The sequence below is a fragment of the Pan paniscus genome, chromosome 6, assembly GCF_029289425.2.
Source record: "Pan paniscus chromosome 6, NHGRI_mPanPan1-v2.0_pri, whole genome shotgun sequence".
NCBI lineage: Eukaryota > Metazoa > Chordata > Mammalia > Primates > Hominidae > Pan > Pan paniscus.
The window spans coordinates 126,407,698-126,479,786 of NC_073255.2; positions in this window are offsets into that span (position 1 = coordinate 126,407,698).

Below are 72,089 nucleotides of genomic sequence, written 5' to 3' on the forward strand. Positions count from 1 at the left end.
ACCGCTATCTGTATAATCATGGAAATATCTACATCACTATCTCTATAAACATGGAAATAACTTCACCGCCATCTCTATAAACATGGAAAAATCTACACCGCTATCTGTATAAGCATAGAAATGTCTACACTGCTATCTGTATAAATATGGAAATATCTACACCACTATCTCTGTAAACATGGAAATGTCTACACCGCTATCTGTATAAACCTGGAAATATCTACATCGCTATCTCTATAAACCTGAAAATATCTACACCTACATCTATATAAACATGGAAATACCTACACAGTCATGTGTATAAACATGGAAATAACTACACCACTATCTCTATAAACATGGAAATATCTACACTGCCATCTGTATAAAGATGGAAATATCTACAAAGCCATCTCTATAAACAAGGAGATACCTACATCGCTATCAGTATAAACATGGAAATATCTACACTGCTGTCTTAATAAACATGGAAATATCTACACCGCCATCTGTATAAACATGCAAATATCTACACATTCATCTGTATAAACATGGAAATATCTACACCACCATCTGTATAAACATGGAAATACCTACACTGCCATCTGTATACACATGGAAATATCTACACAGCCATCTCTATAAACATGGAAATATCTACACTGTTATCTCTATAAATATAGAAATATCTACACCGCTAAGTGTATAAACTTGGAAATATCTACTCCGCTATCTGTGTAAACATGGAAATACTTACAACGCTATATGTGGATTCATGGAAATATCTACACAGCTATCTGTGTAAACTTGGAAATATCTACACTGCTATCTGTGTAAAGATGGAAATATCTGTACCATAATCTCTGCAAAGATGGATATATCTACAACGCTATCTCTGTAAACATGGAAATATCTAAACCGCTATCTGTATAAACATGGAAATATCTACACCGCCATCTGTATAAACATGGAAATATCTACACAGTCATCTGTATAAACATGGAAATATCTACTTCACCATCTCTATAAACATGGAAATAACTACACTGCCCCTGTATACACTTGGAAATATCTACACAGCCATCTGTATAAACATGGAAATATCTACACTGTTATCTCTATGAACATGAACATATCTACACCGCAATCTCTATAAACATGAAAATATCTACACCGCCATCTTCATAAACATGGAACTATCTACACCGCCATCTGTATAAACATGGAAATATCTACACCACTATCTGTGTAAATATGGAAATATCTACACCGCTCTCTCTGCAAACATGGAAATGTCTACCCCGCTGTATGTATATACATGGAAATATCTACATCGCTATCTCTATGAACCTGAAAATATCTACACCGACATCTGAATAAACATGGAAATATTTACACCAAGATCTCTATAATAATGGAAATATCTACACCACTATATGTATAAACATGGAAATATCTAAACCGCTATCTGTATAAACATGGAAATAACTACACTGCGATCTGTATAAACATGGAAATATCTACATGGCTATCTCTATAAACATGGAAATATCTAAACCACCATCTGTATAAATATGGAAATAACTACACAGTCATCTGTGTAAACGTGGAAATATCTACACCACCATCTGTATAAACGTGGAAATATCAACACCGGTATCTGTGTAAACATGGAAATATCTACACCGCAACCTGTGTAAAGATGGAAATATCTACACCGCAATCTGTGCCAAGGTGGAAATATCTACAACGCTATCTTTGTAAACATGGACATATCTTCAACGCTATCTGAGTAAAAATGGAAATATCTACACAGCTATCTGTGGAAACTTGGAAATATCTTCACCGCTTTCTGTATAATGATGGAAATATCTGCACCGCAATCTGTGCAAAGATGGAAATATCTGCACCGCTATCTCTGTAAACATGGAAATATCTACACCGCTATCTATATAAACATGAAAATATCTACACCGCCATCTGTATAAACATGGAAATATATAAAGTCATCTGTATAAACATTTAAATATCTACACCAACATCTCTATAAACATGGAAATATCTACACTGCCATCTGTATTCACATGGAAATAGCAACATAGCCATCTATATTCACATGGAAATATCTACACAGCCATCTGTACAAACAAGGAAATATCTACACCGCTATCTCTATAAACATGGAAATCTCTACACCGCTATCTGTATAACATGGAAATACCTACACCGCTATCTGTATAAATATGGAAATATCTACAGTGCTATCTGTAAAAACATTTAAATACCTACAGCGCTATCTGTATAAACTTGGAAATACCTACACCACTATCTGTGTAAACATGGAAATGTCTACGCCGCTGTCTCTGTAAACATGGAAGTATCTACACCATTATCTCTGTTAAGATGGAAATATCTACAGCACAGTCTGTGCAACGATGGAAATATTTATACCGCTATCTGTGTAAAGATGGAAATATCTACACCGAAATCTGTGCAAAGATGCAAATATCTACTCCGCTATCTGTATAAACGTGGAAATATCTACACCACGATCTGTATAAACATGGAAATATCTACACCACTATCTGTATAAACAGGGAAATATCTGCACCGCTACCTGTATAAACATGGAAATATCTACACCGCTATCTGTATAAACAAGGAAATATGTAAACCACTATCCCTGTATACATGGAAATATCTACACCGCTATCTGTAGATACATGGAAATATCTAAACCGCTATCTCTATAAACATGGAAACATCTACAACACTATCTGTGTAAACATGTAAATACCTACAGAGCTATCTGTGTAAACATGGAAATATCTAAACCACTATCAGTATATACATGGAAATAACTACACCGCAATCTCCGCAAAGATGGAAATATCTACACCGATATCTCTGTAAACATGGAAATATATACACCTCTATCTGTATAAACATGGAAATATCTACACCGCCATCTGAATAAACATGGAAATATCTACACCGACATATGAATAAACATGGAAATATCTACACGGCCATCTGTATAAATATGGAAATAACTACACCACTATCTCTATAAATATGGAAATATCTACACCGAAATCTGTATAAACATGGAAATATCTCCACCTATATCTGTATAAACATAGAATCATGTACACCGCTATCTCTATAAACATGGAAATATCTACACAGCTATCTGTATAAACATGGAAATACCTACACCGCTATCTGTATAAACTTGGAAATAACCGCACCGCTATCTGTATAATCATGGAAATATCTACATCACTATCTCTATAAACATGGAAATAACTTCACCGCCATCTCTATAAACATGGAAAAATCTACACCGCTATCTGTATAAGCATGGAAATGTCTACACCGCTATCTGTATAAATATGGAAATATCTACACCGCTATCTCTGTAAACATGGAAATGTCTACACCGCTATCTGTATAAACCTGGAAATATCTACATCGCTATCTCTATAAACCTGAAAATATCTACACCTACATCTATATAAACATGGAAATACCTAAACAGTCATCTGTATAAACATGGAAATAACTACACCACTATCTCTATAAACATGGAAATATCTACACTGCCATCTGTATAAACATGGAAATATCTACAAAGCCATCTCTATAAACAAGGAGATAGCTACACCGCTATCAGTATAAACATGGAAATATCTACACCGCTATCTTAATAAACATGGAAATATCTACACCGCCATCTGTATAAACATGCAAATATCTACACAATCATCTGTATAAACATGGAAATATCTACACCACCATCTGTATAAACATGGAAATATCTACACTGCCATCTGTATACACATGGAAATATCTACACAGCCATCTGTATAAACATGGAAATATCTACACTGTTATCTCTATAAACATAGAAATATCTACACCGCTAAGTGTATAAACTTGGAAATATCTACTCCGCTATCTGTGTAAACATGGAAATACTTACAACGCTATATGTGGATACATGGAAATATCTACACAGCTATCTGTGTAAACTTGGAAATATCTACACTGCTATCTGTGTAAAGATGGAAATATCTGTACCATAATCTCTGCAAAGATGGATATATCTACAATGCTATCTCTGTAAACATGGAAATATCTACACCGCTATCTGTATAAACATGGAAATATCTACACCGCCATCTGTATAAACATGGAAATATCTACACAGTCATCTGTATAAACATGGAAATATCTACTTCACCATCTCTATAAACATGGAAATAACTACACTGCCTCTTTATACACTTGGAAATATCTACACAGCCATCTGTATAAACATGGAAATATCTACACTGTTATTACTATGAACATGAACATATCTACAGCGCAATCTCTATAAACATGAAAATATCTACACCGCCATCTTCATAAACATGGAACTATCTACACCGCCATCTGTATAAACATGGAAATATCTACACCACTATCTGTGTAAATATGGAAATATCTACACCGCTCTCTCTGTAAACATGGAAATGTCTACCCCGCTGTCTGTATATACATGGAAATATCTACATCGCTATCTCTACAAACCTGAAAATATCTACACCGACATCTGAATAAACATGGAAATAAATACACAGTCATATGCATAAACATGGAAATATCTACACCAGTATCTCTATTAACATGGAAATATCTACACTGCCATCTGTATAAACTTGGAAACATCTACACCGCTATCTGAATAAACATATAAATATCTGCACCGCTATCACTACACACATGGAAATACCTATACCGCTATCTCTATAAACATGGAAATATCTACACCGCTATCTCTAAAAACGCGGAAATATCTATGCCACCATTCTATAAACTTGGAAATATCTACACCACCATCTGCATAAACATAGAAATATCTGCACCGCTGTCTGCATAAACATGGAAATATCTACACCGCCATCTGTATAAGCATGGAAATATCTACAAAACTATCTGTAAAACGTGGAAATATCTACACCGCTACCTGTATAAACGTGGAAATATCTACACCGCTATCTGTATAAACGTGGAAATATCTACACCTCTATCTGCATAAATATGGAAATATCTACAACACTATATGTGTAAACACGGAAATATCTACAATGCCATGTGTATAAACATGGAAATATCCACTCTGCCATCTGTGGAAAGATGGAAGTATCTACACCACGATCTGTATAAACATGGAAATTTCTACACCACAACCTGCATAAACATGGAAATATCTACACAGCTATCTGAATAAAAATGGAAATATCTACACCTCTATCTTTATAAACATTCAAATATCAACACTGCCGTCTGTATAAAGATGGAAATATCTACAACGCGAGCTGTATAAAGATGGAAATATCTAAACCACAATCTGTATAAACATGGAAATAACAACACCGCTATCCGTATAAACTTGGAAATATCTGCACCGCTATCAGTATAAACATGGAAATATCTATACCACTATCACTATAAACATGGAAATACCTACATCGCTATCTGTATAAATATGGAAATATCTACAGAGCCGTCTCTGTAAACATGGAAATGTCTTCACCGTTATCTGTATAAACATGGAAATATCTTCATCGCTATCTCTATAAACCAGAAAATCTCTACACCGCCATCTCTATAAACCTGAAAATATCTGCACCGTGATCTCCATAAACATGGAAATAACTACACCACCATCTGTATAAACACGGAAGCATCTACACCGCTATCAGTAAAAACATGGACTTATCTACACTGCCTTCTCTATAAAGATGGAAATAACAACACCGCGAGCTGTATAAACATGGAAATATCTACACCGCTATCTGTATAAACATGGAAATACCAACACCGCTATCTGTATCAACATGGAAATATCTACACCGCTATCTCTATAAACATGAAAATACTTACACCGCGATCTCTATAAACATGGAAATAATTACACCGCAATCTCTATAAACATAGAAATACCTACACCGCCATCTCTATAAACATGGAAATATCTACACCATCTGCATAAACTTATAAATATCTACACAGACATCTGTATGAACATGGATATATCTACACCGCCATCTCTATAAGCATGAAAATATCTACACCGCCATCTTCTGAAACATGGATGTATCTACACAGCCATCTGTATAAACATGGAAATATCTACACCTCTATCTGTATAAACATGGGAATATCTTCACTGCCATCTGTATAAACATGGAAATATGTACACCGCCATCTGTATAAAGATGGAAATATCTACATCGCAATCTGTATAAATATGGAAATATCTACACCGCTATCTCTATAGACATGGAAATATCTACACCGCTATCTGTATAAACATGGAAATATCTAAAGAGCCATCTGTATAAAGATGGAAATATCTACACCACGAGCTGTATAATCATGGAAATATCTACACCGCTATCTGTATAAACATGGAAATATCTACACCACGATCTGTATAAACATGGATATATCTACACCGCAATCTGTGTAAACATGGAAATATCTCCTCCGTTATCTGTATAAATATGGAAATATCTACACCGCTATCTCTATAAACATGGAAATGTCTACACCGCTCTCTGTATAAACATGGAAATATCTACACCGCCATCTGAATAAAATTACAGATATCTACACCGCTATCTCTATAAATATGGAAGTATCTACACCGCTATCTCTGTAAACATGGAAATATCTACACCGCTACCTGTATAAACATGGAAATATCTACACCACTATCTCTATAAACATGGAAATAACTACACCGCTATCAGTATAAACATGGAAATATCTCCACTGCTCTCTGTATAAACATGGAAATATCTCCACCGCTATCAGTATAAACATGGAAATATCTACACCGCAATCTCTATAAACATGGATATACCTACGACACTATCTGTGTAAACAAGGAAATATCTACACAGCTGTCTGTGTAAACATGGAAATATGTACACCGCAATCTGTGTGAGGATGGAAATATCTACACCGCAATCTGTGCAAATATGGAAATATCTACACCTCTATCTCTGTAAACATGGAAATACCTACACCACAATCTGTATAAACAAGGAAATATCTACACCACTATCTGTGTAAACGTGAAAATATCTACTCCGCTATCTGTATAAATATGGAAATATATACACCGCTATCTCTATAAACATGGAAATGTCTACACCGCCTTCTGTATAAACATGAAAATATCTACACTGCCATCTGTATAAACACAGAAATAACTACACCGCTATCTCTATAAACATGGGAGTATCTACACTGCAATCTGTATATACATGGAAATAGATACACAGTCATCTGTATAAACATGGAAACATCTACACCACTATCTGTATAAACGTGGAAATATCCACAATGCCATCAGTATAAACATGGAAATATCTACACAGCCATCTCTATAAACATGGAAATATCTACAACGCTACCTCTATAAACTTGGAAATAGTCACACCGTTATCTGCATAAACATGGAAATATCTACACTGCCATCTGTAAACACATGGAAATATCTACACAGTCATCTGTATAAAGACGGAAATATCTACACCGTTATCTGTATTAACATGGAAATATCTACTCCGCTATATGTATAAACATGGAAATATCTACACTGCTGTCTGTATAAACATGGATATATCTACACCGCTATCTGTATAAACATGGAAAAATCAACACCGCTATGTGTATAAACATGGAAATATCTACAACGCTATCTATATAAATATGGAAATATCTACACCGCTATCTCTATAAACTTGAAAATATTTACACCACCATCTCTATAAACATGGAAATATCTACATCGCTATATGAATAAACATGGAAACAGCTAAACCGCTATCTGTATAAACATGGAAATATCTACACGGCCATCTGTAAAAATATGGAAATATCTGCACAGTCATCTGTAGAAACATGGAAATATCTACACCACTATCTCTATAAACATGAAAATAGTTACACCACCATCTCTATAAACATGGAAACATTTACACCGCTATCTCTTTAAACATAGAAATAATTACACCGCCATCTCTATAAACATGGAAATATCTACACCGCCATCTGCAAAAACATGGAAATATCTACACAGACATCTGTATGAACATGGAAATATCTACACTGCCATCTGTATAAACTTGGAAATATCAACTCTGACATCTGTAGAAAGATGGAAATATCTACAAAGCGATCTGTATAAACATTGGAATTTCTACACCGCTACCTGTATAAACATGGAAATATCTACAACGCTATCTGTATCAACATGGAAATAATTACACCGCAATCTGTATAAACATGGAAATATCTACAATGCTATCTCTGTAAACATGGAAATATCTACAGAGCTATCTGTATCAACATGGAAATAACAACACCGCAATCTGTATAAACATGGAAATATCTACAATGCTATCTCTGTAAACATGGAAATATCTACACAGCTATCTGTGTAAACTTGAAAATATCTACACCGCTATCTGTGTAAATTTGGCAATACCTACAGCGCAATCTGTGCAAAGATGGAAATATCTACACCGCTATCTCTGTAAACATGGAAATATCTACACCGCTATCTGTATAAACATGGAAATATCTACAATGCCATCACTATAAACATGGAAATATCTACAGCGCCATCTGTATAAACATGGAAATATCTACACCGCCATCTGTATACACATGGAAATATCTACCGAGCCATCTGTATAAACATGGAAATATCTACACGGCTATCTCTATAAACATGGAAATATCTACACCGCTATCTGTGTAAACTTGGAAATATCTACACAGCTATCTGTGTAAAAATGGAAATATATGCACAGCATTCTGTGCAAAGATGGAAATATCTACACCGCAGTCCCTATAAACATGGAAATATCTACACCGCTATCAGTATAAACATGGAAATATCTACACCGTTATCTGTATAAACATGGAAATTTTTACACCGCTATCTGTATAAACATGGAAATATCTCCACTGCTATATTTATAAAAACGGAAATACCTACACCGGTATCTTTATCAACATGGAAATACCTACAATGCTATCTGTATAAACAGGGAAATATCTACACAGCTATCTGTAAAACGTGGAAATATCTACACCGCTATCTGTATAAACATGGAAATATCTAAACCGCTATCTGTATAAATGTGGAAATACCTACAATGCTATCTGAATAAACGTGGAAATATCTACATCGCTAGCTGTATAAACGTGGAAATAGCTTCACCACTACCTGAATAACCCTGAAAATATCTACACCGCTATCTGTATCAACATGTAAATAACTACACCGCTATCTGTATAAACATGGAAATATCTAAAATGCTATCTCTGTAAACATGGAAATATCGACACAGGTATCTGTGTAAACTTGGAAATATCTACACCGCTATCTGTGTAAAGTTTGCAATGTCTACATCGCAATCTGTGCATAGATGGAAATATTTTTACCGCTATATATGTAAACATGGAAATATCTACACCGCTGTATGTATACACATGGAAATATCTACACCGACATCTGTATAAACATGGAAATATCTACACAGCCATCTGTATAAACATGGAAATATCTACACCGCTATCTCTATAAACTTGGAAATATCTACACCGCTATCTGTGTAAAGTTTTCAATGTCTACATCGCAATCTGTGCAAAGATGGAAATATTTTTACCGCTACATATGTAAACAAGGAAATATGTACACCACTATATGTATACACATGGAAATATCTACACCGACATCTGTGTAAACATGGAAATATCTACACAGCAATCTGTGTAAACTTGGAAATATCTACAAAGCTATCTGTATAAAAATGGAAATATCTATACGGCAATCTGTGCAAAGATGGAAATATCTACACCGCTATCTCTGTAAACATGGAAATATCTACACCGCTATCTGTATAAACAAGGAAATATCTACACCGCCATCTTCAGAAACATGGAAATAGTTACACCGCCATCTGTATAAACATGGAAATATCTACACCGCTACTTGTATAAATTTGGAAATGTCTATACTGCTATCTCTATAAACATGGAATTACCTACACCACTTTCACTATAAACATGGAAATATCTACACAGATATCTGTGTAAACTTGGAAATATCTACACCGCTATCTGTATAGACAAGGAAATATCTACACTGCTATCTGTATACACATGGAAATATCTACACTGCCATCTGTATAAACATGGAAATAGACACACCGTTATGTTTTATAAACATGGAAATATCTACACCACCATCTGAATAAACATGGAAATATCTACATGGCTATCTGTATAAATATGGAAATATCTACACCACTACCTCTATAAACATGGAAATATCTACACAGCTATCTGTATAAACATGGATATATCTACAGCGCTATCTGTATAAACATGGAAATATCTGCACCGCCATCTGTATAAACATGGAAACATGTACACAGTCATCTGAATAAACATGGAAATAACTACACCGCTGTCCGTATAAACATGGAAATATATACACCGCTATCCGTATAAACATGGAAATATCTACACCGCTACCTGTATAAATATGGAAATATCCACACCGCTATCCCTATAAACATGGATATGTCTACAACGCTATCTGTATAAACATGGAAATATCTACATGGCTATCTCTATAAACATGGAAATATCAACACCGCTATCTGCATAAACACGGAAATATCTCCACCGCTATCTGCATAAACATGGAAATATCTGCACTGCTATCTTTATAAACATGGAAATATATACTCCACTATCTGTATAAACATGGATATAACTACACGGCCATCTGAATACACATGATAATAGCCACACCGCTAACTGTATAAACGTGGAAATATATACACCACCATCTGAATAAACATACAAATATCTACACCGCTATCTTTATAAATATGGAAATATCTTCACCGCTATCTCTGTAAAGATGGAAATATCTACACCGCTACCTCCATAAACTTCGAAATATCTACACCACCATCTCTAGAAACATAGAAATATCTCCACCGCTATCTGTATAAACATGGAAATATCTCCACCACTCTCTGAATAAACATGGAAATATCTACACCGCTCTCAGTATAAACATGGAAATATCTACAGCGCTATCTGTATAAACATGGAAATATCTACACTGCTATCTGTATAAACGTGCAAATATCTACAGCGCTATCTGTATAAACATGGAAATATCTCCACTGCTATCTGTATAAACATGGAAATATCTACACCGCAATCTCTATAAACATGGAAATACCTACAACGCTATCTGTGTAAACATGGAAATATCTACACAGCTGTCTGTGTAAACATGGAAATATGTACACCGCAATCTGTGTGAGGATGGAAATATCTACAACGCAATCTGTGCATATATGGAAATATCTATACCTCTATCTCTGTAAACATGGAAATATCTACACCAATATCTGTATAAACATGGAAATATCTACAGCGCTATCTGTATAAACATGGAAATATCTCCACTGCTATCTGTATAAACATGGAAATATCTACACCGCAATCTCTATAAACATGGAAATACCTACAACGCTATCTGTTTGAACATGGAAATATCTACACAGCTGTCTGTGTAAACATGGAAATATGTACACCGCAATCTGTGTGAGGATGGAAATATCTACAACGCAATCTGTGCATATATGGAAATATCTACACCTCTATCTCTGTAAACATGGAAATATCTACACCAATATCTGTATAAACATGGAAATATCTACACCGCTATCTGTATAAACATGGAAATATCCACATCAAAATCTGTATAAACATGGAAATATCTACACCACAATCTGAATAAACATGGAAATATCTACTCCGCTATCTGTATAAATATGGAAATACCTGCACCGCTATCTCTATAAACATGGAAATGTCTACACCGCTATCTGTATAAACATGAAAATATCTACACCACCATCTGAATAAACATACAAATATCTAAACCGCTATCTGTATAAATATAGAAATATCTACACCGATATCTCTGTAAACATGGAAATATCGACACCGCTACCTGTATAAACATGGACATATCTAAACCGCTATCTCTATAAACATGGAAATATCTACTCCGCTACCTGCATAAACTTGGAAATATCTACACCACCATCTCTAGAAACATGGAAATATCTCCACCGCTATCTGTATAAACATGGAAATATATCCTCCACTTTCCGTATAAACATGGAAATATCTGTACCGCTATCTGTAGAAACATGGAAATATCTACACCGCTATCTCTATAAACATGAAAATATCTACACCGCTATCTGTATAAACATGGAAATATCTACATCGCTATCTGTATAAACAGGGAAATATCTCCACCGCTCTCTGTATAAATATGGAAAGATCTACACCGCTATCTTTATAAACATGGAAATATCTACACCATTATCTGTATAAACATGGAAATATCTACACCGCTCTCTGAATAGACATGGAAATATCTACAACGCTATCTGTGTAAACATGGAAATATCTACACAGCAATCTGTGTAAACTTGGAAATATCTACTCAGCTATCTGTTTAAAAATGGAGATATCTACACGGCAATCTGTGCAAAGATGGAAATATCTACACCGCCATCTTTAGAAACATGGTAATATTTACACCGCCATCTGCATAAACATGGAAATAGCTACACCGCTACCTGTATAAATATGGAAATGTCTACACCGCTATCTCTATAAACATGGAAATACCAACACCACTTGCACTATAAACATGGAAATATCTACAGAGCTATCTGTGTAAACTTGGAAATATCTACACCGCTATCTGTGTCAGCATGGAAATATCTACAACGCTATCTGTGTAAACATGGTAATATTTACAACGCTATCTGTGTAAACAGGGAAATATCTACACCACTATCTGTATAAACATGGAAATATCTTCACTGCCATCTGTATAAAGATGGAAATATCTGCACTGCGAGCTGCATAAACATGAAAATATCTACACCGCTATATATATAAACATGGAAATACTAAAACCGCTATCTGTGTAAACATGGAATTATCTACACCTCTATCTGAATAAACATGGAAATATCTGCACTGCTATCTCTATAAACATGGAAATACCTACACCACCATCTGTATAAACATGAAAATATCTACACCGCTATCTGTATAAACATGGAAAAACCAACACCGCTATCTGTGTAAACATGGAATTATCTACACCTCTATCTGAATAAACATGGAAATATCTGCACTGCTATCGCTATAAACATGGAAATACCTACACCACAATCCCTATAAACATGGAAATATTTACACCACACTCTGTATAAACATGGAAATATCTACACCGCTGCCTGTATAAACCTGGAAAAATCTACACCGCTATGTGTATATATATGGAAATATCTACACCGCTATCTCTGTAAACATGGAAATGTCTACACCGCTCTCTGTATAAACATGGAAATATCTACATCGCTATCGATATAAACATGAAAATATCTAAACCGACATTTGTATAAACATGGAAATACCTACAATGTCATATGTATAAACATGGAAATATCTACACGACCATCTGTATAAACATGCAAATATCTACACGGAAATCTGTATAAACATGGAAATATCTATAACGCTATCTGTATAAACATGGAAATATCTGCACCGCTCTCTTTTTAAACATGGAAATATCTTCAACTCTACCTTTTTAAACATCGAAATATCTTCAAGGATATCTGTGTAAACATGGAAATATCTGCACCGGTATCTGTATAAAGATGGAAATATCTACACCACTATCTGAAAAACTTGGAAATATCTACACCGCTCTCTGTATAAACGTGGAAATATCTACACCGATATGTGTATAAACATGGAAATATGTACACCGCTATCTTTATAAATAAGGAAATATCTACATCGCCAACTGTATAAAAATGGAAATATCTACACCGCCATTTGTATAAACATGGAAATATCTACACCGCTATCTGTATAAATACGGAAATATCTACACCGCAATCTCTGTAAACATGGAAATATCTAAACCAATATCTTCATAAACATGGAAATATCTACACCGTTATCTCTATAAACGTGGAAATATCTACGCCACCATCTGTATAAACATGCAAATACCTACCCAGTCATCTGCATAAACATGGAAATATCTACACCACCATCTCTATAAACATGGAAATATCTGCACCACTATATCTATATACATGGAAATATCTTCACAGCCATCTGTATGAACATGGAAATATCTTCACTGCTGTCTCTATAAACATGGAAATATCTATACCGCTGTCTGTGTAAACAAGGAAATACCTACACCGCTCTCTGTATAAACATAGAATTATCACCACCGCTATCTGTATAAACATGGAAATATCTCCATCGCTATCTCTATAAACATGGAAATACCTACACCTGTATCTGTATCAACATGGAAATACCTAAACCGCTACCTGTATAAACAATGAAATATCTACAACGCTATCTGTATAAACATGGAAATATCTACACAGCTATCTGTGTAAACTTGGAAATATGTACACCGCTATCTGTGTAAACATGGAAATATCTACAACGCTATCTGTGTAAACATGGAAATATTTACAACGCTATCTGTGTAAACATGGAAATATCTACACTGCTATCTGTGTAAAGATGGAAATATCTACAACGCTATCTGTGTAAACATGGAAATATCTACACCGCTATCTGTATAAACATGGAAATACCAACACCGTTATCTGTATAAACATTGAAATATCTACACCGCTACCTGTATAAAGATGGAAATATCTACAACGCTATCTGTGTAAACATGGAAATATCTACACAGCGATCTGTGTAAACTTTGAAATATCTACACAGCTATCTGTGCAAGATTGAAATATCTACACCGCTATCTCTGTAAACGGGGAAATATCTACACTGCTATCTGTATAAACATGGAAATACCTACAACGCTAACTGTATAAAGATGGAAATACCAACATCACTATCTATATAAACATGGAAATATCTACACCGCTATCTGTATAAATACGGAAATATCTTCACCACTATCTCTATAAACATGGAAATACCTGCACCGCCATCTTTATACACATGGAAATATCTACACCGCTATCTCTATAAACACAGAAATATCTACACGGCCATCTCTATAAACATGGAAATATCTACACCGCCATCTGCATGAACATGGAAATATCTACACCGCTATCTGTATAAACATGGAAATATCTACATTGATATCGGTATAAACGTGGAAATATCTCCACCGCTATCTGTATAAACATGGACATATCTACACAGCTATCTGTATGAAGTTGGAAATATCTACAACACTATCTATATAAACTTGGAAATATCTACACTGTTATCACTTTAAAAATGGAAATAACTACACCAACATCTGTATAAACATGAAAACATCTACACAGTCATCTGTATAAACATGGAAATATCTACACCACAATATCTATAAACATGGAAATATCTAAATTGCCATCTGTATACACATGGAAATATCTACAAAGCAATCTGTAGAAACGTGGAAGTATCTATACCGCTATCTCTATAAACATGGAAATACCTACACCGCCATCCCTATAAACATGGAAATATCTACAACACAATCTCTATAAACATGGAAACATCTACACCGCTATCTGTATAAACATGGAAATACCTACAAATCTATCTGTGAAAACATGGAAATATCTACACAGCTATCTGTGTAAACTTGGAAATATCTACATAGCTATCTGTGTAAAGATGGAAACATCTACACCACAATCTGTGGAAAGATGCAAATATCTACACCGCTATCTCTGTAAACATGGAAATATCTGCACCACTATCTGCATAAACATGGAAATGTCTACACTGCCATCTGTATAAAGATGGAAATATCTACACCGCGAGCTGTATAAACTTGGAAATATCTACACCGCTCTCTGTAAAAACATGGAAATAACAACACCGCTATCTGTATAAACATGGAAATACCTACAATGCTATCTGTTTAATCATGGAAATACCTACACAGCTATCTGTGTAAACTTGGAAATTTCTACACAGCTATCTGTGTAAAGATGGAAATATACACACCGCAATCTGTGCAAAGATGGAAATATCTACACTGCTATCTCTATAAACATGTAAATATCTACACCGCTATCTGTGAAACGTGGAAATATCTACACCACTATCTGTATAAACATGGAAATATCAACACTGCCATCTGTATAAACATGGAAATATCTCCACAGCTGTCTCCTTAAACATGGAAATATCTGCACTGCTATCTGTATAAACATGGAAATATCTGCACTTCCATCTGTATAAACATGGAAATATCTACACTGCCATCTGTATACACATGGAAATATCTACACCGCTGTCTTTATAAACATGGAAATATCTACACTGCTATCTGTATAAACATGGACATATCTACAAAAATATCTGTGTAAACATGGAAATATCTACACAGCTGTCTGTGTAGACATGGAAATATGTACAACGCTATCTGTGTAAAGATGAAAATATGTTCACCCCAATCTGTGCAAATATCAAAATATCTACACCGCTATCTCTGTAAACATGGAAATATCTGCAACACTATCTGCATAAAGATGGAAATATCTACACCGCAATCTGTATAAAAATGGAAATACCTACACCACGAGCTGTATAAACTTGGAAATATCTACACCGGTCTCTGTAAAAACATGGAAATACCAACAGCGCTATCTGTATAAATATGGAAATATCTACAATGCTATCTGTGTAAACATGGAAATACCTACACAGCTATCTGTGTAAACTTGGAAATACCTACACAGCTATCTGTGTAATGATGGAAATATCCACACCGCAATCTTTGCAAAGATGGAAATATCTACACCGCTATTTCTGTAACCATGGAAATATCTGCACCGCTATCTGCATAAACATGTAAATATCTACACCGCTATCTGTAAAACGTGGAAATATCTACACCGCTATCTGTATAAACGTGGAAATATCTACAACAATATCTGTGTAAACATGGAAATATCTACACAGCTATTTGTGTAGACATGGAAATATGTACAACGCTATCTGTGTAAAGATGAAAATATGTACACCCCAATCTGTGCAAATATCAAAATATCTACACCGCTATCTCTGTAAACATGGAAATATCTACCCCGTTATCTGTATAAACATGGAAATATCTACACCGCTATCTGTACAAACATGGAAATATGTACACCACGATCTGTATAAACATGGAATTGTCTACACCGCTATCTGTATAAACATGGAAATATCTACACCACTATCTGCATAAACATGGAAATATCTACACCGCTATCTCTACAAATATTGAAATACCTACAACGCTATCTGTATAAACATGGAAATATCTACAACAATATCTGTGTAAACATGGAAATGTCTACATCGCTATCTGTATAAACATGGAAATATCTACACCGCTTTCTTTATAAACATGGAAATATCTACACCGCTATCTGTAAAAACATGGGAATATCTACAACAATATCTGTGTAAACATGGAAATATCTACACAGCTATCTGTGTAAACATGGAAATATGGACACCACTATCTGTGTAAAGATGAAAATATGTACACCGCAATCTGTGCAAGTATCAAAATATATACTACGCTATCTCTGTAAACATGGAAATATCTACCCCGTTATCTCTATAAAGTTGGAAATATCTACACCGCTATCTGTATAAACATAGAAATATCTACAACACTATCTGTAAACCTGGAAATATCAACGTCACTATCTGTATAAACATGGAAATATCTCCAGCGCTATCTCTATAAACATGGAAATATCTACACCGTTATCTTTGTAAACATGGAAATATCTACACCGCTACCTGTATAAACATGGAAATATCTACAACACTATCTGTGTAAACATGGGAATACCTTCACAGCTATCTGTGTAAACATGGAAATATGTACACCGCTATCTGTGTAAAGATGGAAATATCTACCCCGCTGTAAGCGCAATTATGGAAATATCTACACAGCTATCTCTGTAAACATGCAAATATCTACACCGCTATCTGTATAAACACGGAAATATCTGCACTGCTATTTGCATAAACCTGGAAATATCTACATGGCTATCTACATAAACATGGAAATATCTACACTACCATCTGTATGAACATGGAAATACCTACACAGTCATCTTTATAAACATGGAAAAATCTACACCACTATCAGTATAAACCTGGAAATATCTACACTGCCATCTGTATAAACATGGACATATCTACACAGCCATCTGTATAAACATGGAAATATCTACAAAGCCATCTCTACAAACATGGAAATATTTACATTGTTATCTGTATAAACATGGAAATAACCACACCGCTATCCGCATAAACATGGAAATATATACACCGCCATCTGTAAAAACATGGAAATATCTACACAGTCATCTGTATAAACATGGAAATATCTACACCTCCATGTGTATAAACATGGAAATATCTACACTGCCATCTGTATACACATGGAAATATCTACACAGCCATCTGTATAAACACGGAAATATCTACACCGCTATCTCCATAAACATGGAAATAACTACACCGCAATCTGTATAAACATGGAAATATCTACACCACTATCTGTATAAACATGGAAGTATCTACACCACTATCGGTAAAAATATGGAAATATCTACACCGCTATCTCCATAAACATGGAAATATCTACACCGCTAGCTGTATAAACGTGGAAATATCTACTTGGATATCTCTAGAAACATGGAAACATCTACACCGCCATTTGTAAAAACATGGAAATACCTACACAGTCGATTGCATAAACATGGAAATATCTACACCAATATCCGTATAAACATGGAAATATCTACACCGCTATCTGTATAAACTTGGAAATATCTACACCGCTATCTGTGTAAACATGGAAATACCTACACCGCTATCTGTATAAACACGGAAATATCTTCACCGCTATCTCTATAAACATGGAAATATCTACACTGCCATCTCTATAAACATAGAAACATCTACAGTGCCATCTGTAGAAAGACGGAAATATCTACACCGAGATCGGCATATACATGGAAATATATACACCTCTACCTGTATAAACATGGAAATACCTACACAGCTATCAGTATAAATATGGAAATATTTACACTGCTATCTCTATGAACATGGAAATGTCTACACCGCTATCTATATAAACATGGAAACATCTACATGCGTATCTCTATAAACATGGAAATGTCTACACCGCTATCTGTATAAAAATGGAAATACATACTTGGCTATCTCTACAAACATGGAAATATCTACACCGCCACCTTTATGAACATGGGAATACCTACACAGTCATCTATATAAACATGGAAATATCAACACCGCTATCTGAATAAACATGGAAATATCTACACCGCTATCTGTATAAACATGGAAATATATACAATGCTATCTGTGTAAACATGGAAATATCTACACAGCTATCTGTGTAAACTTGGAAATATCTACACACCTATCTGTGTAAAAATGGAAATATCTACACAGCAATTTGTGCAAAGATGGAAATATCTACACCGCTATCTCTATAAACATGGAAATATCTACACCGCTATCTGTATAAACATGGAACTGTCTATACCGCAGTCTCTATAAATATGGAAATATCTCCACCGCTATCTGTATAAACATGAAAATATCTACACCGCTATCTGTATAATCATGGACATATCTACACCGCAATCTGTATAAACATGGAAATATCTACGACGCTATGTGTGTAAACATGGAAATATCTACACAGCTATCTGTGTAAACTTGGAAATATCTACACAGATATCTGCGTAAACATGGAAATACCTTCACTGCAATCTGTGCAAAGATGGAAATATTTACACCGCTATCTCTGTAAACATGGAAATATCTACAGCGCTACCTGTATAAACATGGAAATAACTACACCACTGTCTGTATAAACAAGGAAATTTCTACACCGCCATCTGTAGAAACATGGAAATATCTACACCGCAATCTGTATAAACATGGAAATACCTACACCGCCATCTGTATAAATATGGAAATACCTACACTGCTATCTGTATAAACATGTTAATACCTACAATGCTTTCTCTATAAACATGAAAATATCTACACTGCTATCTCTATATACATGGAAATATCTACACCTCCATCTGTATAAACATGAAAATATCTACACCGCCATCTTCAGAAACATGGATGTATCTAATCCGCTATCAGTATAAACGTGGAAATATCTACACCACTATCTGTATAAACATGGAAATACCTTCACTGCCATCTGTATAAACATGGAAATATCTACACCGCCATCTGTATAAAGATGGAAATATCTACACCGCAATCTGTATAAATATGGAAATAACTACCCCGCTATCTCTATAGACAGGGAAATATCTACACCGCTATCTCTATAAACATGAAAATATCTACACTGCCATCTGTATAAAGATGGAAATATCTACGCCGCGAGCTGTATAAACATAGAAATATCTACACCGCTATCTGTATAAACATGGAAATACCGAAACCGCTATCTGTATAAATATGGAAATATCTACACCGCTATCTCTATAAACATGAAAATACTTACACCACCATCTCTATAAACATGGAAATATTTACACCGCTATCTCTATAAACTTAGAAATAACTAGACCGCCATCTCTATAAACATGGAAATATCTTCACCGCTATCTGCATAAACATGGAATTACCTACACAGACATCTGCATGAACATGGAAATATCTACACAGACATCTGTATAAACAAGGAAATATCTACACTGCCATCTTTTTAAATTTGGAGATATCTACACTGACATCTGTAGAAAGATGGATATGTCTACAATGCGATCTGTATAAACATGGGAATTTCTACACCGCTACTTGTATAAACATGGAAATATCTACACCGCTATCTGTATCAACATGAAAATAACTACACCGCAATCTGTATAAACATGGAAATACCTACAGCGCTATCTGTATAAATATGGAAATATCTACACCGCTATCTCTATAAACATGGAAATAACTACACCGCTTTCTCTATAAACATGAAAATAGCTACACAGCTATCTCTATATACATGGAAATATCTACACCTCAATCTCTATAAACATGAAAATATCTACACCGCCATCTTCAGAAACATGGATGTATCTACACCGCTATCTATATAAACATGGAAATATCTACACCACGATCTGTATAAACATGGAAATATCTTCACTGCCATCTGTATAAACATGGAAATATATACACCGCCATCTGTATAAAGATGGAAATATCTACACCACAATCTGTATAAATATGGAAATAACTACACCGCTATCTCAATAGACATGGAAATATCTACACCGCTATCTGTATAAACATGGAAATATCTACACTGCCATGTGTATAAAGATGGAAATATCTACACCGCGAGCTGTATAAACATGGAAATATCTACACCGCTATCTATATAAACATGGAAATACCAACACCGCTATCTGTATAAACATGTAAATATCTACACCGCCATCTCTATAAACATGAAAATACTTACACCAGCATCTCTATAAACATAGAAATATTTACACCGCTATCTCTATAAACTTAAAAATTACTAGACCGCCATCTCTATAAACATGGAAATAACTACACCGCTATCTGCATAAACCTGGAAATATCTACACAGACGTCTGTATAAACATGGAAATATATAAACCGCCATCTCTATAAACATGAAAATACCTACACCGCCATCTTCAGAAACATGGATGTATCTACACTGCCATCTGTATAAACATGGAAATATCTACACCACTATCTGTATAAACATGGAAATATCTTCACTGCCATCTGTATAAACATGGAAATATCTACACCGCCATCTGTATAAAGATGGAAATATCTACACCGCAATCTGTATAAATATGGAAATACCTACACCACTATCTCGATAGACATGGAAATATCTACACCGCTATCAGTATAAACATGGAAATATCTACCCTGCCATCTGTATAAAGATGGAAATACCTACACCGCGAGCTGTATAAACATGGAAATAACTACACCGCTATCTGTATAAACATGGAAATACCAACACCGTTATCTGTATAAACATGGAAATATCTAAAACGCTATCTCTATAAACATGAAAATACTTACAACACCATCTCTATAAACATGAAGATATTTACACCGCTATCGCTATAAACATAGAAATAACTACACAGCCATCTCTATAAACATGGAAATATCTACACCGCCATCTGAATCAGCATGGAAATATCTACACAGATATGTGTATAAACATGGAAATATCTACACGGCCATCTGTATAAACTTGGAAATATCTACACTGACATCTGTAGAATGATGGAAATGTCTACAAAGCGATCTGTATAAACATGGGAATTTCTACACCGCTACCTGTATAAACATGGAAATATCTACAGTGCTATCTGTATCAACATGGAAATAACTACACCGCAATCTGTATAAACATGGAAGTATCTACAATGCTATCTCTGTAAACATGGAAATATCTACTCACATGTCTGTGTAAACTTGGAAATATCTACACCGCTATCTGTGTAAATTTGGCAATACCTACACTGCAATCTGTACAACGATGGAAATACCTACACGGCTATCTCTGTAAACATGGAAATATCTGCACCGATATCTGTATAAACATGGAAATATCTACACTGCCATCTGTATAAACATGGAAATACCTACACCGCTTTCTCTATAAACATGAAAATAGCTACACTGCTATCTCTATATACATGGAAATATCTACACCGATATCTGTATAAACATGGAAATATCTCTTCCGCTATCAGTATAAACATAGAAATATCTACATCGCTATCTGTATAAACATGGAAATATCTACACCGCTATGTGTATAAACATGGAAATATGTACACTACCATCTGTATAAACATGGAAATATCTACATCGCTACCTCTACAAACATAGAAATAACTACACCGCCATTTGTATAAACATGGAAATATCTACACCGCTACCTGTATAAATATGGAAATATCTTCATCGCTATCTGTATAAACACGGAAATATCTGCACCGCTATTTGTATAAACATGGAAATATATACAATGCTATCTGTGTAAACATGCAAATATCTACACAGCTATCTGTGTAAAGATGGAAATATCTACACCGCAATAGGTGCAAAGATGGAAATATCTACACCACTATCTCTGTAAACATGGAAATATCTACACCGCTATCTGTATAAACATGGAAATATCTACACCGCCATCTGTATAAACATGGAAATAACTGCACCGCCATCTCTATAAACGTGGAAATATCTACAGCGCCAAGTGTATAACTATGGAAACATCTACACCGCTATCTGCACAAATATGGAAATATCTACACCGCTATCTGTATAAACATGTAAATATCTACACCGCTATCTGTATAAACATGGAACTATCTACACCGCTATCTGTATAAGCATGGAAATATCTACACAGTCATCTGTATAAACATGGAAATATCTACACAGCCATCTCTACACACATGGAAGTATCTACACCGCCATCTGTATAAACATGGAAATGTCTCCACCGCTTTCTTTATAAACATGGAAATATCAACACCGCTATCTGTATAAACATGGAAATTTCTACAACGCCATCCGCATAAACATGGAAATATCTACACCGCTAGCTGTATAAATATGGAAATATCTACATCGCTATCTGTATAAACATGGAAATATTTCCAGCGCTATCTGAATAAACATGGAAATATATACAATGATATCTGTGTAAACATGCAAATAACTACACAGCTATCTGTGTAAAGATGGAAATATGTATACTGCAATCGTTGCAATGATGGAAATATCTACACCGCTATCTCTGTAAACTTGGAAATATCCTCACCGCTATCTGTATAAACATGGAAATATCTACACCGCCATCTGTATAAACATGGAAATAACTACACCGCCATCTATATAAACATGGAGATATCTACACCGTCATGTGTATAACCATGGGAATATCTACACTGCTATCCGTACAAATATGGAAATATGTACACCGCTATCTGTATGAACATGGAAATATATACACCGCTATCTGTATAAACAAGGAAATACCTACACCGCTATCTGTATAAACATGGAAATATCTACACAGCCATCTGTATAAACATGGAAATATCTACACAGCCATCTCTATATACATGGAAATATCTACACGGCCATCTGTATAAACATGGAAATATCTCCAGCGCTATCTGTATAAACATGGAAATATCTCCACCGCTTTCTGTATAAACCTGGAAATATCAACAACGGTATCTGTATAAACATTGAAATATCTACAACGCCATCTGCATAAACATGGAAATACCTCCACTGCTTTCTGTATATACCTGGAAATATCTACACGGACATCTGCATAAACATGGAAATATCTACACCGCTATCTGTATATATATGGAAATATCTACATCGCAATCTGTATAAACATGGAAATATCTACACCACTATCTGTATAAACATGGAAATATCTACACTGCTATCTCTATAAACATGGAAATATCTACAACGCCATCAGTATAAACTGGGAGATATCTACACCGCTATCTGTATAAACATGGAAATATCTACATCGCTATCTGTATAAACATGGAAATATCTCCACCGCGATCTGTATAAACATGTAGATATCTACAATGCTATCTGTGTAAACATGCAAATATCTACACAGCAATCTGTGTAAAGATGGAAATATCTACACCGTTATCTGTGTCAAGATGGAAATATCTACACCGCAATCTGTACAAAAATGGAAATAGCTACACTGTTATCTGTATAAATATGGAAATATCTACATCACTATCTCTATAAACATGGAAATATCTACAGCACTATGTGTATAAACATGGAAACATCTACGCCACTATCTCTGGAATCATGGAAATATCTACACCGCCATCTGTATAAACATGGATATATCTAGACTGCTATCTATATAAACATGGAAATATCTACATCGCCATCTGTATGAACATGAAAATATCTCTTTCGCTATCAGTATAAACATGGAAATATCTACATCGCTATCTGTATTAACATGGAAATATCTCCACCGCTATCTGTATAAACTTGGAAATATCTCCACCGCTTTCTGTATAAATATGGAACTAGCTACACCGCTATCTGTAAAAACATGCAAATATCAACACCGATATCTGTATAAACATGGAAATATCTACAGCGTTACCTGTATAAACATGGAAATATCTACACCGCTATCTGTATAAACATGGAAATATCTAAACGGCCATCTGCATAAACATGGAAATATCTACACTGCTATCTGTATAAATATGGAAATATCTACATAGCAATCTCCATAGACATGGAAGTATATACACCACTATGTCTATAAACATGGAAATATCTACACCGCTATCTCTAGAAACATGGAAATATCTATAACGCCATCTATATAATCATGGAAATATCTACATTGCTATATGTATAAACAGGGAAATATCTCCACTGTTATCTGTATAAACATGGAAATAACTACAACGCTATCTGTGTAAACTTGCAAATATCTATACAGCAATCTGTGTAAAGATGGAAATATCTACACCGCTATCTGTGTAAAGATGGAAATATCTACACGGCAATCTGTGCAAAATGGAAATATCTACAATGCTATCTGTATAAATATGGAAATATCTACATCACTACCTATATAAACTTGGAAATATCTACAGCACTATGTGTATAAACATGGAAATATCTACACCACTATCTCTGGAAACATGGAAATATCCACACCGCCATCTGTATAAACATGGAAATATCTACACCGCTATCTGTATAAACATGGAAATATCTACATCGCCATCTGTATAAACATGGAAATATCTCTTCCGCTATCTGTATAAGCATGGAAATATCCACACCGCCATCTGTATAAACATGGAAATAACTACACCGCCATCTGTATAAACAGGGAAATACCTGCATCGCCATTTGTATAAACATGGAAGTATCTACACCGCTATGTGTACAAATATGGAAATATCTACACCGCTATCTGTATAAACATGGAAAATCTACACCGCTATCTGTATAAACATGGAAATATCTACACCACTATCTGTATAAACATGGAAATATCTACACAACCATCTGTATAAACATGGAAACATCTACACAGCCAACTCTATATACATGGAAATGTCTACACTGCCATCTGTATAAACATGGAAATATCTCCACCGCTATCTGTATAAACATGTAAATATCTCCACCGCTTTCTGTATAAACATGGAAATATCTACACCGCTATCTGTAAAAACATGGAAATATCAACACCGCTATCTGAATAAACATGGAAATATTGACAGCGTTATCTGTATAAATATGGAAATATCTACATCGCAATCTGTATAAACATGCAAATATCTACACCACTATCTGTATAAATATGGAAATATCTACATCGCAGTCTGTATAAACATGGAAATATCTACACCACTATCTGTATAAACATGGAAATATCTATATCGCTATCTCTATATACATGGAAATATCTACAATGCCATCTTTATAAACATGGAAATATCTACACCGCTATCTTTATAAACATGGAAATATCTACATCGCTATCTGTATAAACATGGAAATATGTCCACTGCTATCTGTATAAACATGGAAATACCTACAACGCTATCAGTGTAAACATGCAAATATCTATACAGCTATCTGTGTAGAGATGGAAATACCTACACCGCTATCTGTGTAAAGTTGGAAATTTCTACACCGCAATCTGTGCAAAGATGGAAATATCTATACCGCTATCTGTATAAATATGGAAATATCTTCATCACTATCTCTATAAACATGGAAATATCTACAGAAGTATGTGTATAAATATGGAAATATCTACACCACTATCTCTACAAACATTTAAATATCTACAACACTATGTGTATAAGCATGGAAATATCTACACCACTATTTCTAGAAACATGGAAATACCCACACTGCCATCTGTATAAACATGGAAACATCTACACCGCTATCTGTATAAACTTGGAAATATCTACACCGCCATCTGTATAAACATGGAAATATGTCTACCGCTATCAGTATGAACATGGGAATATCTGCATCCCTATCTGTATAAACATGGAAATATCTACACTGCTATCTGTTTAAACTTGGAAATGTCTACACTACCATCTGTATAAACATGAAAATATCTACACAGCCATCTCTATATATATGGAAATAACTTCAATGCTATCTGTGTAAACATGCAAATAACTACACAGCTGTGTGTATAAAGATGGAAATACCTACACCGATACCTGTGTAAACATGGAAATATCTACACCGCAATCTGTGCAAAGATGGAAATATCTACACCGCTCTCTCTGTAAACATGGAAATTTCTACACCGCTATCTGTATAAACATGGAAATATCTACACCGCCATCTGTATAAACATGGATATATCTACAACGCTATCTGTGTAAACATGCAAATATCTACACAGCTATCAGTAAACATGGAAATGGCTACACCGCTATCTGTGTAAAGATGGAAATATCTACACTACAATCTGTGCAAAGATGGAAATATCTACACCGCTATCTGTGTAAACATGGAAATATCTACTCCGCTGTCTGTATAAACATGGGAAATCTACACCGCTATCTGTATAAACAGGGAAATATCTACATGGCCATATGCATAAACATGGAAATATCTACACCGCTATCTGTATAAATATGGAAATACCTACATCGCTATCTCTATAAACATGGAAATATCTACCCCACTATCTGTATAAACATGGAAATATCTACACCGCTAAGTCTATAAACATGGAAATCTCTACACCGCCATCGGTATAAACATAAAAATATCTACACCGCTATCTGTATAAACATGGAAATATCTACATCGCCATCTGTATAAACATGGAAATGTCTCCATCACTATCTGTATAAAGTTGGAAATATCTACACCGCTGTCTGTATAAACATAGAAATATCTACACTGCCATCTGTATAACTATGGAAATATCTACACAGCCATCTCTGTATACATGGAAATATCTACACCGCCATCTCTATAAACATGGAAATATCTCCACCGCTATCTTTATGAACATGGAAGTATCTAAACCGCTATCTGTATAAACATAGAAATATCTACACAGCCATCTGCATAAACATGGAAATATTTACACCGCTATCTGTATAAATGTGTACAGAACTACATCGCTATCTCTATAAACATGGAAATATCTACACCACTAACTGTATAAACATGGAAATATCTACACCGCTATGTGTATAAACATGGAAATATCTACATCGCTATCAGCATAAACATGGAAATATCTCCACCACTGTCTGCATAAACTTGGAAATATCTAGAACGCTATCTGTGCAAACATTCAAATAACTACACAGCTATCTGTAATCATGGAAATATCTACACCACTATCTGTGTATGGATGGAAATATCTACACCGCAATCTGTGCAAAGATGGAAATATCTACACTGCTATCTCTGTAAACATGGTAATATCTACACCACTATCTGTATAATCATGGGAAATCTACACCGCTATCTGTACAAACATGGAAACATCTACACCGCTTTCTGCATCAACATGGAAATATCTCCACCGCTATCTGTATAAACATGGAAATATCTACAACGCTATCTGTGTTAACATGCAAATATCTACACAACTATCGGTAAACATGAAAATATCTACAAAGCAATCTGTGCAAAGTTGGAAATATCTACACCGCTATCTGTATAAACATGGAAAATCTACACCGCTATGTGTAGAAACATGGAAATACCTACACGGCCATCTGTATAAACATGGAAATATCTACACCGCTATCTGTATAAATATGGAAATATCTACATCGCTATCTCCATGAACATGGAAATATCTACACAACTATCTGTATAAACATGGAAATATCTACACCGCTATCTGTATAAACATGGAAATATCTACACCGCCATCTGTATAAACATGGAAATATCTATGACGCTATCTGTGTAAACATGGAAATATCTACAATGCTATTTGTGTAAACATGCAAATATGTACACAGCTATCTGTGTAAAAATGGAAATATATACACCGATATCTGTGTAAAGATGGAAATATCTACAGCACGATCAGTACAAAGATGGAAATATCTAAAACGCTATCTTTACAAATATGGAAATATCTACATCGCTATCTCTATAAACATGGAAACAAATACACCACTATCTGTATAAACATGGAAATATCTATACCGTTATCTCCATAAACATGGAAATATCAACACCGCCATCTGTATAAAGATGGAAATATCTACACAGCTATCTGTATAAACATGGAAATATCTACATTGCTGTCTGTATAAACATAGTAATATCTCCACCTGGATTTGTATAAACATGGAAATATCTACAATGCAATCTGTGTAAACATGCAAATATTTACACAGCTATCTGTGTAAAGATGGAAATATCTACACCGCTATCTCTGTAAACATGGAAATATCTACACCACTATGTGTATACACATGTAAATATCTATACCGCCATCTGTGTAAACATGGAAATAACTACACCGTCATCTGTGTAAACATGGAAATATCTACACCGCCATCTGTATAAACATGGAAATATCTACACCGATATCTGTATAAATATGGAAATATCTACACCGCTATCTTTATAAACATGGAAGTATCAACACCGCTATCTGTATAAACATGGAAATAACTACACTGTTATCTGTATGAACATGGAACTATCTACACTGCCATCTGGATAAACATGGAAATATCTACACAGCCATCTCTATGTACATGGAAATATCTTCACCGCCATCTGTATACATATGGAAATATCTCCACCGCTGTCTGTATAATCATGGAAATATCTCCACCGCTATCTGTATAAACATGGAAATATCTCCAACGCTATCTGTAAAAACATGAAAATATCAACACCGCTATCTGAATAAACATGGAAATATCTCCAGCGCTATCTATATAAACATGGAAATATCTACATCGCTATCTGTATAAACATGGAAATATCTCCACTGCTATCTGTATAAAGATGGAAATATCTACAACGCTATCTGTATAAACCTGGAAATAACTACACCGCTATCTCTATAAACATGGAAATATCCACACCGCTATCTGTATAAAAATGGGAATATCTACACCACCATCTGTAAAAACATGGAAATATCTACACAGTCATGTGTACAAACATGGAAATATCTACATTTCCATCAGTATAAACATTTAAATATCTACAATGCCATCTGTATAGACACAGAAATCTCTACAGAGCCATCAGGATAAAGATGGAAATATATCCACCGCCATCTCTATAAACGTGGAAATACCTACACAGCTCTCTGTATAAACATGGAAATATCAGCACCGCTATCTCTATAAACATGGAAATATGTACACCGCTATCTGTATAAACCTGGAAATATCCACATTGGTTTCTGCATAAACATGGAAATATCTCCACCGCTATTTGTATAAACATGGAAATATCTAAAACAATATCTGTGTAAACATGCAAATATCTACACAGCTATCTATAAACATGGAAATGTCTACACCGCTGTCTGTGTAGAGATGGAAATATCTACACCGCAATCTGCAAAAACAACTAAATATCTACACTACCATTTGTATAAACATGGAAATACCTACACCGACATCTGAAGAAACATGGAAATATCAACACCACCATCTGTGTAATCATGGAAATATCCACAACGCTATCTGAATAAAAATGGAAATATCTGCATAGCCATCTGAAAAAACATGGAATTATCTCCACAGTCATCTGTATAAACATGGAAATATCTACACAGCCATCAGAATAAACATGGAAATATCTACAATGCCATCTGTATACACATAGAAATATCTACAGAGCCATCTGTATAAACATGGAAATATATACTCCGCTATCTGTATAAACATGGAAATATCTACATCGCTCTCTGTATTAACATGGAAATATCTCCACCGCTATCTGTGTAAACATGCAAATATCTTCACAGCTATCTGTGTAAAGATGGAAATATCTACATTGCAATTGGTGCAAAGATGGAAATTTCTACACCGCTATCTCTGTAAACATGGAAATATCTACACCGTTATCTGTATAAGCATGGAAATATCTACACCGCCATCTGTATAAACATGGAAATAACTACGCCACCATCTGTATAAAAATGGAAATCTCTGCATCGCCATCTGTATTAACATGGAAATATCTACACCGCTATCTGTACAAATATGGAAATATCTGCACCGCTATCAGTATAAACATGGAAAATCTACACCGCTATCTGTATAAACATGGAAATATCTACACGGCCATCTGCATAAACATGGAAATATCTACACTGATATCTGTATAAATATGGAAATATCTACATCGCTATCTCTATAAACATGGAAATATCCACACCACTACCTGTATAAACTTGGAAATATGTACACCGCTATCTGTATAAACATGGAAATATTTACACCGACATCTGTAAAAACATGGAAATATCTCCACCGCTTTCTGTATAAACATGGAAACATCTCTACCGCTATGTGTATAAACATGGAAATTTCTACAATGCTATCTGTATCAACATGGAAATGTCTACACCGCTATCTGTATAAACATGGAAATATCTACACGGCTATCTGTATAAAAACGGAGATATCCACATCGGTATCGTAACAAACATGGAAATATCACCAATGCTATCTGTATAAACATGGAAATATGTACACCGCTATCTGTATAAACATGGAAATATCTGCAACGCTATCTGCATAAACATGGAAATATCTACGCTGCCATCTGTATATACATGGAAATATCTACACCACCATCTGTATAAGCATGGAAATATCTACACCGCTATCTGTATAAATAAGGATATATCTACACTGCTATCTCTATTAACATGGAAATATCTACACCACTATCTGTATAAAGATGGAATTATCTACACCGCTATCTCTGTAAACATGGAAATATCTAAACCGCCATCTGCATAAACATGGGAATACCTACACAGTGATCTGTAAAACATGGAAATATCTATAACATCATCTGTATAAACATGGAAATAACTTCACTGCCATCTGTAGAAACATGGAAATATTTACACAGCCATCTCTATAAACATGGAAATATCTACACCGCTATCTGTATAAACATGGAAATATCTACTCTGCTCTCTCTATATACATGGAAACGTCTACACCACCATCTGTATAAACATGGAAATATCTACACTGTCGTCTGTATAAACATGGGTATATATACACCGCTATCTCTATAAACATAGAAATATCTACACCGCTATCTGTATAAACATGGAAATATCTACAGCGCTATCTGTATAAATATGGAAATATCTACACTGCTATCTCTAGAAGCATGGTAATAACTACATCGCTATCTGTATAAACATGGAAATATCTACACCGCTATCACTGTAAACATTGAAATATCTACACCACCATTTGTATGAACATGGAAATATCTTCACAGTCATCTGTATAAACATGGAAATATCTAAGCCACCTTCTGTCTAAACTTGGAAATATCTACAGTGCCATCTGTAGAAACATCAAATATCTATACAGCCATCTGTATAAACGTAGCACTATCTACACCACCATCTGTATAAACATGGAAATATCTACACCGACATCTGTATAAACATGGAAATATCTACACCGCCATCTGTATAAACATGGAAATATCAACACCGCCATCTGTATCAGCATGTAATATGTACACCGCTATCGGTATAAACTTGGAAATATCTACACTCCCATCTCTATAAACGTGGAAATATCTCCACCGCTATCTGAATAAACGTGGGAACATATACACCGCTATCTGTGTAAAGTTGGAAATATCTACACCGCTATCTTTGTAAACATGGAAATAACTACACCGCTATCTGTATAAACATGGAAATATCGACACCGCTATCTGTATAAACATGGAAATATCTACAATGCTATGTGTGTAAACATGGATATATCTACACCGCTATATGTATAAAGATGGAAATATCTACACCGCTATCTCTATAAACATTGAAATATCTCCACCGCAATCTGTATAAAGATGGAAATATCTTCACAGTTATCTGTATAAACATAGAAATATCTACACCACCATCTGTATAAACATGGAAATATCTACACTGCCCTCTGTAAATATGGAAATATGTACACAGCCATCTGTAAAAACTTAGCACTATCTACACCGATATCTTTATAAACATGGAAATACCTACACCGCTATCTGTATAAACATGGAAATATCTACAACACTATCCCTGTAAACATGGAAATATGAACACCGTTATCTGTATAAACATGGAAATATCTACACCGCTATCTGTATAAACATGGAAATACCTACACCGCTATCTCTATAAACATGGAAATACCTACACCGCTATCTCCATAAACATGGAAATATCTACACCACCATCTATGTAAACATGGAAATATCTACACCGCTATCTGCATAAACATGGAAATATATACACCGCCATGTGAGTAAACATGGAAATATCTACACAGGTATCTCTATAAACATGGAAATATCTACAAAGCCATCTGTATAAACATGGAAATATCTACACGGCTATCTGAATAAACATGGAAATATCTACACCACCATCTGCATAAACTTAGAAATATCTACAGCCCCATCTGTATAAGCATGGAAATACCAACACCGCCATCTATATAAAGATTGAAATATCTGCACTGCCATCTGTATAAACATGGACATATGTACACCGTCATCTGTATAAACATGGAAATATCTCCACCGCCAACTGGATGAACATGGAAATATCTATACCGCTATCTGTATAAATATGGAAATATCAACACCGCTATCTGTATAAATATGGAAATACCTACAACGCTATCTGTGTAAACATGGAAATATCTACACCGCTATCTGTATAAAGATGGAAATAATTACACCGCTATCTGTATAAATATGGAAATATCTACAATGCTGTCTCTATAAACATGGAAATGTCTACACCGCTATCTGTATAAACAAGGAAATGTCTACTCGGCTATCTCTGTAAACATGGAAATATCTGCACAGCCATCTGTATAAACATGGAAATACCTACACAGTCATCTGTATAAACATGGAAATATCTGCACCACCATCTGTATAAACATGGAAATATCAACACTACCATGTGTACAAACATGGAAATATCTACACAGCCATCTCTATAAACAAGGAAATATCTACACTGCTTTCTGTATAAACATGGAAATATCTACACCGTTATCTGTATAAACATGGAAATATCTACACCGCTCTCTGTATAAACATGGAAATATCTACAGCGCTCTCTCTACAAACATGGAAATATATACACCGCTATCTGTAGAAACATGGAAATATCTACAACGCTAACGGTATAAACATGGAAATATCTACAACGCTAGATGTATTTACATGGAAATGTCTACAACACTGTCTGTGTCAACGTGGAAATCTCAACACAGCTCTCTGTGAAAACATGGAAATATCTACACTGCTATCTGTGTAAAGATGGAAATTTCTGCACCGCAACCTGTGCAAAGATGGAAATATCTACACCGGCATCTGTAAATACATGGAAATATCTACACAGCTATCCGTATAAACATGGAAATATCTACACCGCAATCTGTATAAACATGGAAGTATCTACATCCCTATATGTATAAACGTGGAAATACCTCCACCATTTTCTGTGTAAACATGGAAATATCTACACCGTTATCTGTATCAACATGGAAATATCTACACCGCTCTTTGTAGGAACATGCAAATATCTACAACGCTATGTGTGTAAACATGGAAATATCTACACAGCTATATGTGTAAACATGGAAATATATACACCGCTATCTGTGTACAGGTGGAAATATCTACACCGCAGTCGGTGCAAAGATGGAAATATGTACACCGGTATCTCTGTAAACATGGAAATATCGACACCGCTATCTGTATAAACATGGAAATATCTACACCGCCATCTGTATAAACATGGAAATATATACACGGCCATCTGTAGAAACATGGAAATATCTACAACGCTATCTGTATATATATGGAAATATCTACACAGCTATCTCTATAAACCTGGAAATATCTGCACCTCTATCTGTATAAACATGGAAATATCTACACCGCTATCTCTAGAAACATGGAAATATCTACACCACCATCTCTATAAACATGCAAATATCTACACAGTCATCTGTATAAACCTGGAAATATCTACACCACCATCTCTGTAAATATGGAAATATCTACCCTGCGATCTGTATACACATGCAAATATCCAAAAAGCCATCTGTATAAACATGGAAATATCTACACCGCTATCTCTATAAACATGGAAATATCTCCACCGCTATCTGTATAATCATGGAAATATCTACATCGCTATCTGTATAAACGTGGAGATTTCACAACTGCTATCTGTGTAAACATGGAAATATTTACACCGCTATCTGTATGAACATGGAAATATCTACACTGCTATCTGTATAAACATGGAAATATCTACAACGCTATATGTGCAAACATGGAAATATCTACAGAGCTATCTGTGTAAACTTGGAAACATCCACACCGCTATCTGTGCAAAGACGGAAATATCTACACCGCAATCTGTGCAAAGATGGAAATAACTACACCTCTATCTCTGTAAACATGGAAATATCCACACCGCTATCTGTATAAACATAGAAATAACTACACTGCTATCTTTATAAGCATGGAAATATCTACACTGCTATCTGTATAATCACGGAAATAACTGCACTACCATCTGTATAAACATGGAAATAACTAAACCACCATCTGTATAATCACGGAAATAACTGCACCACCATCTGTATAAACATGGAAATAACTACACCGCCATCTGTATAAACATGGAAATATCTACACCGCTATCTGTATAAACATGGAAATATCTACACAGTCATCTGTATAAAAATGGAAATATCTACACCTCCATCAGTATAAACAGGGAATTATGTACACTGCCATCTGTATACACATGGAAATATCTACACAGCCATCAGTGTAAACATGGAAATATCTACACCGCTATCTCTATAAACATGGAAATACCTACAGCGCTATCTGTATAAACATGGAAATATCTACACCGCCATCTGTATAAACATGGAAATATCTACACTGCCATCTGTATAAACATCGAAATATCTACAACGCTATCTGTATAAACATGGAAATATCTACACCGCTATCCTAATAAACTTGGAAATATCTACACCGCTATCTGTATAAACTTGGAAATATCTGCACCGTCATCTGTATAAACATGGAAATATATCCACAGCTATCTGTGTAACCATGGAAATATCTCCTCCACTCTCTGTATAAACAGGGAAATATGTACACAGCTATCCGTAGAAACATGGAAATATCTACACCGCTATGTGTATAAACATGGAAATATCTATACGGCTATCTCTGTCAACATGGAATTATCTACACCGCTATCAGTATAAACATGGAAATTTCTACACAGCTATCTGTATAAACACGGAAATATCTACACTGCCATCTGTATACACGTGGAAATATCTACAAAGCCATCTGCATAAACTTGGAAATATCTACCAAGCTGTCTCTATAAATATGGAAATACCTACACCGCTATCTATAGAAACATGGAAATATCTACACCGCTATCTGTATAAACATGGAGATATTTACAACGCTATCTCTATAAATGTGGAAATATCTACACCGCTATCTGTATAAAGATGGAAATATCTACACCGCTCTCTTTATATACATGGAAACATCTCCACCGCTATCTGTATAAACATGGAAATATATACACCGCTATCTGTATAAACATGGAAATATCTAAACCGTTATCTGTATTTACATGGAAATATCTACAACGCTGTCTGTGTAAACGTGGAAATCTCTACACAGGTCTCTGTGTAAACATGGAAATACCTACACCGCTTTCTGTGTAAAGATGGAAATTTCGGCACCACAATCTGTGCGAAGATGGAAATATCTACACCGCCATCTGTAAAAACATGGAAATATCTACACAGCTATCCGTATAAACATGGAAATATCTACACCGCTATCTGTATAAAGATGGAAGTATCTACATCGCTATCTGTATAAACGTGGAAATACCTCCACCGATTTCTGTGTAAACATGGAAATATCTACACCGTTATCTGTATCAATATGGAAATATCTACAAAGCTCTTTGTACAAACATGCAAATATCTACAACGCTATATGTGTAAACATGGAAATATCTACAAAGCTATGTGTTAAAACATGGAAATATATACACCGCTATCTGTGTACGGGTGGAAATACGTTCACCGCAGTCTGTGCAAAGATGGAAATATCTACATAGGTATCTCTGTAAACATGGAAATATCGACACCGCTATCTGTATAAACATGGAAATATCTACACCGCCATCTGTATAAACATGGAAATATCTACACGGCCATCTGTAGAAACATGGAAATAAATACACCGCTATCTGTATATATATGGAAATATCTACACTGCTATCTCTATAAACCTGGAAATATCTGCACCTCTATCTGTGTAAACATGGAAATATCTACACCGCTATCTCTATAAACATGGAAATATCTACACCACCATGTCTATAAACATGCAAATATCTATACAGTCATCTGTATAAACCTGGAAATATCTACACCACCATGTCTATAAACATGGAAATATCTACCCTGCCATCTGTATACACATGGAAATATCTACAAAGCCATCTGTATAAACATGGAAATGTCTACACCGCTATCTGCATAATCATGGAAATATCTACATCGCTACCTGTATAAACGTGGAAATTTCACCACCGCTATCTGTATAAACATGGAAATATTTACACCGCTATCTGTATGAACATGGAAATATCTATACTGCTATTTGTATAAACATGGAAATATTTACACTGCTATCTGTATAAACATGGAAATATGTACACTACCATCTGTATAAACATGGAAATACCTACACAGACATCTCTATATACATGGAAATATCTACACCGCCATATGTATAAACATGGAAATATCTCCACTGCTATCTCTATAAACATGGAAATATCTCCACCGCTATATGTATAAACATGGAAATATCCACAATGCTATCTGTGTAAACATGCAAATATCTACACAGCTATCTGTGTAAAGATGGAAATATCTACACTGGAATCGGTGCAAAGATGGAAATATCTACACCGCTATCTGTGTAAACATGGAAATATCTACACCTCTATCTTTATAAGCATGGAAATATCTACACCGTCATCTGTATAAACATGGAAATAACTACACCGACATCTGTATAAACACGGAAATATCTGCACCACCATCAGTAAAAACATGGAAATATCTACACCGCTATCTGTACAGATATGGAAATATCTACACCGCTATCTGTAAAAACATGGAAAATCTACACCGCTCTCTGTATAAACATGGAAATATATACACGGCCATCTGCATAAACATGGAAATATCTACACCGATATCTGTATAAACATGGAAATATCTGAATCGCTATTTCTATAAACATGGAAATATCCACACCACTATCTGTATAAACATGGAAATATCCACACCGCCATCTCTATAAACACGGAAATATCTACACCGCTATATGTATAAATATGGAAATATCTACATCGCTATCTGTATAAACATGGAAATATCTGCACCGCTATCTGTATAAACATGGAAATATATACAATGCTATCTGTGTAAACATGCAAATATCTACACAGCTATCTGTGCAAAGATGGAAATATCTACACCGCTATCTCTGTAAACATGGAAATATCTACACCGCTAAGTGTATAAACATGGAAATATCTACACCGCCATCTGTATAAACATGGAAATAACTACACCGCCATCTGTATAAACATGGAAATATCTACAGCAGCATGTGTATAACCATGGAAATATCTACACCACTATCTGTACAAATATGGAAATATCTACACCGCTATCTGTATAAACATGGAAATACCTACACCGCTATGTGTATAAACATGGAACTACCTACAGCGCTATCTGTATAAGCATGGAAATATCTACACAGCCATCTCTACCTACATGGAAATATGTACACCGCCATCTGTATAAACATGGAAAGATCTCCACCGCTATCTGTATAAACATGGAAATATCTCACCGCTTTCTTTATAAACATGGAAATATCAACACCGCTATCTGTATAAACATGGAAATATCTACAACGCCATCTGCATAGACATGGAAATATCTCCACCGCTTTCTGTATAAACATGGAAATATCTACTTCGCTATCTGTATAAACATGGAAATATCTCCACCGCTATGTGTATAAACATGGAAATATCTACAACGCTATCTGTGTAAACATGCAAATATCTACACAGCTATCTGTGTAAAGATGGAAATATCTACAACGCTATCTGTGTAAAGATGGAAATATCTACAACGCTATGTGTGCAAAGATGGAAATATCAACACCGCTATCTGTAGAAATATGGAGATGTCTACATCACTATCTCTATAAACATGGAAATATCTACAGCACTATCTGTATAAAGATGGAAATATCTACACCACTATCTCTATATACATGGAAATATCTAAACCGCCATCTGTATAAACATGGAAATATCTACACTGCTATCTCTATAAACATGGAAATATCTACATGGCTATCTGTATAAACATGGAAATATCTCCAGTGCTATCTGTATGAACATGGAAATATCTACATCGCTATCTGTATAAACATGGAAGAATCTGCAGCGCTATCTGTATAAACATGTTAATATCTATACTACCATCCGTATAAACATGAAAATATCTCCACCGCTATCTGTATAAACATGGAAATATCTACACCGCTATCTGTAAAAACATGGAAATATCAACACCACTATCTGTATAAACATGAAATATCTACACCGATATCTGTATATACATGGAAATATCTACACTACCATCTCTACAAACATGGAAATATCTACACAGCCATCTCTTTATACATGGAAATATCTACACCACCATGTGTATAAAAATGGAAACATTTCCACCGCTATCTGTATAAACATGGAAATATCTCCACCTCCATCTGTACAAACATGGAAATATCTCCACCACTATCTGTATAAACATGGAAATATCTACAATGCTATCTGTGTAAACATGCAAATATGTACACAGCTATCTGTGTAAAGATGGAAATATCTTCAATGCAATCGGTGCATAGATGGAAATATCTACACAGCTATCTCTGTAAACATGGAAATACCTACACCGCTATCTTTATAAGCATGGAAATATCTACACCGCCATCTGTATAAACATGGAAATAACTACACCGCCAACTGTATAAACACGAAAATATCTGCACCGCTATCTGTATAAACATGGAAATATCTACACCGCTATGTGTACAAATATGGAAATATCTACACTGTGATCTGTATAAACATGGAAAATGTACACCGCTATCTGTATAAACATGGAAATATCTCCACGGCCATCTGCATAAACATGGAAATATCTACACCGATATCTGTATAAATATGGAAATATCTGCATCGCTATCTCTATATACATGGAAATATCCACACCCCTATCTGTATAAACAAGGAAATATCTACACTGCTATCTCTCTAAACATAGAAATATCTACACCGCCATCTGTATAAACATGGAAATATCTACACCGCTATCTGTATAAATATGGAAATATCTACATCGTAATCTCTATAAACATGGAAATACCTGCACCGCTATGTGTATAAACATGGAAATATATAAAGTGCTATCTGTGTAAAAATACAAATATCTACACAGCTATCTGTGAAAGATGGAAATATCTACACCGAAATAGGTGCAAAGATGGAAATATCTACACCACTATCTCTGTAAACATGGAAATATCTACACTGCTATCAGTATAAACAAGGAAATATTTACACCGCCATCTGTATAAACATGGAAATAACTACACCGCCGTCTGTATAAACATGGAAATATCTACAGCGCCATGTGTATAACCATGGAAATATCTACACCGCTATCTGTACAAATATGGAAATATCTACACCGCTATCTGTATAAACATGGAATTAGCTACACCGCTATCTGTATAAGCATGGAAATATCTACACAGTCAGCGCCATGTGTATAACCATGGAAATATCTACACCGCTATCTGTACAAATATGGAAATATCTACACCGCTATCTGTATAAACATGGAAATATCTACACCGCGATCTGTATAAACCTGGAACTACCTACACCACTATCTGTATAAGCATGGAAATATCTACACAGTCATCTGTATAAATATGGAAATATCTTCAGAGCCATCTCTACGTACCTGGAAATATCTACACCGCCATCTGTATAAACATGGAAGTATCTCCACCGCTATCTGTATCAACATGGATATATCTCCACCGCTTTCTTTATAAACATGGAAATATCAACACCGCTATCTGTATAAGCATGGAAATATCTACAACGCCATCTGCATAAACATGGAATTATCTCCACCGGTTTCTGTATAAACATGGAATTATCTACATCGCTATCTGTATAAACATGTAAATATCTCCACCGCTATGTGTATAAACATGGAAATATCTACAACGCTATCTGTGTAAACATGCAAATATCTACACAGCTATCTGTGTAAAGATGGAAATATCTACAACGCTATCTGTGTATAGACGGAAATATCTACACCGCAATCTGTGGAATAATGGAAATATCAACACAGCTATCTGTAGAAATATGGAAATGTCTACATCACTATCTCTATAAACATGGAAATATCTACAGAACTATCTGTATAAACATGGAAATATCTACAGCACTATCTCTAGAAACATGGAAATATCTACACTGCCATCTGTATAAACTTGGAAATATCTCCACCGCTATCTGTACAAACATGGATATATCTACATCGCTATCTGTATAAACATGGAAATATCTACACAGCCATCTCTATAAACATGGAAATAACTTCACCGCTATCTGTATAAACATGGAAATATCTACACTGCCATCTGTATAAACATGGAAATATCTACACCGATATCTGTATAAATATGGAAATATCTGCATCGCTATCTCTATAAACATGGAAATATCCACACCACTATCTGTATAAACATGGAAATATCTACACCGCTATCCCTATAAACATAGAAATATCTACACCGCCATCTGTATAAACATGGAAATATCTACACCGGTATCTGTATTAGTATGGAAATATCTACATCGATATCTGTATAAACATGGAAATATCTGCACCGCTATCTATATAAACATGGAAATATATACAATGCTATCTGTGTAGACATGCAAATATCTACACAGCTATCAGTGTAAAGATGGAAATATCTACACCGCAATAAGTGCAAAGATGGAAATATCTACACCACTATCTTTGTAAACATGGAAATATCTACACCGCTATCTGTATAAACATGGAAATATCTACACCGCCATCTGCATAAACATGGAAATATCTACACCGCCATCGGTATAAACATGGAAATATCTACACAGACATCTCTATATACATGGAAATATCTACACTGCCATCTGTATAAACATGGAATATCTCCACCGCTATGTGTATGAACATGGAAATATCTACAACGCTATCTGAGTAAACGTGCAAATACCTACACAGCTATCTGTGTAAAGATGTAAATATCTACAACGCTATCTGTGTAAAGATGGAAATATCGACACCGCAATCTGTGCAAAGATGGAAATATCAACACCGCTATCTGTATAAATATGGAAATGTCTACATCACTATCTCTATAAACATGGAAATATCTACTGCACTATCTATATAAACATGGAAATATCTACACCACTATCTCTAGAAACATGGAAATATCTACACCGCCATCTGTATAAACTTGGAAATATCTCCACCGCTATCTGTACAAACATGGAAATATCTACATCACTATCTGTATAAACATGGAAATACCTACAACGCTATGTGTATAACCATGGAAATATCTACACTACCATCTGTATAAACATGGAAATATCTACACAGCCATCTCTATATACATGGAAATATATACACCGCCATCTGTATAAACATGGAAATATCTACACCGCCATCTGTATAAACACGGAATATCTGCACCGCCATCTGTATAAACATGGAAATACCTACACCGATATCTGTACAAATATGGAAATATCTACACCGCTATCTGTATAAACAAGGAAAATCTACACCGCTATCTGTATAAACATGGAAATATCTACACGGCCATCTGTATAAACATGAAAATATCTACACCGGTATTTGTATTAGTATGGAAATATCTACATCGATATCTGTATAACCATGGAAATATCTGCACCGCTATCTATATAAACATGGAAATATATACAATGCTATCTGTGTAAACATGCAAATATCTACACAGCTATCAGTGTAAAGATGGAAATATCTACACCGCAATAAGTGCAAAGATGGAAATATCTACACCACTATCTTTGTAAACATGGAAATATATACACCGCTATCTTTATAAACATGGAAATATCCACACCGCCATCTGCATAAACATGGAAATATCTACACCGCCATCTGTATAAACATGGAAATATCTACAGCGCCATGTGTATAACCATGGAAATATCTACACCACTATGTGTACAAATATGGAAATATCTACACCGCCATCCGTATAAACACGGAAATAACTACACCGCCAACTGTAAAAACATGGAAATATCTGCACCGCCATCTGTATAAACATGGAAATATCTACACCGCTCTGTGTACAAATATGGAAATATCTACACCGTGATCTGTATAAACATGGAAAATCTACACCGCTATCTGTATAAACAAGGAAATATCTACACGGCCATCTGCATAAACATGGAAATATCTACACCGATATCTGTATAAATATGGAAATATCTGCATCGCTATCTCTATAAACATGGAAATATCCACACCACTATCTGTATAAACATGGAAATATCTACACTGCAATCTCTATAAACATATTAATATCTACACCGCCATCTGTATAAACATGGAAATATCTACACCGCTATCTGTATACATATGGAAATATCTACATCGTAATCTGTATAAACATGGAAATATCTGCACCGCTATCTTTATGAACATGGAAATATATACAGTGCTATCTGTGTAAACATACAAATATCTACACAGCTATCTGTGAAAGATGGAAATATCTACACCGCAATAGGTGCAAAGATGGAAATATCTACACCACTATCTCTGTAAACATGGAAATATCTACACCGCTATCTGTATTAACATGGAAATATTTACACTGCCATCTCTATAAACATGGAAATAACTACACCGCCATCTGTATAAACATGGAAATATCCACAGCGCCACGTGTATAACCATGGAAATATCTACACCGCTATCTGTACAAATATGGAAATATCTACACCGCTATCTGTATAAACATGGAAATATCTACACCGCTATCTGTATAAACATGGAACTACCTACACCGCTATCTGTATAAGCATGGAAATATCTACACAGTCAGCGCCATGTGTATAACGATGGAAATATTTACACCGCTATCTGTACAAATATGGAAATATCTACACCGCTATCTGTATAAGCATGGAAATATCTACACAGTCAGCGCAATGTGTATAACCATGGAAATATCTACATCGCTATCTGTATAAACATGGAAATATCTCCACCGCTATGTGTATAAACATGGAAATAACTACAACGCTATCTGTGTAAACATGCAAATATCTACACAGCTATCTGTGTAAAGATGGAAATATCTACAACGCTATCTGTTTAAAGACGGAAATATCTACACCGCAATCTGTGGAATAATGGAAATATCAACACAGCTATCTGTAGAAATATGGAAATGTCTACATCACTATCTCTATAAACATGGAAATATCTACAGAACTATCTGTATAAACATGGAAATATCTACACCACTATCTCTAGAAACATGGAAATATCTACACCGCCATCTGTATAAACTTGGAAATATCTCCACCGCTATCTGTATCAACATGGAAATATCTACATCGCTATCTGTATAAACATGGAAATATCTACAACGCTATCTGTGTAAACATGGAAATATCTACACTACCATCTGTATAAACATGGAAATATCTACACAGCCATCTCTATATACATGGAAATATCTACACCGCCATCTGTATAAACATGGAAGTATCTCCACCACTATCTGTATAAACATGGAAATATCTACACTGCCGTCTGCATTCAGATGAAAATATCTACACCGCGAGCAGTATTAACATGGAAATATCTACACCGCTATCTGCATATACATGGAAGTACCAACAGCACTATCTGTAGAAACATGGAAATATCTAAACCGCTATCTGCATAAACATGGAAATAACTGCAATGCTATCTCTATAAACATGGATATATCTACAACGCAATCTCTATAAAGATGGAAATATCTACACCGCCAACTCTATAAACATGGAAATATCTACACCACCATCTCTATAAACATGGAAATATCTACACTGCCATCTGTATAGACATGGAAATATCTACTCAGCCATGAGTATAAACATGGAAATATCTACACAGCTATCTGTATAAACATGGAAATACCTACACTGCAATCTCTATAAACATGGAAATATCTAAACCGCCATCTCTATAAACATGGAAATATCTACACCGCCATCTCTATAAACATGAAAATATCTACACTGCAATCTCCATAAACATGGAACTATCTACACTGCCATCTGTATAAACATGGAAATACCTACACCGCTATCTGTATACACATGGAAATATCTATGCCGCCATCTGCATAAACATGGAAATATCTCCACCGCTATCTGTACAAATACGGAAATATGTACACCGCTATCTGTATAAAGATGGAAATATCTACACCGCTATCTGTATAAACATGGAAAACCTACACCGCTATCTGTATAAACATGGAAATGTCTACACTGCCATCTGTATAAACATGGAAATATCTACACAGCCATCTCTATATACATGGAAATATCTATACCGCCATCTGTATAAACATGGAAATATCTCCACCGCTATCTGTGTAGACATGGAAGTATCTACACCGCTATCTGTATAAACATGGAAATATCTACACTGCCATCTGTATAAACATGGAAATATCTACACCGCTATCCATATAAACATGGAAATACCTACACCGCTATCTGTATAAACATGGAAATATCAATACCGCTATCTGTATAAACATGGAAATATCTACACCGTTATCTGTATAAACTTGGAAATCTCTACACCACCATCTGTATAAACATGGAAATATCTACACCGCCATCTGTATAGACATGGAAATATCTCCACCGCTATGTGTATAAACATTGAAATATCTCCACAGCTATCTGCATAAACATGGAAATATCTGCACTGCTACCTGTATAAACATGGAAATATCTACATCTCTATCTGTATAAACATGGAAATGTCTACACCGCTATTTGTATAAATATGGAAATATCTACACCCCTAGCTGTATAAACATGGAAATACCTACAATGCTATCTGTGTAAACATGCAAATATCTACACAGCTATCTGTGCAATCATGGAAATATCTACATCGCTATCTGTGTAGAGATGGAAATATCTACTCCGCAATCCGTGCAAAGATGGAAATTACTATAACGCTATCTCTATAAACATGGAAATATCTTGACCGCTATCTGTATAAATATGGAAATAACTACACTGCTATCTCTATAAACATGGAAATATCTACACCGCCTTCTGTATAAACGTGGAAATATGTACATAGTCATCTGCATAAAAACCTAAATATCTACACCACAAACTCTATAAACATGGAAATATCTACACCGATATCTGTATAAACATGAAAATATCTACACCGCTATCTTTATAAACATGGAAATATCTACACCGCTATCTGTATAAACATGGAAATATCTACAACGCTATCTGTGTAAACATGGAAATATCTACACATCTATCTGTGTAAACATGGAAATATCTACACCGCTATCTGTATAAAGATGGAAATTTCTACACCGCAATCTGTGCAAAGATGGAAATATCTACACCGCTATCTGTATAAACATGGAAATATCTACATCGCTATCTTTATAAACATGGAAATATCTCCACCGCTATCTGTATAAACATTTAAACATCTACACCGCTATGTGTATAAACATGGAAATATCTCCACTGCTATCTGTATAAACATGGAAATGTCTACACCGCTATCTGTATAAATATGGAAATATCTACACCGCTATCTCTATAATCATGAAATGTCTACACCTCTATCTGTATAAACATGGAAACATCTACACGGCTATCTCTATAAACATGGAAATATGTACACCGCCATCTGTGTAAACATGGAAATACCTACACAGTCATCTCTATAAAGATGGAAATATCTACACCTCCATATGTATAAACATGGAAATATCTTCACTGCCATCTGTATGAACATGGAAATATCTACACAGCTATGTCTGTAATCTTGGAAATATCTACACCGCTATCTACATAAACATGGATGTAGGCAAACCACTATCTGCATAAACATGGAAATATCAGCAACGCTATCTGTATAAACATGGAAATATCTACACCGCTATCTGTTTAAACATGGAAATATCTAGATTGCTATCTGCATAAACATGGAAGTATCTCCACCGCTATCTGTATAAACATTGAAATATCTACATCGCTATCTCTATAAACATGGAAATATTTACAACGCCATCTGCATAAACATGGAAATATCTCCACCTCTTTCTGTATAAACATGGAAATATCTACATCGCTATCTGTATAAACATGGAAATATCTCCATAACTATCCGTTCAAATATGGAAATATCTACACCGCTATCTGTATAAACATGGAAATATCCACACCACCATCTGTATAAACATGGAACTACCTACACCGCTATCTGTATAAACATGGAAATATCTACACCACCACCTGTATAAACATGGAAGTATCTCCACCGCTATCTGTATAAACATGGAAATATCTACACCGCTATCTGTAAAAACATTGAAATATCAACACCGCTATCTGTATAAACATGGAAATATCTACAGCGTCATCTGTATAAACATGGAAATATCTACACTGCTATCTGAATAAATATGCAAATATCTACATCGCCATCTCTATAAACATGGAAATATCTACAGCACTATCTGTGTAAGCATGGAAATATCTACACCGCTATCTCTATAAACATGGAAATATCTACAACGCCATCTGTATAAAGACGGAAATATCTACACCGCTATCTGTATAAACATGGAAATATCTACATCGCAATCTCTATAAACATGGATTTATCTTCACCACTATCTTTGTAAACATGGAAATATCTACACCGCTATCTCTATAAACATGGAAATATCTACAACGCCATCTGTATAAAGATGGAAATATCTACACCGCTATCTGTATAAACATGGAAATATCTACATCGCTATCTGTATAAACATGGAAATATGTCCACCACTATCTGTATAAACATGGAAATATCTACAATGCTATCTGTGGAAACATGCAAATATCTACAAAGCTATCTGTGTAAAGATGGAAATATCTACACCGCAATCTGTGCATAGATGGAAATATCTACACTGCTATCTGTATAAATATGGAAATATCTACATCACTATCTCTATAAACATGGAAATATCTACAGCACTATGTGTATAAACATGGAAATACCTACCACACTATGTGTATAAACATGGAAATATCTACAACACTATCTCTGGAAACATGGAAATATCTACACCGCCATCTGTGTAAACATGGAAATATCTACACCGCTTTCTGTATAAACATTGAAATATCTCTTCCGCTATCAGTATAAACATAGAAATATATACATCGCTATCTGTATAAACATGGAAATATCTACACCGCTATCTGTATAAACATCGAAATATCTACACTACCATCTGTATAAACATGGAAATATCTACACAGCCATCTCTATATACATGGAAATATCTACACCGCCATGTGTATAAACATGGAAATATCTCCACCGCTATCTGTATAAAGATGGAAATATCTCCACCGCTATCTCTATAAACATGGAAATAACTACAATGCTATCTGTGTAAACATGCAAATATCTAAAGAGCTATCTGTGTAAAGATGGAAATATCTACACTGCAATCAGTGCAATGATGGAAATATCTACACCGCTATCTCTGTAAACATGGAAATATCTACACCGCTATCTTTAAAAGCATGGAAATATCTACACTGCTATCTGTATAATCACTGAAATATCTACACCACCATCTGTATAAACATGCAAATATCTACACCGCCATCTGTATAAACATGGAAATATCTACACCGCTATCTGTATAAACATGGAAATATCTACACAGTCATCTGTATAAAAATGGAAATATCTACACCTCCATCAGTATAAACATGGAATTGTGTACACTGCCATCTGTATACACATGGAAATATCTACACAGCCATCAGTGTAAACATGGAAATATCTACACCGCTATCTCTATAAACATGGAAATACCTACACCGCTATCTGTATAAACATGGAAATATCTACACCGCCATCTGTACAAACATGGAAATATCTACACTGACATCTGTATAAAAATCGAAATATCTACAACGCTATCTGTATAAACATGGAAATATCTACACCGCTATCATAATAAACTTTGAATTATCTACATCGATATCTGTATAAACTTGGAAATATCTGCACAGCCATCTGTATAAACATGGAAATATCTCCACAGCTATCTGTATAACCATGGAAATCTCTCCTCCCCTCTCTGTATAAACAGGGAAATATGTACACAGCTATCCGTAGAAACATGGAAATATCTACACCGCTATGTGTATAAACATGGAAATATCTACACCGCTATCTCTGTAAACATGGAGTTATCTACACCGCTATCGGTATAAACATGGAAATATCTACACAGCTATCTGTATAAACATGGAAATATCTACACCGCCATCTGTGTAAACATGGAAATATCTACACCGCCATCTGTATAAACATGGAATTATCTACACTGCTATCCTTACATACATGGTAATATCTATACCACTATCTCGAAAAACATGGAAATACCTACACCGCCATATGTACAAACATGGAATTGTCTACACCGCTATCTCTATAAACGTAGAAGTATCTACACCGCCATCTCTATAAACATGGAAATACCTACACCGCCATCTGCATAAACATGGAAACATCTACACCGCCATTTGTATAAACATGGAAGTATCTACACCGCCATCTGTATAAACATAGAAATATCTACACTGCCATCTCTAGAACGATGGAAATATATACACCGTGATCTGTATAAACATGGAAATACCTACACCCCTACCTGAATAAACAGGGAAATATTTACGGCACTATCACTATAAACATGGAAAAATCAACATCACGATCTGTATAAACATGGAAATATCTACACCACTATCTGTGTAAACATGGAAATATCTACACCGCTATCTGTATAAAGTTGGAAATAATTACACCGCTATCTGTATAAATATGGAAATATCTACAATGCTGTCTCTATAAACATGGAAATGTCTACACCGCTATCTGTATAAACATGGAAATATCTACACGGCTATCTCTGTAAACATGGAAATATCTTCACAGCCATCTGTATAAACATGGAAATACCTACACAGTCATCTGTATAAACATGGGAATATCTGCACAAATATTTGTATAAACATGGAAATATCAACATTACCATGTGTACAAACATGGAAATATCTACACAGCCATCTCTATAAAGAAGGAAATATCTACACTGCTATCTGTGTAAACATGGAAATATCTACACCGCAATCTGTAAAAACATGGAAATATCTGCACAGTCATCTGTATAAACATGGAAATATCTACACCTCCATCTCTATAAACATGGAAATATCTACACTGCCATCTGTATACACATGGAAATATCTACACAGCCATCTGTATAAACATGGAAATATCTACCCAGCTGTCTCTATAACTATGGAAATAGCTACACCGCTTTCTATAGAAACATGGAAATATCTACACCGCTATCTGTATAAACATGGAAATATCTACACCGGTATCTGTAAAAACGTGGAAATATCTACACCGCTAACTGTATAAACATGGAAATATCTACACCGCTCTCTGTATAAACATGGAAATATCTACAGCGCTCTCTCTATAAACATGGAAATATATACACCGCTATCTGTAAAAACATGGAAATATCTACACCGCTATCTATATAAACATTGAAATATTTACATCGCTATCTGTATAAAGATGGAAACATCTCCACCGGTATCTGTATAAACATGGAAATATCTACACCGCTATCTGTATAACCATGGAAATATCTACACCGCTATCTGTATTTACATGGAAATGTCTACAACACTGTGTAAACATGTAAATCTCTACACAGCTCTCTGTGTAAACATGGAAATATCTACACCGCTATCTGTGTAAAGATGGAAATTTCTGCACCGCAATCTGTGCAAAGATGGAAATATCTACAACGCCATCTGTAAAAACATGGAAATATCTACACAGCTATCCATATAAACATGGAAATATCTGCACCGCTATCTGTATAAACATGGAAGTATCTACATCCCTATATGTATAAACGTGGAAATACCTCCACCGCTTTCTGTGTAAAGATGGAAATATCTACACCGTTATCTGTATCAACATGGAAATATCTACACAGCTCTTTGTACAAACATGCAAATATCTACAACGCTATCTGTGTAAACATGGAAATATCTACACAGCTATCTGTGTAAACATGGAAATATATACACCGCTATCTGTGTACAGATGGAAATATCTACACCGCAGTCGGTGCAAAGATGGAAATATCTACACCGGTATCTCTGTAAACATGGAAATATCGACGCCGCTATCTGTATAAACATGGAAATATCTACACCGCCATCTGTATAAACATGGAAATATCTACACGGCCATCTGTAGAAACATGGAAATATCTACACCGCTATCTGTATATATATGGAAATATCTACACAGCTATCTCTATAAACATGGAAATATCTGCACCGCTATCTGTATAAACATGGAAATATCAACACCGCTATCTCTATAAACATGGAAATATCTACACCACCATCTCTATAAACATGCAAATATCTACACAGTCATCTGTATAAACCTGGAAATATCTACACCACCATATCAATAAACATGGAAATATCTACCCTGCGATCTGTATACACATGGAAATATCTACAAAGCCATCTGTATAAACATGGAAATATCTACACCGCTATCTGTCTAAACATGGAAATATCTCCACCGCTATCTGTATAATCATGGGAATATCTACGTCGCTATCTGTATAAATGTGGAAATTTAACAACCGCTATCTGTATAAACATGGAAATATTTACACCGCTATCTGTATGAACATGGAAATATCTACACTGCTATCTGTATAAACATGGAAATATCTACACCGCCATCAGAATAAACATGGAAATATCTACAATGCCATCTGTATACACATGGAAATATCTACAGAGCCATCTGTATAAACACGGAAGTATATACTCCGCTATCTGTATAAACATGGAAATATCTACATCGCTATCTGTATTAACATGGAAATATCTCCACCGCTATCTGTGTAAACATGCAAATATCTACACAGCTATCTGAGTAAAGATGGAAATATCTACACTGCAATTGGTGCAAAGATGGAAATTTCTACACCGCTATCTCTGTAAACATGGAAATATCTACACCGCTATCTGTAAAAGCATGGAAATATCTACACCGCCATCTGTATAAACATGAAAATAACTACGCCGCCATCTGTATAAAAATGGAAATATCTGCACCGCCATCTGTATAAACATGGAAATATCTACACCGCTATCTGTACAAATATGGACATATCTACACCGCTAACTCTATTAACATGGAAAATCTGCACCGCTATCTGTATAAACATGGAAATATCTACACGGCCATTTGCATAAACATGGAAATATCTACACTGATATCTGTATAAATATGGAAATATCTACATCGCTAAATCTATAAACATGGAAATATCCACACCACTACCTGTATAAACATGGAAATATGTACACCGCTATCTGTATAAACATGGAAATATTTACACCGACATCTGTATAAACATGGAAATATCTACACTGCTATCTGTATAAACATGGAAACATCTCTACCGCTATGTGTATAAACATGGAAATTTCTACAATGCTATCTGTATCAACATGGAAATATCTACACCGCTATCTGCGTAAACATGGAAATATCTACACGGCTATCTGTATAAAAACGGAAATATCCACCTCGGTATCGGTACAAACATGGAAATATCACCACTGCTATCTGTATAAACATGGAAATATGTACACCGCTATCTGTATAAACTTGGAAATATCTACAATGCTACCTGCATAAACATGGAAATATCTACACCTCCATCTGTATATACATGGAAATATCTACACTACCATCTGTATAAGCATGGAAATATCTACACCGCTATCTGTATAAATAAGGAAATATCTACACCGCTATCTCTATAAACATGGAAATATCTACACCACTATCTGTATACAGATGGAATTATCTACACCGCTATCTCTGTAAACATGGAAATATCTAAACCGCCATCTGTATAAACATGGAAATACCTACACAGTCATCTGTATAAACATGGAAATATCTATAACATCATCTGTATAAACATGGAAATAACTTCACTGCCATCTGTAGAAACATGGATATATTTAAACAGCCATCTCTATAAACACGGAATTATCTACACCTCTATCTGTATAAACATGGAAATATCTACTGTGCTCTCTCTATATACATGGAAATATCTACACCGCCATCTGTATAAACATGGAAATATCTACACAGTCATCTGTATAAACATGGATATATATAAACCGCTATCTCTATAAACATGGAAATATCTACACCGCTATCTGTATAAACATGGAAATATCTACAGCGCTATCTGTATAAATATGGAAATGTCAACACCGCTATCTCTAGAAACATGGTAATAACTACATCGCTATCTGTATAAACATGGAAATATCTACACCGCTATCTCTGTAAACGTTGAAATATCTACACCACCATTTGTATGAACATGGAAATATCTTCACAGTCATCTGTATAAACATGGAAATATCTGCGCCACCTTCTGTCAAAACATGGAAATATCTACAGGGCCATCTGTACAAACATCAAATATCTATACAGCCATCTGTATAAACGTAGCACTATCTACACCACCATCTGAATAAACATGGAAATATCTACACCGACAACTGTATAAACATGGAAATATCTACACCGCCATCTGTATAAACATGGAAATATCAACACCACCATCTGTATCAACATGCAAATATCTACACCGCAATCTGTATAAACTTGGAAATATCTACACTGCCATCTCTATAAACGTGGAAATATGTCCACCGCTATCTGAATAAACGTGGAAATATCTACATCGCTATCTGTGTAAAGTTGGAAATATCTACACCGCTATCTTTGTAAACATGGAAATAACTACACCGCTATCTGTATAAACATGGAAATATCGACACCGCTATCTGTATAAACATGGAAATATCTACAATGCTATGTGTGTAAACATGTTTATATCTACACCGCTCTATGTATAAAGATGGAAATATCTACAGCGCTATCTCTATAAACATGGAAATATCTCCACCGCAATCTGTATAAAGACGGAAACATCTTCACAGTCATCTGTATAAACATAGAAATATCTACACAACCATCTGTATAAACATGGAAATATCTACACTGCCCTCTGTATAAAAATGGAAATATGTACACAGCCACCTGTAAAAACGTAGCACTATCTACACCGCTATCTGTATAAACATGGAAATACCTACACCGCTATCTGAATAAACATGGAAATATCTACAACACTACCCCTCTAAACATGGAAATATAAACGCCGTTATCTGTATAAACATGGAAATATCTACACCACTATCTGTATAAACATGGAAATACCTACACCGCTATCTCTATAAACATGGAAATACCTACACCGCTATCTCTATAAACATGGAAATATCTACACCACCATCTATGTAAACATGGAAATATCTACACCGCCATATGCATAAACATGGAAATATATATATCGCCATGTGAGTAAACATGGAAATATCTACACAGGTATCTCCATAAACATGGAAATATCTACAAAGCCATCTGTATAAACATCGGAATATCTACACGGCTATATGAATCAACATGGAAATATCTACACCACCATCTGCATAAACGTAGAAATATCTCCACCCCCATCTGTATAAGCATGGAAATAACTACTCTGCCATCTATATAAAGATTGAAATATCTGCACTGCCATCTGTATAAATATGGACATATGTATACCGCCACCTGTATAAACATGGAAATATCTCCACCGCCAACTGGATGAACATGGAAATATCAACACCGCTATCTGTATAAACATGGAAATACCTACAACGCTATCTGTGTTAACATGGAAATATCTACACCGCTATCTGTATAAAGATAGAAATAATTACACCGCTATCTGTATAAATATGGAAATATCTTCAATGCTGTCTCTATGAACATGGAAATGTCTACAACGCTATCTGTATAAAAATGGAAATAACTACTCGGCTATCTCTGTAAACATGGAATTATCTGCACAGCCATCTGTATAAAAATGGAAATACCTACACAGTCATCTGTATAAACATGGAAATATCTGCACCACCATCTGTATAAACATGGAAATATCAAAACTACCATGTGTACAAACATGGAAATATCTACACATCCATCTCTATAAACAAGGAAATATCTACAATGCTATCTGTATAAACATGGAAATATCTACACCACAATCTGTAAGAACATGGAAATATCTGCACAGTCATCTGTATAAACATGGAAATATCTACACCTCCATCTCTATAAACATGGAAATATCTACACTGCCATCTGTATACACATGGAAATATCTACACAGCCATCTGTAGAAACATGGAAATATCTACCCAGCTGTCTCTATAACTATGGAAATACCTACAACGCTATCTATAGAAACATGGAAATATCTACACCGCTATCTGTATAAACATGGAAATATCAACACCGCTATCAGTATAAACGTGTAAATATGTACACCGCTATCTGTATAAACATGGAAATATCTACACCGCTCTCTGTATAAACATAGAAAAATCTACAGCGCTCTCTCTATGAACATGGAAATATCTACATCGCTATCTGTATAAACATGGAAACATCTCGACCGGTATCTGTATAAACATGGAAATATCTACACCGCTATCTGCATAAACATGGAAATATCTACACCGCTATCTGTATTTACATGGAAATGTCTACAACACTGTCTGTGTCAACGTGGAAATCTCTACACAGCTCTCCGTGTAAACATGGGAATATCTACACCGCTATCTGTAAAGATGGAAATTTCTGCACCGCAATCTGTGCAAAGATGGAAATATCTACACCGCCATCTGTTGAAACATGGAAATATCTACACAGCTATCCGAATAAACATGGAAAGATCTACACCGCTATCTGTATAAACATGGAAGTATCTACATCCCTATATGTATAAACGTGGAAATACCTCCACCGCTTTCTGTGTAAACATGGAAATATCTACACCGTTATCAGTATGAACATGGAAATATCTACACCGCTCTTTGTACAAACATGCAAATATCTACAACGCTATCTGTGTAAACATGGAAATATCTACACAGCTATCTGTGTAAACATGGAAATATATACACCGCTATCTGTGTACAGGTGGAAAAATCTACACCGCAGTTGGTGCAAAGATGGAAATAGCTACACCGGTATTTCTGTAAACATGGAAATATCGACACCGCTATCTGTATAAACATGGAAATATCTACACGGCCATCTGTATAAACATGGAAATATCTACAAGGCCATCTGTGGAAACATGGAAATATCTACACCGCTCTCTGCATATATATGGAAATATCTACACGGCTATCTCTATAAATATGGAAATATCTGCACCGCTATCTGTATAAACATGGAAATATCTACACCGCTATCTGGATAAACATGGAAATACCAACACCACCATTTCTATAAACATGCAAATATCTACACAGTCATCTGTATAAAACTGGAAATACCTACACAACAATCTGTATAAACATGGAAATATCTACCCTGCCAACTGTATACACACGGAAATATCTACAAAGCCATCTGTATAAACATGGAAATATCTACACCGCTATCTCTATAAACATGGAAATATCTCCACCGCTATCTGTATAATCATGGAAATATCTACATCGCTACCTGTATAAACGTGGAAATTTCACAACCGCTATCTGTATAAACATGGAAACATTTACACCGCTATCTGTATGAACATGGAAATATCTACACTGCTATCTGTATAAACATGGAAATATCTACAACGCTATCTGTGTAAACATGGAAATATCTACACAGCTATCTGTGTAAACTTGGAAATATCCACACCGCTATCTGTGCAAAGATGGAAATATCTACACCGCAATCTGTGCAAAGATGGAAATAACTACACCTGTGTCTCTGTAAACATGGAAATATCTACACCGCTATCTGTATAAACATAGAAATAACTACAGTGCTATCTGTATAAACATGGAAATATCTACACCACAATCTGTATAAACATGGAAATATCTACACAACCATCGGTATGAACACGAAAATATCTCCACCGCTATCTGTATAAACATTTAAACATCTACACCGCTATGTGTATAAACATGGAAATATCTCCACTGCTATCTGTATAAATATGGAAATGTCTACACCGCTATCTGTATAAATATGGAAATATCTACACCGCTATCTCTATAAACATGGAAATGTCTACACCTGTATCTGTATAAACATGGAAATATCTACACGGCTATCTCTATAAACATGGAAATATCTACACCGACATCTGTGTAAACATGGAAATACCTACACAGTCATCTCTAAAAAGATGGAAATATCTACACCTCCATCTGTATAAACATGGAAATATCTTCACTGCCATCTGTATGAACATGGAAATATCTACACAGCCATGTCTGTAATCATGGAAATATCTACACCGCTATCTGCATAAACATGGATATAGACACACCGCTATCTGCATAAACATGGAAATATCAGCACAGCTATCTGTAGAAACATGCAAATATCTACACCGCTATCTGTATAAACATGAAAATATCTAGATTGCTATCTGCATAAACATGGAAATATCTCCAGTACTATCTGTATAAACATTGAAATATCTACAACGATATCTCTATAAACATGGAAATATTTACAACGCCATCTGCATAAACATGGCAATATCTCCACTGCTTTCTGTATAAACATGGAAATATCTACATCGCTATCTGTAAAAACATGGAAATATCTCCACCACTATATGTTCAAATATGGAAATATCTACACCGCTATCTGTATAAACATGGAAATATCAGCACCGCTATCTATATAAACATGGAACTACCTACAACGCTATCTGTATAAACATGGAAATATCTACACCGCCACCTGTATAAACATGGAAATATCTCCACCGCTATCTGTATAAACATGGAAATATCTACACCGCTATCTGTAAAAACATGGAAATATCAACATCGCTATTTGTATAAACATGGAAATATCTACAACGTTATCTGTATAAACATGGAAATATCTACACTGCTATCTGAATAAATATGGAAATATCTACATCGCAATCCCTATAAACATGGAAATATCTACACCACTATCTGTGTAAACATGGAAATATCTACAACGCTATCTCTATAAACATGGAAATATCTTCAACGCCATCAGTATAAAGATGGAAATATCTACACCGCTATCTGTATAAACATGGAAATATCTACATCGCTATGTGTATAAACATGGAAATATCTCCACCGCTATCTGTATAAAGATGGAATTATCTACAATGCTATCTGTGTAACCATGCAAATATCTACACAGCTATCTGTGTAAAGATGGAAATATCTACACCGCTATCTGTGTAAAGATGGAAATATCTACACCACAATCTGCGCATAGATGGAAATATCTACACTGCTATCTGTATATACGGAAATATCTACATCACTCTCTCTATACACATGGAAATATCTACAGCACTATGTGTATAAACATGGAAATACCTACCGCACTATGTGTAAAAACATGGAAATATCTACACCTCTATCTCTGGTAACATGGAAATATCTACACCGCCATTTGTGTAAACATGGAAATATCTACACCGCTTTCTGTATAAACATGGAAATATCTCTTCCGATCTCAGTATAAACATAGAGATATATACATCGCTATCTGTATAAACATGGAAATATCTACACTGCTATCTGTATAAACATAGAAATATCTACACTACCATCTGTATAAACATGGAAATATCTTCACAGCCATCTCTATATACATGGAAATACCTACACCGCCATGTGTATAAACATGGAAATATCTCCACCGCTATCTGTATAAACACGGAAATATCTCCAACGCTATCTATATAAATATGGAAATATCTAAACCGCTATCTGTATGAACATGGAAATATCAACACCGCTATCTGTATAAACATGGAAATATCTACAGCGCTATCTGTATAAACTTGGAAATATCTCCATCGCTATCTTTATAAACATGGAAATATCTCCAACGCTATCTGTATAAACATGGAAATATCTACACCCCTATCTGTATAAAACTGGATATAACTAAACCGCTATCTCTCTAAACATGGAAATATCTACACCGCCATCTGCATAAACATCTAATTATCTACACCTCCATCTGTGTAAACAAGGAAATACCTGCACCGCCATCTGTATAAACATGGAAATATCAACACCGCCATCAGTATAATGATGGAATTATCCACACCGCTATCTGTATAAAAATGGAATTATCTACACCGCCATCTGTAAATTCATGGAAATATCTACACAGTCGTCTGTATAAACATGGAAATATCTATACCGCTATCTCTACAAACATAGAAATATCTACACCGCCATCTGTATAAACATGGAAATATCTACACCGCTAGCTGTATAAATATGGAAATATCTACATTGCTATCTGTATAAACATGGAAATATTTCCACCGCTATCTGTATAAACATGGAAATATATACAATAATATCTGTGTAAACATGCAAATATCTACAAAGCTAGCTGTGTAAAGATGGAAATATGTACACTGCAATCGGTGCAATGATGGAAATATCTACACCGCTGTATCTGTAAACATGGAAATATCTACACCGCTATCTGCATAAACATGGAAATATCTACACCGCTATCTGTATAAACATGGAAATAACTACACCACCATCTTTATAAACATGGAGATATCTACACCGCCATGTGAATAACCATGGGAATATCTACACCGCTATCTGTTCAAATATGGAAATATCTACACCGCTATCTGTATTAACATGGAAATATATACACCGCTATCTGTATAAACATGGAACTACCTACACCGCTATCTGTATAAACATGGAAATATCTACACAGCCATCTGTATAAACATGGAAATATCTACACAGCCATCTCTATATACATGGAAATAACTACACGGCCATCTGTATAAACATGGAAATATCTCCACCGCTATCTGTATAAACATGGAAATATCTCCACCGCTTTCTGTATGAACATGGAAATATCAACACCGCTATCTGTATAAACATTGAAATATCTACAACGCCATCTGAATAAACATGGCAATACCTCCACCGTTTTCTGTATAAATATGGAAATATCTACACGGCCATCTGCATAAACATGGAAATATCTACACTGCTATCTGTATAAATATGGAAATATCCACATCGCAATCTGTATAAACATGGAAATATCTACACCACTATCTGTGTAAACATGGAAATATCTACCCCGCTATCTCTATAAACATGGAAGTGTCTACAACGCCATCTGTATAAACATGGAGATATCTACACCGCTATCTGTATAAACATGGAAATGTCTACATCGCTATCGGTATAAACATGGAAATATCTCCACCGCTATCTGCATAAACATGGAAATATCTACAATGCTATCTGTGTAAACATGCAAATATCTACACAGGTATCTGTGTAAAGATGGAAATGTCTACTCAGCAATCTGTGCATGTGTGGAAGTATCTACACTGCTATCTGTATAAATATGGAAATATCTACATCACTATCTCTATAAACATGGAAATATCTACAGCAATATGTGTATAAACATGGAAATATGTACCGCACTATGTGTATAAACATGGAAATATCTACACCACTATCTCTGGAAACATGGAAATATCTACTCCGCCATCTGTATAAACATGGAAATATCTACACCGCTATCTGTATAAACATGGAAATATCTCTTCCGCTATCAGTATAAAAATAGAAATATCTACATCGCTATCTGTATAAACATGGAAATATCTACACCGCTATCTATATAAACATGGAAATATCTACATCGTTATCTGTATAAACATGGAAACATCTCCACCGCTATCTGTATAAACATGAAAATATCTGCACCGCTATCTGTATTTACATGGAAATATCTGCAACACTGTCTGTGTAAACGTGGAAATCACTACACAGCTCTCTGTTTAAACATGGAAATATCTACACCGCTATCTGTGTAAAGATGGAAATTTCTGCACCGCAATCTTTGCAAAGGTGGAAATATCTACACCGCCATCTGTAAAAACATGGAAATATCTACACAGCTATCTGTATAAACATGGAAATATCTACACCGCTATCTGTATAAACATGGAAGTATCTACATCGCTGTATGTATAAACGGGGAAATACCTCCACCGCTTTCTTTGTAAACATGGAAATATCTACACCGTTATCTGTATCAACATGGAAATATCTACACCGCTCTTTGTACAAACATGCAAATATCTACAACGCTATCTGTGTAAACATGGAAATATCTACACAGCTATCTGTGTAAACATGGAAATATATACACCGCTGTCTGTGTACAGGTGGAAAAATCTACACCACAGTCGGTGCAAAGATGGAAATAGCTACACCGGTATCTCTGTAAACATGGAAATATCGAAACCGCTATCTGTATAAACATGGAAATATCGACACCGCCATCTGTATAAACATGGAAATATCTACACGGCCATCTGTGGAAACATGGAAATATCTACACCGCTCTCTGCATATATATGGAAATATCTACATGGCTATCTCTATAAATATGGAAATATCTGCACCGCTATCTGTATAAACATGGAAATATCTACACCGCTATCTGCATAAACATGGAAATACCTACACCACCATTTCTATAAACATGCAAATATCTACACAGTCATCTGTATAAACCTGGAAATATCTACACCACCATCTCTATAAACATGGAAATATCTACCCTGCCATCTGTATACACATGGAAATATCTACAAAGCCATCTGTATAAACATGGAAATATCTACACCGCTATCTCTATAAACATGGAAATATCTCCACCGCTATCTGTATAATCATGGAAATATCTACATCGCTATCTGTATAAACGTGGAAATTTCACAACCGCTATCTGTATAAACATGGAAATATTTACATCGCTATCTGTATGAACATGGAAATATCTACAGTGCTATCTGTATAAACATGGAAATATCTACAACGCTATCTGTGTAAACATGGAAATATCTACACAGATATCTGTGTAAACTTGGAAATATCCACACCGCTATCTGTGCAAAGACGGAAATATCTACACCGCAATCTGTGCAAAGATGGAAATAACTACACCTCTGTCTCTGTAAACATGGAAATATCTACACCGCTATCTGTATAAACATAGAAATAACTACAGTGCTATCTGTATAAACATGGAAATATCTGCACCACAATCTGTATAAACATGGAAATATCTACACAACCATCGGTATGAACACGAAAATATCTCCACCGCTATCTGTATAAACATTTAAACATCTACACCGCTATGTGTATAAACATGGAAATATCTCCACTGCTATCTGTATAAACATGGAAATGTCTACACCGCTATCTGCATAAATATGGAAATATCTACACCGCTATCTCTATAAACATGGAAATGTCTACACCTCTATCTGTATAAACATGGAAATATCTACACGGCTATCTCTATACACATGGAAATATCTACAATGACATCTGTGTAAACATGAAAATACCTACACAGTCATCTCTAAAAAGATGGAAATATCTACATCTCCATCTGTATAAACATGGAAATATCTTCACTGCCATCTTTATGAACATGGAAATATCTACACAGCCATTTCTGTAATCATGGAAATATCTACACCGCTATCTGCATAAACATGGATATAGACACACCGCTATCTGCATAAACCTGGAAATATCAGCACCGCTATCTGTATAAACATGGAAATATCTACACCGCTATCTGTATAAACATGAAAATATCTAGATTGCTATCTGCATAAACATGGAAATATCTCCAGCGCTATCTGTATAAACATTGAAATATCTACAACGCTATCTCTATAAACATGGAAAAATTTACAACGCCATCTGCATAAACATGGAAATATCTCCACCGCTTTCTGCATAAACATGGAAATATCTACATCGCTATCTGTAAAAACATGGAAATATCTCCACCGCTATCCGTTCCAATATGGAAATATCTACACCGCTATCTGTATAAACATGGAAATATCAGCACCGCTATCTGTATAAACATGGAACTACCTACACCGCTATCTGTATAAACATGGAAATATCTACACCGCCACCTGTATAAGCATGGAAATATCTCCACCACTATCTGTATAAACATGGAAATATCTACACTGCTATCTGTAAAAACATGGAAATATCAACACCACTATTTGTATAAACATGGAAATATCTACAGCGTTATCTGTATAAACATGGAAATATCTACACTGCTATCTGAATAAATATGGAAATATCTACATCGCAATCCCTATAAACATGGAAATATCTACACCACTATCTGTGTAAACATGGAAATATCTACACCGCTATCTCTATAAACATGGAAATATCTTCAACGCCATCTGTATAAAGATGGAAATATCTTCACCGCTATCTGTATAAACATGGAAATATCTACATCGCTATCTGTATAAACATGGAAATATCTCCACCGCTATCTGTATAAACATGGAATTATCTACAATGCTATCTGTGTAACCATGCAAATATCTACACAGCTATCTGTGTAAAGATGGAAATATCTACACCGCTATCTGTGTAAAGATGGAAATATCTACACCACAATCTGTGCATAGATGGAAATATCTACACTGCTATCTGTATAATTATGGAAATATCTACATCACTCTCTCTATACACATGGAAATATCTACAGCACTATGTGTATAAACATGGAAATACCTACCGCACTATGTGTATAAACCTGGAAATATCTACACCGCCATCTGTGTAAACATGGAAATATCTACACCGCTTTCTGTATAAACATGGAAATATCTCTTCCGCTCTCAGTATAAACATAGAGATATATACATCGCTATCTGTATAAACATGGAAATATCTACACTGCTATCTGTATAAACATAGAAATATCTACACTACCATCTGTATAAACATGGAAATATCTTCACAGCCATCTCTATATACATGGAAATATCTACACCGCCATGTGTATAAACATGGAAATATCTCCACCGCTATCTGTATAAACACGGAAATATCTCCAACGCTATCTCTATAAACATGGAAATATCTACACCTCTATGTGTATGAACATGGAAATATCAACACCGCTATCTGTATAAACATGGAAATATCTACAGCGCTATCTGTATAAACTTGGAAATATCTCCATCGCTATCTTTATAAACATGGAAATATCTCCACCGCTATCTGTATAAACATGGAAATATCTACACCCCTATCTGTATAAAACTGGATATAACAAAACCGCTATCTCTCTAAACATGGAAATATCTACACCGCCATCTGCATAAACATCTAAATATCTACACCTCCATCTGTGTAAACATGGAAATACCTGCAACGCCATCTGTATAAACATGGAAATATCAACACCGCCATCAGTATAATGATGGAATTTTCCACACCGCTATCTGTATAAAAATGGAATTATCTACACCGCCATCTGTAAATTCATGGAAATATCTACACAGTCATCTGTATAAACATGGAAATATCTACACCGCTATCTCTATATACATAGAAATATCTACACCGCCATCTGTATAAACATGGAAATATCTACACCGCTAGCTGTATAAATATGGAAATATCTACATGGCTATCTGTATAAACATGGAAATATTTCCACCGTTATCTGTATAAACATGGAAATATATACAATAATATCTGTGTAAACATGCAAATATCTACACAGCTATCTGTGTAAAGATGGAAATATGTACACTGCAATCGGTGCAATGATGGAAATATCTACACCGCTGTATCTGTAAACATGGAAATATCTACACCGCTATCTGCATAAACATGGAAATATCTACACCGCCATCTGTATAAACATGGAAATAACTACACCGCCATCTTTATAAACATGGAGATATCTACACCGCCATGTGTATAACCATGGGAATATCTGCACCGCTATCCGTACAAATATGGAAATATCTACACCGCTATCTGTATGAACATGGAAATATATACACCGCTATCTGTATAAACATGGAACTACCTACACCGCTATCTGTATAAACATGGGAATATCTACACAGCCATCAGTATAAACATGGAAATATCTACACAGCCATCTCTATATACATGGAAATAACTACACGGCCATCTGTATAAACATGGAAATATCTCCACCGCTATCTGCATAAACCTGGAAATATCTCCACCGCTTTCTGTATAAACATGGAAATATCAACACCGCTATCTGTAGAAACATTGAAATATCTACAACGCCATCTGCATAAACTTGGAAATACCTCCACCATTTTCTGTATAAACCTGGAAATATCTACACCGCTATCTGTATAAACATGGAAATATCTACACGGCCATCTGCATAAACATGGAAATATCTACACTGCTATCTGTATAAATATGGAAATATCCACATCGCAATCTGTATAAACATGGAAATATCTACACCACTATCTGTGTAAACATGGAAATATCTCCCCTCTATCTCTATAAACATGGAAATATCTACAACGCCATCTGTATAAACATGGAGATATCTACACCGCTATCTGTATAAACATGGAAATGTCTACATCGCTATCGGTATAAACATGGAAATATCTCCACCGCTATCTGTATAAACATGGAAATATCTACAATGCTATCTGTGTAAACGTGCAAATATCTACACAGGTATCTGTGTAAAGATTGAAATATCTACTCTGCAATCTGTGCATGGGTGGAAGTATCTACACTGCTATCTGTATAAATATGGAAATATCTACATCACTATCTCTATAAACATGGAAATATCTACAGCACTATATGTATAAACATGGAAATATGTACCGCACTATGTGTATAAACATGGAAATATCTACACCACTATCTCTGGAAACATGGAAATATCTACACGGCCATCTGTATAAACATGGAAATATCTACTCCGCTATTTGTATAAACATGGAAATATCTCTTCCGCTATCAGTATAAACATAGATGTATCTACATCTCTATCTGTATAAACATGGAAATAGCTACACCACTATCTATATAAACATGGAAATATCTACATCGTTATCTGTATAAACAAGGAAACATCTCCACCGCTATCTGTATAAACATGGAAATATCTACACCGCTCTCTGTATAAACATGGAAATATCTACACCGCTATCTGTATTTACATGGAAATATCTGCAACACTGTCTGTGTAAACGTGGAAATCTCTACACAGCTCTCTGTGTAAACATGGAAATATCTACACCGCTATCTGTGTAAAGATGGAAATTTCTGCACCGCAATCTGTGCAAAGATGGAAATATCTTCACCGCCATCTGTAAAAACATGGAAATATCTACACAGAAATCTGTATAAACATGGAAATATCTACACCGCTATCTGAATAAACATGGAAGTATCTACATCGCTGTATGTAGAAACGGGGAAATACCTCCACCGCTTTCTTTGTAAACATGGAAATATCTACACCGTTATCTGTATCAACATGGAAATATCTACACCGCTCTTTGTACAAACATGCAAATATCTACAATGCTATCTGTGTAAACATGGAAATATCTACACAGCTATCTGTGTAAACATGGAAATATATACACCGCTATCTGTGTACAGGTGGAAAAATCTACACCGCAGTCGGTGCAAAGATGGAAATATCTACACCGGTATCTGTGTAAACATGGAAATATCGACACCACTATCTGTATAAACATGGAAATATCTACAACACCATCTGTATAAAGATGGAAATATCTACACCGCTATCTGTTTAAACATGGAAATATCTACACCGCTGTCCGTATAAACATGGAACTACCTACACCGCTATCTTTATAAACTTGGAAATATCTACACAGCCATCTGTATAAATATGGAAGTATCTACCCAGCCATCTCTATATACATGGAAATATCTACACCGCCATCTGTATAAACATGGAAATATCTCCACCGCTATCTGTATAAACATGGAAATATCTACACCGCTATCTGTAAAAACATGGAAATATCAACACCGCTATCTGTATAAACATGGAAATATCTACAGCGTTATCTGTACCAGCACGGAGATATCTACACAGCTATCTGAATAAATACGGAAATATCTACATTGCAATCTCTATAAACATGGAAATATCTACACCACTATCTGTGTAAACATGGAAATATCTACAGCGCTATCTCTATAAACATGGAAATATCAACAATGCCATCTGTATAAGCATGGAAATATCTACAGCGCTATCTCTATAAACATGGAAATATCAACAATGCCATCTGTATAAACATGGAAATATCTACACCGCTAACAGTATAAACATGGAAATATCTACATCGCTATCTGTATAAACATGGAAATATCCCCACCTCTATCTGTATAAACATGGAAATATCTACAATGCTATCTCTGTAAACATGCAAATATCTACACAGCTGTCTGTGTAAAGATGGAAATATCTACACCGCTATCTCTGTAACGTTGGAAATATCTGCATCGCAATCTGTGCATACATGGAAATATCTACACCTGCATCTGTATAAACATGGAAATATCCACACTACCATCTGAATGAACATGGAAATATCTACACGGCTATCTCTATAAACATTGAAATATCTGCACCGCCATCTGTATAAACATGGAAATACCTACACAGTCATGTGTGTAAACATGGAAATATCTACACCATCATCTGCATAAGCATGGATATATCTACACTGCCATCTGTATAAACATGGAAATATCTTCACAGCTATCTCTATAAACATGGAAAAAGCTACACCGCTATCTGTATAAACATGGAAATAGCCACACCGCTTTCTGTATAAGCATGGAAATATCTACCCCGCCATCTGTAAAAACATGGAAACATGTACACAGTCATCTGGATAAAAATGGAAATATCTACATCTCCATCTGTATTAACATGGAAATATCTCCACCGCTATCTCTAAAAACATGGAAATATCTACACCGCTATCTTTATAAACATGGAAATATCTACATCGCTACCTGTATAAACATGGAATCAACTCGACCGCTATCAGTATAAACATGGAAATATCTACACCGCTATCTGTATAAACATGGAAATATCTACACCGCTATCTGTATTAACATGGAAATATCTACACGGCTATCTGTGTAAACATGCAAATATCCACACAGCAATCTGTGTAAAAATGGAAATATCTACACCGCTATCTGTGTAAAGATCGAAATATCTACACCGCAATCTGTGCAAACATGGAAATATCTACATAGCTATGTGTGCAAACATGGAAGTATCTACACTGCTATCTGTATAATCATGGAAATATCTACACCACCATCTGTATAAACATGGAAATATCTACACCGCCATCTGTATAAACATGGAAATATCTACACCGATATCCATATAAACATGGAAATATCTACAGAGTCATCTGTATAAACATGGAAATATCTATACCTCTATCAGTATAAACATGGAATTATGTACACTGCCGTCTGTATACACATGGAAATATCTACAGAGCCATCAGTGTAAACATGGAAATATCAACACCGCTATCTCTATAAACTTGGAAATATCTACACTGCTATCTGTATAAACATGGAAATATCTACACCGACATCTTTATAAACATGCAAATATCTACATCGCTACCTGTATAAACAAGGAATCAACTCGACCGCTATCAGTATAAACATGGAAATATCTACCCCGCTATCTGTATAAACATGGAAATATCTACACCGCTATCTGTATTAACATGGAAATATCTACACCGCTATCTGTGTAAACATGCAAATATCCACACAGCAATCTGTGTAAACATGGAAATATCTACACCGCTATCTGTGTAAAGATCGAAATATCTACACCGAAATCTGTGCAAACATGGAAATATCTACATAGCTATGTGTGCAAACATGGAAGTATCTACACTTCTATCTGTATAATCATGGAAATATCTACACCACCATCTGTATAAACATGGAATTATCTACACCGCCATCTGTATAAACATGGAAATATCTACACCGCTATCCGTATAAACATGGAAATATCTACAGAGTCATCTGTATAAACATGTAAATATCTATACCTCTATCAGGATAAACATGGAATTATGTACACTGCCGTCTGTATACACATGGAAATACCTACAGAGCCTTCAGTGTAAACATGGAAATATCAACACCGCTATCTCTATAAACATGGAAACACCTACACCGCTATCTGTATAAACATGGAAATATCTACACCGACATCTGTATAAACATGGAAATATCTACACTGCCATCTGTATAAACATCGAAGTATCTACAACGCTATCTGTATAAACATGGAAATATCTACACCGCTATCCTAATAAACTTGGAAATATCTACACCGCTACCTGTATAAACTTGGAAATATCTACACCGTCATCTGTATAAACATCGAAATATCTCCACAGCTATCTGTATAACCATGGAAATATCTCCACCGCTCTCTGTATAAACAGGGAAATATGAAAACAGCTATCCATAGAAACATGGAAATTTCTACACCGCTATGTGTATAAACATGGAAATATCTACACAGCTATCTGTATAAACATGGAAATATCTACACCGCCATCTGTGTAAACATGGAAATATCTACCCAGCCATCTGTATAAACATGGAAATAACTACACCGCTATCCGTACAAACATGGAAATATCTATACCACTATCTCTAAAAACATGGCAATACCTACACCGCCATCTCTATAAACATGGAATTATCTACACCGCTATCTCTATAAACGTAGAAATATGTACACCGCCATCTCTATAAACATGGAAATACCTACACGACCGTCTGCAAAAACCTGGAAATATCTACTCTGCCATCTGTTGAAGCATGGAAGTATCTACACCGCCATCTGTATAAACAGAGAAATATCTACACTGCCATCTCTAGAACGATGGAAATATCTACAATGCGATCTGTATAAACATGGAAATACCTACACTGCTACCTGTATAAACAGGGAAATATTTACGGCGCTATCAGTATAAACATGGAAAAATCTACATCACGATCTGTATAAACATGGAAATATCTACACCGCTATCTGTATAAACATGGAAATATCTACACCACTATCTGTATAAAGATGGAAATAATTACACCGCTATCTGTATAAATATGGAAATATCTACAATGCTGTCTCTATAAACATGGAAATGTCTACACCGCTATCTGTATAAACATGGAAATATCAACTCGGCTATCTCTGTAAACATGGAAATATCTGCACAGCCATCTGTATAAACATGGAAATACCTGCACAGTCATCTGTATAAACATGGAAATATCTGCACCACCATCTGTATAAACATGGAAATATCAACACTACCATGTGTACAAACATGGAAATATCTACACAGCTATCTCTATAAACAAGGAAATATCTACACGGCTATCTGTATAAACATGGAAATATCTACACCGCAATCTGTAAACACATGGAAATATCTGCACAGTCATCTGTATAAACATGGAAGTATCTACACCTCCATCTCTATAAACATGGAAATATCTACACTGCCATCTGAATACACATGGAAATATCTACACAGCCATCTGTAGAAACATGGAAATATCTACCCAGCTGTCTCTATAACTATGGAAATACCTACACCGCTATCTATAGAAACATGGAAATATCTACACCGCTATCTGTATAAACATAGAACTATCTACA